Source organism: Salvelinus fontinalis, chromosome 27, assembly GCF_029448725.1.
Source record: "Salvelinus fontinalis isolate EN_2023a chromosome 27, ASM2944872v1, whole genome shotgun sequence".
Taxonomy (NCBI): Eukaryota; Metazoa; Chordata; class Actinopteri; order Salmoniformes; family Salmonidae; genus Salvelinus; species Salvelinus fontinalis.
Window position 1 is genome coordinate 23,711,124 of NC_074691.1, and position 70,566 is coordinate 23,781,689.

General features: G+C 44.0%; 4 protein-coding genes, 1 long non-coding RNA gene and 1 other non-coding gene across 9 annotated transcripts in view; 3 read left to right on the forward strand and 3 right to left on the reverse strand.

The window, feature by feature from the left end:
* The first annotated feature begins 384 nt into the window (after window positions 1–384).
* tcp1 (t-complex 1) lies at window positions 385–10,570 on the forward strand. Its single transcript, XM_055885332.1, has 12 exons — window positions 385–512; window positions 1,290–1,375; window positions 1,483–1,611; window positions 2,019–2,116; window positions 3,277–3,387; window positions 7,089–7,270; window positions 7,820–7,946; window positions 8,277–8,452; window positions 8,637–8,760; window positions 8,962–9,154; window positions 9,397–9,560; window positions 10,144–10,570. Exons 1-12 carry the CDS (start codon window positions 440–442, stop codon window positions 10,355–10,357), a joined length of 1,677 nt encoding a protein of 558 aa, XP_055741307.1. The 5' UTR covers window positions 385–439; the 3' UTR covers window positions 10,358–10,570.
* A 176-nt stretch (window positions 10,571–10,746) lies between these two features.
* acat2 (acetyl-CoA acetyltransferase 2) lies at window positions 10,747–16,738 on the reverse strand. Its single transcript, XM_055885333.1, has 9 exons — window positions 16,477–16,738; window positions 15,651–15,785; window positions 13,390–13,571; window positions 13,103–13,220; window positions 12,408–12,551; window positions 12,071–12,193; window positions 11,675–11,829; window positions 11,485–11,595; window positions 10,747–11,396 (listed from the first exon to the last, which is right to left on the reverse strand). The coding sequence occupies exons 1-9, from the start codon at window positions 16,523–16,525 to the stop codon at window positions 11,226–11,228; spliced, it is 1,188 nt and encodes a 395-aa protein (XP_055741308.1). The 5' UTR covers window positions 16,526–16,738; the 3' UTR covers window positions 10,747–11,225.
* A 954-nt stretch (window positions 16,739–17,692) lies between these two features.
* wtap (WT1 associated protein) lies at window positions 17,693–33,677 on the reverse strand. Of its 3 annotated transcripts, none has more exons than XM_055885334.1 (8): window positions 33,371–33,677; window positions 32,560–32,597; window positions 32,398–32,453; window positions 30,419–30,477; window positions 27,443–27,567; window positions 22,490–22,668; window positions 19,322–19,476; window positions 17,693–18,902 (listed from the first exon to the last, which is right to left on the reverse strand). In XM_055885334.1, the coding sequence occupies exons 2-8, from the start codon at window positions 32,587–32,589 to the stop codon at window positions 18,262–18,264; spliced, it is 1,245 nt and encodes a 414-aa protein (XP_055741309.1). In that variant the 5' UTR covers window positions 32,590–32,597; window positions 33,371–33,677; the 3' UTR covers window positions 17,693–18,261. The 3 variants fall into 3 exon arrangements, with proteins under 3 accessions (XP_055741309.1, XP_055741310.1, XP_055741311.1); XM_055885335.1 differs by having other exon boundaries at window positions 33,559–33,676; XM_055885336.1 differs by lacking the exon at window positions 33,371–33,677 and adding an exon at window positions 33,291–33,354.
* Window positions 19,097–19,231, reverse strand: LOC129825737 (small nucleolar RNA SNORA22). The gene has a single exon (XR_008754937.1). It is a non-coding gene; the product is annotated as a small nucleolar RNA SNORA22 (small nucleolar RNA).
* Window positions 33,678–35,028: 1,351 nt separating the features above from the next.
* Window positions 35,029–40,473, forward strand: sod2 (superoxide dismutase 2, mitochondrial). Its single transcript, XM_055885846.1, has 3 exons — window positions 35,029–35,115; window positions 36,518–36,623; window positions 40,078–40,473. Exons 1-3 carry the CDS (start codon window positions 35,029–35,031, stop codon window positions 40,221–40,223), a joined length of 339 nt encoding a protein of 112 aa, XP_055741821.1. The 3' UTR covers window positions 40,224–40,473.
* A 26,967-nt stretch (window positions 40,474–67,440) lies between these two features.
* The window catches only part of LOC129825329 (uncharacterized), a 43,076-nt gene continuing 39,950 nt past the window's right edge, over window positions 67,441–70,566 (forward strand). Inside the window, exon 1 of one of the 2 annotated variants that reach the window (XR_008754853.1) lies at window positions 67,441–68,052. This is a non-coding gene — a long non-coding RNA (uncharacterized LOC129825329). The remainder of the gene's footprint in view (window positions 68,053–70,566) is intronic. The other variant, XR_008754854.1, reaches the window with a different exon arrangement.

The window sequence follows — 70,566 nt, forward strand, 5'->3', positions numbered from 1 at the left end:
GGACAATTGAATAAGCTCTCCCTCAGTCTTTACAATAGGATTTGACAGTTCTCTGTTGTCCTACAAATTGATACCATTTGCGGCATCGGTGGTCCAAAGTGAGTGTCATATGCACAGCCAACCAGTAGAGAGAACCCGCCGACCATGAGCAAGACACCCACAAAAATAAATCTTTGAATGCTGGGAAATGTATTTCATCATATAGCAGTTGAATAAAAAGTGATAAATGTATATCGCTATATACAGTCTTACGCATACATTGGTTTCGTAATGATTTTTTTTTGTTGTCCGATGCCATTATTGTTTTAAAGTTTAATCTTCTGGAACATTCTCGTCTATTCTCGGTTCTTAATCTTTACCCAGAAGCCCAGGTTCCCCACCGGTTTACCCATAGTTCATTACTTCGTTTCCTTTCTTCTGTCTCTTTAGCTTGTCCAAGATGTCGTTAATGGATGGAGCGTTAAACGTGTTCGGCACGAGAACGACCGGCGAGTCCGTTCGTTCTCAAAATGGTGAGCTATTTTGTTATCTCTTGTGTCGCAGTTTATGTCATTTATGTTTTAATCGGTGTCTGCGGGAGAGTGGCAGACGGAGTTCAATGGTTAGCCAACTAGCACTCCGCAGCACGTGCGGAAAAAAATATGCGTCGTTTCGCCTCCCTTTTCCTAAACTTGCAAGATATAACGTGAATCAACTAGCTACCTAAGCATATTGCGTTGCCCACATTAGTATAAAAATCTGTATAATAAATCAATAATAGTTACATTATCTAACAGTATATTATAGCTAATTCGTCTTGGTAGGCTTGCTAAGTTGCTATATTAGCTAGCTAACGTTGGCTTGCTAATACGCATATGTCATTGGCGTTAGGGAGTCGCTAACGTTAGTTATTGACTTGTAAATGCAGTTAGCTAGGTAACGCTACCTATCCCTGTGCGCAACTTGATTCCCCCCCCCCACAAAAAAAAATTGTTCCGAGGCGTTTCCCATTTTTAGTACCGTTAATTCATCCATCCCAGAATGAACGGCTATGCTAATGGGGGAGAGAGAACACTGTCATTGTCTTGACGGAGCGGCTGGCTTCGTCCACCCCTCCTAATAGAACTCACAGAACAATTTCTATCAGTTTGAACAGTTTCGGAATTGTGCTATTGTTTCTAGATTAGTAAACTTAATTGTTGGTAGTTATTTGTAATAGTTAGCTAGCTAATACAAGAGCTAGTGCAGCGTTAGATACTTTTTGAGGCAAGGTAATCACCTTTGATTGTGTGCCCACGTCTCTTCTGCAGTCATGGCCGCATCATCCATTGCCAACATCGTCAAGAGTTCCCTTGGCCCGGTTGGGCTGGACAAGATGTTGGTGGATGACATCGGGGTAAATACTTATGGCCAATTACAGTCACCGCCATCAGTCTCATTGGATATGGCCTGTGTACCATTCAGATTGACGGAAGAAGTTCTTACAAATGCTCTAATGTTTAGGACGTGACTATCACCAACGATGGTGCTACCATCCTGAAGCTGCTGGAGGTGGAGCACCCAGCAGCCAAGGTGCTGTGTGAACTGGCTGAGCTGCAAGACAAGGAGGTTGGGGATGGGACAACTTCAGTGGTGAGTACTTCAACAGCTGCTCAGAACAGAGGGCAAGGGAAAGGAGCTGTGGCCACTGACCAGAATGTTGTCTGATATATTCCTACCTGAAAGACTTTTAAATGTTAGATTTCAATTTGATCAAGTAAACATAATTTGGTGGAGGTTGGCCTGAACCTGCCTATTCACACTAATGGTTTAAATGACCTGCTTCCTGTTTTTAGTACCGCCCATCTGCCTCCTTTACAGATGTTCGGCTATGCTAACGGGATAGAGAGACTGTCCGTCATTGTCTGAAGGGGTTGGACGGCCTCCATTCCGCCACCTCTATATGAAATAACGGCACATTTATATATATAAAAAAATCATCTTATTCATTAAATCATCTTCCCTGGCTTATTCATGTCGTTCTTTCCTTTGTTTTAAAGGTGATCATTGCAGCAGAGCTGCTGAAGAGCGCAGATGAACTGGTGAAGCAGAAGATCCATCCCACTTCAGTCATCAGTGGATACCGCCTGGCCTGCAAGTAAGAATCTTGCCACAGCCTATCCAATTTCCACACCATTGTTTTGAATATTATCTGCCTTTTGAGATCCTTTTCCCCTCCACTCCTGGTTCATTACGTTGTTTACAAGTACAGGGTTGTTTGCCTTTGTTGCCTGTTAACTGTCTCCAGAATGAATGTGTCAACCAAAGCATAAATTAACTCTAGTGGTTGTTTGGAAGGAGTCACCGCTGGCTTCTTTCAATAAGATCATCTTCAATAACACACAACTGTAGCTAGCAATTATAGCACTAATGTGTAAACAAATTGGGGGTTGACGAGAGGGGTGTTTCTGTGGATAGTGGAAGAGCATGTGTTGCTATTGACAGATCTGTTTGATTCTAATTTTCTGGAAGTTCTCCACTACGAGGCTGAACTGTGAAATTCCTGCTTCTGTAAACAGAGCTTTTAATTTAAGGATCGCCCTTAAAAAAAATGTTTTTGGGCAAAGATGACACTCAAATCTAACTGCCTGTAGCTCAGGACCTGAAGCAAAAATATGCATATTCTTGATAACATTTGAAAGGGAACACTTTGAAATTTGTGGAAATATGAAATGAATGTAGGAGAGTATAACACATCTGGTAAAAGATAATACAAAGAAAAAAAATTGTGATATCATATTTTTTTCTTCATCTTTGAAATGCAAGAGCAAGGCCATAATGGAGTCTAGGTGCGGTTTAGATTTTGGGCACTAGGTGGCAGCAGTTTGACTGATCCAATGAACCGTTGCATTACTTTTCAAAATGTCACAGCAGTTGTTCAAACTGTAGAACCCAGTTCCTACATTTGAATATAAAAATGAATTTTGTCAAACAAAACTATACTACATTTTATCTGTGGGACCCTCAGGATGACAATGTAAGTACAAGAGGTGAATGTATCAAACCAGGTGACGTGATAGTTTTTTGTTTTTGTGCACTCAAACAATAGCATGGTATTTTTTGACTGTAATAGCTACTGTTAATTTGACAGTGCTTTTAGATTAACAAGATTTTAAGCTTTCTGCCCTCATGAGACGTATGTCCTGGGAAATGTTCTTGTTACTTACAACGTCATGCTAATCACATTAGCGCATGTTAGCTAACTAGCACTACGGAAACACCGTTTCCGTAGAGGCTAACATCTTTCATTCCCACCAGGGAGGCAGTACGCTACATCAATGAGAACCTGACCATCGCAACAGATGACCTGGGAAGGGAGTGTCTGGTCAACGCAGCCAAGACCTCCATGTCCTCCAAGATCATCGGAGTGTATCCTTTCTTCCTGCTCACTGACTAACCTCCCCTTCCCATATACATATACCTATCAAAAGTTTGGACACCTACTCATTCAAAGGTTTTTCTTTATTTTTACTATTTTCTACATTGTAGAATAATATTGAAGACACCCGAACTATGAAATAACACATGTGGAATCATGTAGTAACCAAAAAAGTGTTAAACAAATCAAAATATATTTGATATTCTTCAAAGTAGCCACCCTTTGCCTTGACAGTTTTGCACACTCTTGGCATTCTCACTGTATATCTGTCATTTGCCATAAAGGATCACATAAGTAGGGCTGGGAATTGCTCACGATAAGTTGTTATCGCGATATTTGGATGCGGATATGATATGTATTGCAATTCTCACGCTTTATATTTTTATTCCAAACATATAGCTCAGTGTGTTGGCTGAAGAGACGGGAGCATAAAGTAAGTTTTGATCGATTATGAAAATAAGTGCAGGAAACATGTTGGTTTACTCTCATGATACCACAACTTTGACTTCAATACCAGGTTTAGTATCACTATTTGATCCCAAAACGATACCACCATTTATTTTTTGTATTAACCAGTCACAGAATGGCACTTGATCCAGACAGATCAACTCAGCTATTGCTCCGTTCAGTCATTGCATTTGGGAATTTTTTTTTTTTTCACTTTTTAGGCAGCCATGTATGCATTAATTGTAGTCATCTAACACCTAAAACAACGGTAATGTATTTGAATGGTTAATCTCTTGATAAACTGGGTAAATCAAGTCTATTCACAACAGGTGAATGCATATTATTCAATAGGGGTGTGTGCATGCATTGAGTAATTGAGCTTGTTTTCGTTTCACGGGGCTACAGATGATAAACAATCCCTTCCATTCACAACTTATTTTATTGGCAACTGCTAAGAACATTTTTTTTTTAACCTGTCTAGCCCCAGGGTGCCGCTAGCGGCACACCCCCCCCCCACCCCCACTGAAAAGGCAGAGCCGCGAAATTCAATTATTATTTTTTTTTTAATATTTAACTTTTACACATTAAAGTCCAATACAGCTAATGAAAGACACAGATCTTGTGAATCCAGCCAACATCTCCGATTTTTAAAATGTTTTACAGGGAAGACACAATATGTAAAGATGTTAATCTATTAGCTAAACACATTAGCATAATCCACCATCTTTTCTTTGTCCACCAACACCAGTAGCTATCACCAATTCGGCTAAACTAAGATATTGATAGCCACTAACCAAGAAAAAAGCTCATCTGATAACATATTTATGGTATAGGATAGGTTTTGTTAGAAAAATGTGCATATTTCAGGTAGATGTCATAGTTTACAATTGCACCCACCGTCACAAATGGACTAGAATAAATACAATGAGCAACGTGTTTACCTAACTACTAATCATCAAACATTTCGTAAAAATACACAGCATACACTAATCGAAAGACACATCCTGTGAATACAGACGATATTTCAGATTTTCTAGGTGTCTTACAGCGAAAACACAAATCGTTATATTAGCATAGCACATGTGCAAACATTACACCAGCATTGATTCTAGCCAAAGAGAGCGATAACGTAAACATCGCCAAAATATATTAATTTTTTCACTAACCTTTTCAGAATTCTTCAGATGACACTCCTGTAACATCACATTACAACATACATATACAGTTTGTTCGAAAATGTGCATATTTAGCCACCAAAATCATGGTTAGACAATGAGAAAAGTAGCCCAGCTGGTCAGAAAATGTCCTGCGCCACATTAGACAGTGATCTAGTCGTATACATAAATACTCATAAACGTGACTAAAAAATATAGGGTGGACAGCAATTGATAGACAATTTAATTCTTAATACAATCGCGGATTTACATTTTTTAAATTATCCTTACTTTTCAATACAGTTTGCGCCAAGCGAAGCTACGTCAAAAAAGATGGCGTCCTAAGCCATTAACATTTTTCAGCACACGATTTATCATAATAAATTGTTCCTACTTTGAGCTGTTCTTCCATCAGAATCTTGGTCAAAGAATCCTTTCTTGGGTCTAATCGTCTTTTGGTCGAAAGCTGTCCTCTTGCCATGTAGAAATGCACATTGCGTTCGGCATGAACTGGAACGGTGCCCAGAGATTCACAGTGTCTCAGAAATAAATGTCCCAAAATCGCACTAAACGGATATAAATTGCTATAAAACGCTTTAAATTAACTACCTTATGATGTTTTTAACTCCTATAACGAGTAGAAACATGACCGGAGAAATATAACTGGCTACACTAATGCTTGGAAAAACAGTAGGTCGGTGTCCTCCGCGCGCCTGACGCACCTAGAAAAGAGTTCCTACCTACACGTGTTTTTGTTTTATAGGGGCTGTGATTGGGCAATCGATACCATTCAAAGCGTCATCACGTAAAGGCATCCAGGGGAAGACGTAAGCAGTGTCCGTATACTCAGCAATAACAGTGGCCTTAAAACTGACTCCAGAACAGGGGCCAAAATGTGTGAAATCTGACTCCATGTCAGGGAAATTGCTGTAGAATGAGTTCTGTTCCACTCAGAGACAAAATTTCAACGGCTATAGAAACTATAGACTGTTTTCTATCCAATAATAATAATAATATGCATATTGTACGATCAAGAATTTTGTAGGAAGCCGTTTCAAAAATTACACGATTTCCATAAATAGTGACAACAGCACCCCCTAGCCTTAAGAGAAGCAATCTCTAATGAAAGTGTGTGCTGTCTCTAAGAAATGTGACTTCATTCATCACTAGTGGAAACCAGACAATGTGAATGGGTTCTGGTGGTGAGGGAGACTGAATTAGTAACATTTTTGGTGACAGTCTGCTTTGAAATCAGCATTTTTTGCGTTATAGTTAGCAAATCACAAACAGTACTAGGGTAGTGAATTGATGTTTGCTTCAGCTGTACGCTGGCAAGGAAATTTGGCTTACAATTAAAGCTGTAAGCTACCCTTATCAACTCTATTCACAATGTGTTTTGTCGTGTGTATGTTATCCCTAATTTCAGTTTCTGTGATGACAAGCAAGTGTAGAGAATAATTTGATCTAAACTGCTGTGAAATGTATTTTCTTAACCAAAAATATTGTTTGAAGTTGGTATGCAAAAACTAAACTTCAGAACGGGAAGCATAGAAATGGCCCACATGGAACAGATCTACTGCTTCTTAGACTTGCTTTCAATGAGTGACAGATTTATAACTCAAGTTTCTATGTGCATTTGGCCAGGTCGCCCAAAAAGTTACATATTGTAGTTTTAAAAAGATGGCGCAGGTACAGCCGACTAACGCTCTAGCAACAATTCTTTTTTACAAATTGATAGTTAAAGTCAAAGTATCGACTAATACAGTCCAAAATGATTATGCCACACGGAACTATTTTTAATTGGATTTCAAATAATGAAATGGTGTCTTGAGCTTCACGTCCTGGTAGCTTTGGTTGCGTTTCGGGCAGACTAGATGCCTAGGCATTGCATCAACCAATGGTTGCATGCCACGTCATCTACTGTGTAGTCATTGCTATATATGTGGTTAGCTGATATGTTAACCTCTCCAGGCTTTGTAGGATCTGGCATGCGTCTGCAATGTAGTCTGGCAGGAACTACCATTGAAAGCCGTGAAATCCTACTTCCATCCTATAGAAAAGCTTGAATCCTTGACCGGTGACCCCCTCAGTGATGCAGACTTCTTTGCCAACATGGTGGTGGACGCTACTCTAGCAGTGAAGTTTGTGGATCAGAAGGGTGTGGCGAGGTACCCCATCAACTCCGTTAACGTGCTCAAAGCCCACGGACGCAGCCAGAAGGAGAGCTATCTGGTCAATGGATACGCACTCAATTGCACTGTAGGGTCTCAAGGTACATGTGTAAAACATTGTTGATGGTGACTGCGCCAGTTCTTTAACGGTACAACCATGAAATAACCATCTGATGCAATTGAGACTCCCATTTAAATTTGCTGCTATGCTTGTTGTTGCGTACGCAGTGATACGCGTGGGAGACAGAAAGCTGGCTTTGAAAAGTAATGGTTGCGGTGCATCTTGTATGAACTGTGGCACTATTTTTCTGGCCACACATGCCACCATAACTAGATTTGCTTGTTAGGCAGATCTATATTATAAAGATCTCGTGTTAATTAATGTTTTTTTGTAGTAGGTTAATCCTGGCTTGACATGTTCAGTAGTAGGCTAATATTGCAGATAGAAATGTCATGAATAAAGCAGCTGACATGATTCCTCATTCTCTGTCAGAGGCAGGTTTGCTCTTTGTAAAATAGATTTCCATCTGTACATTTCACATACCCTGATCAGTAAGGGGAATCAGTAATTGCGTGGGGATAGGTTTATCTTGACCAGGGTTAAGATTCTGTGTTCAATGGTGTGATGACTGGGTCTGGTCCCCCTGTAGGCATGGTGAAGCGTTTGACCAACGCCAAGGTGGCGTGTCTGGACTTCAGCCTGCAGAAGACCAAGATGAAGATGGGAGTCCAGGTCCTCATCAATGACCCAGAGAAACTAGACCAGATCAGACAGAGGTGCGTTGGACATGCCAAACAGGCTATTTGTACGAGACCTACTGTTTTAAAATCAAGTCTTGCCACATGCATGACAATGTAAGACTATTCCCATTTAAATTTGCTGCTATACTTGTTCAGTGGTGTTAGCAGTGATACGCGTGGGAGAAATTATTCTGCCCCAGAGTTCAGGCTGCAGCTCTTACCTGAGCTGTAATATGACTACTTTGGGCTGGACAACAGTTATTTTCTAAAGACAGGGTGATTTGTTCATGTCATCATGGCTTGTTGAGACATACACAGGGTTTGTACAAGAGACACAATGTCTTCATGTTGATTTTGCTGTTCCAGGGAGTCTGACATCACCAAAGAGAGGATTCAGAAGATTCTGGCGTCTGGTGCTAACGTCATCCTGACAACTGGGGGCATCGATGACATGTGCCTCAAGTACTTTGTGGACGTGGGAGCCATGGCTATCAGGAGGGTCCTCAAGCGGGACCTCAAACGCATCGCCAAGGCAACGGGAGGTAAGCTACAGGTTTTGTTTACCTTCATATAAATGTCATAACCGTTCAGGTCAACACAAGTTCTGAAACTGTTTTCTCTTTTTCAGTGATTGAAACAATTTTCTTAAAGCAACCATGTTTGTTTCCAGTTAACTTGTTACCCAGAATTGAGTAGTTTTTTCTTTTTCTTCTGTTTGTCCCTCAGCCACCATCTGCCCATCCCTGTCTAACCTGGAGGGTGAGGAGACGTTTGAGACAACCATGTTGGGCCACTGTGAGGAGGTGGTGCAGGAGCGTGTGTGTGACGATGAGCTCATCCTGGTCAAAAAGTAAGAACACGAACTGAAGTCGACTTATTCTCATCTACAGTCATTTTGTGCTTGTGTACAACCTTCTTACATATCTTTACCAATGTTTTGCTTTAGCACATTTATTTGTAACATTCTGTTCTTTTTTCTCTCCTTATCCCTTGTTACTATTCACGTCTCCATCTTTTCCTTTTCCCCTCTCTCCCTCCGTTCTTCTCTTAGTACCAAGGCCCGTACCTGCGCCTCCATCATCCTGCGTGGGGCCAATGACTTCATGTGTGATGAGATGGAGCGGTCCCTGCATGATGCTCTGTGTGTGGTTAAGAGGGTGCTGGAGTCCAAGTCTGTTGTACCAGGAGGTGGTGCTGTGGAGGCAGCCTTGTCCATCTACCTCGAGAACTATGCCACTAGTATGGTAAGGAAATAAACCTGGGAATCACTGCTTCCTTATCTCTGTCTTGATTGTCTAGATAGGATCAGAGGTATTGTTGCTTTTGAAACCCATCAAGTTTCATGTCTTGTTTCCATCTGGGAAAACCCCTTTTTTTCTTATATAAAAAAATAAAAAATAAAATACGATGTGAAGTGTCCTAAATGATGGGGGGGGGGGGGTCTATATTGTTTTGTGTGATCTGTGAATGTCTTGTCCATTCCCAGGGTTCTCGTGAGCAGCTGGCCATAGCAGAGTTTGCCCGCTCCCTCCTGGTCATTCCCAAGACCCTGGCTGTGAACGCTGCTCAGGACTCCACTGACCTGGTCGCCAAGCTCCGAGCCTTCCACAACGAGGCCCAGGTCAACCCCGAACGCAAAAACCTCAAATGGTCGGTGTGCTACATCACTAGATATGAATTTCAACATGCGTGTTTGTGTTGATGCCATTAAGTGAATGTTTTTTTTTTTTTTTATGCCATTGAGCTTGAGACCCGTTTGATCAAGTTTTACTACACGGATGCATAACATTCCCATTTTAAATTTGCTGCTATATCTGATCAGTGGTGTATGTAGTGATACGCGTGGGAGAAAGCATGCTGGCCCAGAGTGGAGACTGCAGTTTTTCCTTGAGCTGTAATGCCACTACTCTGGCCTGGACATTTTGAATGTCCCAATGGTTTGCGTATTCTGCGTTGGTATCAGTTCAACATGTTGTGAACCCAATGAGCTTAAGTTGTAGAAGTGCCAGCAGTTCAGCAGTTTAATGCAGTAGCTCTGCTTCTCAGCTTTCAAACTTTTGTTCAAACCCCAGTTGGAACTAACCTGATTCAGATTATCAACCAGCTCATTATTAGTCTGGTGCACTAGATTAGGGTTGGTAGCTCTCCAGGAACGGGGTTGGAGAGCCCAGTTCTACATTGGTGTGGCTGTGATGTATGTGTTTCTCATCTGAAGTTATCTTCTCCATTAAAGGATTGGTCTGGACCTGGTGAATGGTAAACCCAGGGACAACAAGCAGGCTGGTGTGTACGAGCCCACCATGGTGAAGACCAAGAGCCTCAAGTTTGCCACAGAGGCCGCCATCACTATCCTCCGTATCGATGACCTCATCAAGTTGTTCCCAGACCAGAAGGAGGGTGGGCCTTCGTACCAGGACGCCGTTGCATCAGGACAGATGGACGGGTAGATATTCCTGTAACTGGTTCTGGAATCTGCCCTGGGTTTCTTAGATCCCAAATGTGGTTCTGGTCCGCTTGGCTTTGTCTCTGTATTTATACATACAAGCTCTTGGCTGTTTCGTCATAGGTTGTGCACTTTGCTTGTTCCCATGTGGTAACCTGTTAATCTGGGAACTGTAATTGATTCTGTTGGACACTCAAATAAACCCTGATGGTCTGTATCATTCTGGTCTGTATTATTATAAAACAAACTTGTGGTTGTCATAGCAAATCAAACAATTTTGAAAAAGCACAAATTCAGTATTGGAAAGTGGACAGGTAATACAGTACATTATACCTACAACAGGATACACTAAGGTACCGCAAGCTTACGCCGTCTTTAAGGAAGGCTGCTGTCTTAAACCACACGTTTATAGTATTAAGGTACATTGCTGTCATTCCATGAGAGAAAGAACAGGACAAACTGGAATGTTGGAAGGCTGAATTCTCATTAGGTTGGGTGTGAACAAGTCCAGTCGTGTAAACCTTTGTTTAGCAGTTGATAGTTATTTGCTGATGGGAAAAAGACTAGCATATGTTGCCTATTGACTAGGTTCACACAGGCAGAAAGACTTGCTTCAAAACCTTATACGTTCCAATACATATGCTATGGAAAATGAAGGAGCAGTATTGGATGGTGCACAAGAGACCTTTGCTGCTTTCTTCACCTAATTACATTAATCATTTTCAGTGACGTGAAGGAGAAATTAATTACCAATCTAATATAACCACCATTCACACCACTGCTGAAACAAGTTGTGTAATAAAGCATTCCAAACATTCCCTTTAGGACCAATAAGGTGATCCTGACTGCAGCATCGGTGTACTTGTATTCAGTCACACCCTTTCTACACACATGGCGATGCCCATCCCTCCCCCAATGCAGAGAGAAGCCACACCCCTCTGACCCCCAGTCCTCTGGAGCGTGTGCAGTAGGGTCACCAGAATCCGGCAGCCAGACATGCCTATGGGGTGTCCCAGGGAGATGGCACCCCCAGTCACATTCACCTGCATAGGGGAGATAGACCAAAGATGTGGTGTTGCAACAATAGTGAACGCTGCTCAATAGTGTTGAAATAATGGTTCATCAAGTTACCTTATCTGGGTTGAGTCCAAGCTCTTTCACTACAGCGATGGACTGGGCAGCGAAAGCTTCATTTATCTCAAACAGGTCCACTTGATCCAGCTGCCAACCGGCCTTTGCAACCTGGTAAAGAATCAGTGAAAAATCTTTCAAATGAAAAGGGTTATTATACACATCGGAACATTTGCTGATTGGTTCTCACCGCTTTCCTGATGGCTGGGATAGGCCCAGTTCCCATGATTGCCGGGTCAAGGCCAGCTTGAGCCCAGGAGGTGATTCTGGCCATTGGCTTGAGGCCTCGCTTTTGAGCTTCTGATTGGCTCATTAGAACAGTTGCTGCAGCTCCATCATTTATACCTGAGGGAATACATGGCAATTAATATAACACAAAAAAAATTGTTTGACGGTATGCAACTTGTGTATCCCACCTGAAACATTTCAAGGTCATGACCATGTAGAATCTAGACCACTATGCTAGGAGAAACAGCAGCCATAATAATGTAATTGGAATGGTCAACTGGTAACCTTCCAAAGGATAATTGAGTTGAGAGAGATCAGTGACATCACCGTGCGTCAAGGATGAGTGCCCCCTGTGTACCTGACGCGTTGCCGGGGGTGACGGTGCCGCTGCCGTCCTTTAGGAAGCAGGGCCTGAGTTTAGTCATGGCTTCCATGTTGCTGCCATGGCGAGGAAACTCATCTGCTTTCACCTCCACTGGGCCTGAGGAGAGCGGAACATTACAATATAGTTCATGAAACATCTACATTCGTAATAATAATTTTATAAAGCAGAGATAGGTGTTGGTCATCTAATTCACTTCTAAGGAATGGTGGTTAGCAATATAAGAACCATTGGGTCATACACCCAGCAGTAAGTGATTTGAACACATTTGAGGTCTCAGGGGGTTCATAAACCAGCACAACAGATTCCTTGCCTTTTCTGGACGGCACCATGACCGGAACAATCTCCTGATCGAAATGTCCTGCTTTCTGGGCAGCCTCGGTCCTGTTCTGGGATTGGGCGGCAAACTGGTCCTGAGCCTCGCGACTCACACCCCACTGCTTAGCCACATTCTCAGCTACACCCAGAAAACGAAGACAACATTCCCTACTAGATTAAGACACCCCAATGTTTCTCCTTATCGAACTGAAAAATATCAGTTACATTGTGTAATGGGAATATTTAAGATGAATAAAGTTCATAATCAGTTAAGAGCCATTAACATAATGTTTAGCATATTTTCCTTTCTGTAATACACCTGATTTCCAGTGTTCTGTTTGTAACACAGGTTGATGGTCACTAGACCATGAATTAAACTCATATCTGTTGATAGTGATTGACGCCAGACGGGAGGTACAAGGACCCGAGGACACCGATTCTGTAGCAGCTGACAACATCAATGTGTTTTGACTTCCTACAAGCCTCACGGGCTGGTGTTTAGGTAACACTTGGTGCTGTCTGATTAGAATATAAAGGGCCTGTCTCCAAAAAGCCAGCTAGACATTTTCTCTGCTTTGGTGCAACCGGATTGATATGTGATTGATATTATCAGCGACTGCTCTCCTTTTGTTTCACCTGGAAACTCCCATTACACATTGATATCAATAACTCTGACTCTGGTCCCCTGACCTGTGATGCCCATGTGGTAGCAGTGGAAAGCATCAGTCAGTCCATCAGCGATGATAGAATCCTGCATGGTGGTGTCGCCCATCTTTACTCCAGCCCGCATCTGCACTGTGTGGGGAGCCTGGGGGTCAAAGGGGAAAGAGTAATTGCAGATTAATGGGGACATTTGGTAGAATGGTATTGATTTCACCCCATCTTTCTCTCACTTACACACCCCTCCCTCTCTCGCTCACTCTCCATCATCTCTCATATCCCTCCTTCTCCCCCCATGCCTGCTCCCTCCATCTTACACGGCTCATGCTCTCCATGCCTCCAGCCACCACCACGGTTGACTCTCCAGTCTGGATGGACTGAACGCCCAGACACACTGCCTTCAGTCCAGATCCACACACCATCTGGCAGCTCCAGGCAGGCACTGGGTAGGGGATGCCTGCCGCAACGCTGGCCTGACGGGCTGGGTTCTGCCCATGACCTGGGGAGGGGAGGAGAGGAGAGTAGAGGAAAAGTTTGGGAGCGTGAGAAGTGAATGATTGCAAGAGATATCAGAGGCTTACAATGGCTAGTACACTAGTTCAGTGGTTCCCAACCAGGGGTACGAAACTCAGCAAAAAAATAAATGTCATCTCACTGTCAACTGCGTTTATTTTCAGCAAACTTAACATTTAAATATTTGTATGAACATTACAAGATTCAACAACTGAGACATAAACTGAACAAGTTCCACAGATAGACTAACAGAAATTGAATAATGTGTCCCTGAACAAAGGGTGGGTCAAAATCAAAAGTAACAGTCAGAATCTGGTGTGACCACCAGCTGCATTAAGTACTGCAGTGCATCTCCTCATCGACTGCACCAGATTTGCCAGTTCTTGCTGTGAGATGTTACCCCACTCTTCCACCAAGGCACCTGCAAGTTCCCGGACATTTCTGGGGGGAATGGCCCTAGCCCTCACCCTCCGATCCAACAGGTCCCAGACGTGCTCAATGGGATTGAGATCCGGGCTCGTTGCTGGCCATGGCAGAACACTGACATTCCTGTCTTGCAGGAAATCACGCACAGAATGAGCAGTATGGCTGGTCATGTCAGGATGACTCAGGATGACATCCTGAGTCAGGATGTCAGGATGAGCCTGCAGGAAGGGTACCACATTAGGGAGGAGGATGTCTTCCCTGTACCGCACAGCGTTGAGATTGCCTGTAATGACAACAAGCTCAGTCCGATGATGCTGTGACACACAGCCCCAGACCATGACGGACCCTCCACATCGATCCCGCTCCAGAGTACAGGCCTCGGTGTGACACTCATTGCTTCAACGATAAAAGCGAATCCAACCATCACCCCTGGTCAGATAAAACCGCGACTCGTCAGTGAAGAGCACTTTTTGCCAGTCCTGTCTGGTCCAGCAACAGTGGGTTTGTGCACATAGGCGACGTTGTTGCCGGTAATGTCTGGTGAGGACCTGCCTTACAACAGGCCTACAAGCCCTCTGTCCAGCCTCTCTCAGCCTATTGCGGACAGTCTGAGCACTGATGGAGCGATTGTGCGTTCCTGGTGTAACTCGGGCATTTGTTGTTGCCATCCTGTACCTGTCCCGCAGGTGTGATGTTCGGATGTACCGATCCTGTGCAGTTGTTGTTACACGTGGTCTGCCACTGCGAGGACGATCAGCTGTCCGTCCTGTCTCCCTGTAGCGCTGTCTTAGGCGTCTCACAGTACGGACATTGCAATTTATTGCCCTGACCACATCTGCAGTCCTCATGCCTCCTTGCAGCATGCCTAAAGCACGTTCACGCAGATGAGCAGGGACCCTGGGAATCTTTCTTTTGATGTTTTTCAGTGTTAGTAGAAAGGCCTCTTTTTGTCCTACGTTTTCATAACTGTGACCTTAATTGCCTACCGTCTGGAAGCAGTTAGTGTCTTAACGACCGTTCCACAGGTGCATGTTCCTTAATTGTTTATGGTTCATTGAACAAGCATGGGAAACAGTGTTTAAACCCTTTACAATGAAGATCTGTGAAGTTATTTGGATTTTTACAAATTATCTTTGAAAGACAGGGTCCTGAAAAAGGGACGTTTCTTTTTTTGCTGAGTTTAGAACCCCTGGGGGTACTCGACCCATCCACAGGGTGTGATTGAGAAGACTCATGAGACCATAGGCTTACTGGGAAGATGCACATGGGGGGGTACTTTAGGGGAACTCCGGGCAGTGCAAAATTCCGTTGGTGGTACAGTAACCGAAAAAGGTTGGGAACCACTGCACTAGTTCACATGACACAGCACTGTTATGAATATTACTTAATCTGACCATTCACACAAATATATTTGTTTAAATGTGTCTAATCCAGAGCAATTTACAGTAGTGAGAGCATACATTTTTGTACTTTATCATACTGGTCCCGTCCCTGTGGCAATCGAACCCACAACCCTGGCGTTGCAAGCCCCATGCTCTACCAACTGAGCCACATGGGACTATTAACTGATTAGCTAGCAGGTCAGCGCTGATAAGCAGCTATAATAAACGGACTGGGTTTCGTTCCAGGTGATCTTTACCTGCTGTCAGAACGTGCCCCATGATGACCTCAGACACCGCCTCAGGCTTCAGGTTGGCTCTCTTCAGTACATCCTTGATCACCACAGAGCACAAATCTTGGAGGGGCACAGTTGACAGAGAACCATTGAAAGACCCTGTGAAACAGGAGAATAAAGTTAAGAAATAACGTTATATTCACTATCCACAAAAAGAGCAGGGCATTGATTGCTTTATAACTGGTAGCTGGGTTTTGAGAAATGCACTTGGCCATTGGTACTGATTCCATGGTGTGACAGCACTCTCCCACTGCATTACATCAGACAACAAGATAACAGACATTATCATCAACAAATGTATTGATTGATTCAAGGTTGCAAAGACACCGTCCAACTAAAATACGCCCAACCCCATTCATGGTTTGATCTCCAGCCTATCGCCAATACTGTAGCTGCAGGTCCATGGTACTATGACCAACAGCCAATCGCTGTTTCGAGAATCTGGGCAGAGGGTGAGGCAACCAATCAAGGTTCAGCATAAGCGAATCCATTGAAAATCCTGGTCAGGAGGTAGCTCGCGACAATGAACGACAGTAATGGTCTGTTCAATTCATAGGTTCAAAAACATTAAAACATGTTGTTGAACAAATAAGAACATTGTCAAAACCAGGACTGGAAAAATGTGAACGATCGTTCAAGGAACGTCAGCATCGCTACAAAACCAATCTCGTGTGATAAGTAAATGCAACAAATAAATATACATACAGGCAATTCTTATTGATACAGGTAGCCAGCTATGTTGAAAAATATTGCCTTAGTGTGGAATCAGACAGATTCAGTACTTATTTACCAATCGGGGTCCTTGCAGCAGAAACGATGACAACAGACTCAGTGTTCATATTGACAGCTAGCTGGTATTCCTTCAGATTTCACTGTGTGCTGCTCGGTCTCTTGTGTCTTCCGTGTTAGAGTGGCCTGGTTGCTATCTGTCTGAAACACTGAACTTGTAAATGGACTCAAGTATGTTGATTCATTTGAATGACAAACGAGATCCTCCTTTGGCAACCAGCACGAAGATCCCTGGCAGTAGCAGGGACAGATATTTGACGAAAGCACCACCCAATGGCTAGGAGGACTTCAGACATGATTTTGGCAGCCACACAGGCTGTGAGGCAGTCTGTCTGTAGCTCAGTCTGTACACCATGCTGGCATCAATGGCGTACCACACACCCCCTGATGCCAGCATGGTGTACAGACAGACATTGCTTTCCCCAGATAGCATATGCTCACGTCATAAACCATGGCAAAACAAATTAGAATTACAGGAAATTCTGTAAAACTGAAACATTTTCTTTTTGCATCATGGCAAAATGTGTAGAATAGCAGGAAGTGTGTTTTAAAAATGCAAAAAACCCAGCCACACAGCACATTTTTTAGAATAGCTATAAAACTGCACATTTTTCTCTTTGCGCCATGACAAAATGTGTAGAATTGTAGAAAGTTAGCTGTAGCTTCTCTGCTTCCCTACAATACAGGAAATAGTGTACAAAACATTATGAACACCTACTCTTTCCATGACAGACTGACCAGGTGAAAGCTATGACCCCTTATTGATGTCATTTGTTAAATCCACTTCAATCAGTGTAGATGAAGGGGAGGAGACAGGTTAAAGGAGGATTTTTAAGCCTCGAGACAATTAAGACATGGATTGTGTATGTGTGCCATTCAGAGGGTGAATGAGCAAGAAAAATATTTAAGAGCCTTTGAACGGGATATGGTAGTAGGTGCCATGTGCACCAGTGTGTCAAGAACTGAAACTGCTGGGTTTTTCAAGCACAACAGTTTCCCGTGTGTATCAAGAATGGTCCACCACCCAAAGGACACCCAGCCAACTTGACAGCTGTGGGAAGCAATGGAGTCAACATAGGCCAGCATCCCTGTGGAATGCTTTCGACACCTGCAACTCAATATTAGGAAGGTGTTCTTAAATGTTTTGTACACTTTCAATTAAATTGAGAAATGCTTAACAGTACCTACGTTGCAAAACAAGAGAAATCCAATCATGGTCAAATTTAAGTCTTTATTGATATTGGTCAGTACATGAAAAGGATGGAAGTCAGAATAATGAATTCAACAAGGTACAGTGTGTAGAAACTACACAAGTCAAACTGAAACATTATTTTGCCAAGGATGGACTCTTACAAACTGAATAAAAAATTAAAAAAAACAGGTCAACAACTAAAAGATGAAATCCTTGAACGCTGCAAAGCTCCTTAAGTGAACTGGTTTGACTTTTATTGAACATGAATACACCACCAGATGTGACAATTTGAGTTTGTCTGGAGTTCAAACAAGAATGTTATGGGTTCAAATAAACAAGAGATGGAAGATATTATTTTATCTTGAATCATACAAAAAACTAAATTCAAAACCACATATATTTCACGTAATGTTCCGGTTTAGCAATGCAATTATTTTCTTTAAGTTGTGGCCGAGGTATCACGATAGGCAAAGGAAAGAGGGGGGGGAAATACACAAATTTTGGACAACAGTACTGTTACCGACTATGTGTTCATTGTTTTTGTTTGGGTCTCATATAAAAAGAAAAAAGACATACGTGTTATTATAAAGTACATTACAAAACTGCGCCCCCGTTTGAGTCCAGGCCGTTCTGAGCGTGCCGCAACCCTGCAGTCCTGTTGCCCTTGACGACTGGAACAGCCTTTTCCTCATGCGGGTCGGGGTTGGAGTCTGTGTCATTCGAGTGCTGCGTCAGGGACGTCTCGCTGCCAGTAGGGGAGTCCACACTCTCGTAACCTGCGCTCAGCTGGCTCCCGAAACCCCCTGCACCGTCACTAGTCAGGCCCCCTGCCGCCTCTGAGTGGTTGGAGAGTTTAGTCTCGCCCTCGCCGGGGCTGGAGACCATGGGAGACAGAGGAAAGTCTTCCTCTGTGCTGCTGACCTCACGGTACAGGCTGGGGGTGGCCGTTGCGCCCCTCTGGGAGGACGAGCTACGGTTGCTAGGTCCGTTGGAGACCCTCTCGCAGTCTTTCCCTGGCTGGACGGAGGGGGTGAAGGTCTGCTCGGCCTGGCTGGGGGGCTCGGCAGAGGAGCAGGAGGGTGAAGTCCTGCTGGGCCCTGCCCCAACAGAGGCAGCCTGAGCTGGGTTCTGGGAGAGCTGCAGACGGGTCTCCCTGAGCTGCTGCTGGAGGACCAGGATGGTGCTCTGCATGCCCTCCACCTCCTCATCCAACTGGATGATGAAATCGTTCAACTCTGGGAGGGACAGAAACAGACAACAGACGAAGCCACTGGTCAGAAAACACGGAGATGGAACACAGTCAGGATCAAGACAGTACCAGTTAAATGTTGACAAACAGTTCTATTTTTTTGCCAGGAGGAAAATACATTTGGTTTAATTGAATATTAGAAACATGTCTAAGAAACGCTGTAACAAAGTTCCTGCATCTGAATGTACTGGTCTGCTGAATACATGTGGAAGAGAATACAGCTTCTCCAATGCAGAGGTTACAGACCACACTTTAATGTAGCACAGTTTAATAACCAGGGGAGCTACAAAGCACACATGGGTCTTCGCTGTGCTGAAATGTTACATTTCAAGCTGAACCTTTTTGGCAAAATATAAATGCAGATGCTATTTGACGGTAGATGGAGGTGGGCTATTGTGTTCTCACCATCCTGGCTGCTCTTCAGCTCCTCACTGTACTTCTTCTGCAGGGCCAGCTCTGCCTCCAGCTGGGCGATACGTCCTTGGGACAGCTGCCTCCCCAGCTCCTGGTTCTCCTGGATCAGCATCCGGCACTTGGCCATGAGCTTCTTCCCCGTCTGGCTGCAAGGTAGACAGGCCTCAAATCACAAGATGAACCAGGGCCCAGCCAAACACTGCCCACAGGCAAGGACAGGGGCAGCCCAATCAGTCCAGTGACCCAACCAGGTGTTGTTCCAGGTTGTCATTTTTGCAGTCATGAGCCACAGATGATCAAATTAGAGAGTTAAGCATTACAGGAACCACATTTAGATCAGATGTACACCTGCACGACTGCAAATAAGACCTGGAACACCACCCATCCCATCCACTATAAATTTGGTCCATCCATACAGCAAGTTTCCATTTCCAAAAAGAGTACAGTTGAAGATACCGGAGACAGTTTTGGGCTCAGCAAAGGATACCAGCAAAGTCCCCATAGATGATAAAACAGCAACATTCTTATAAAGTAGCATACAGTACCTTTACCTTTTGAGTACCCCTATGCACATTCTACTCCTAGAAGCAGGCCTACACTGCCCAGCAGGATGACGACCCACCGAGTTAAAGTACCCGATTTCAGCAACCATACTTTTGGTTTCTACACGCCTAATTGTACTTTCAACAGCAAACGACACCATCAAAAATCCCAGTCTGTCATAACCAACCAATGAGTTAGTCAGCACTGTGGTCAAGGTCACCGGAGATATAAATGTAGTTACGACAAAACATTTGATTTTTTTCTATAGTACTTAGGGCTCAGACACACAAATAGCGTTTGCTGGCTGAGAATACTTAGCACCTCAACGCAATTTGTGAACCGAGTACACACCGATTTTACATGTAGAATCAGGTGGAAAATGTTTGTCAGTCAGACATCTACAGCGGGCTGAACGATCAGCAGATGAACGCTATATCCACATTTGGTGCGAGCCTTTAGCAGAAACTGAAGGAGCAGCCAATTGAGGATTATAAAAACACACAATCTTGTTACTTTGGTTGCTACCTGAATAGTTCAAGGGCGATCAACTATTTTTGCTTGCCATTAGCAAATGTAATGTTACTTCCACTGAATCATACCTCATTGCTTCTTCAGCAACCACACCTCAGATCCTTGCAATTTTACCAGTTTTTCCCACCCAACCTCAATCTTTACTTTTGAACTTTATCCAATACAAGGCATTATACATTACCGGAACAATAATTCAAAGCACATCAATGGATATTGCAAAGAAAACTGAGGACAAAAGCTTATAACTCATGTGCATTATTTTCTTTTGGGGTTCTTTTCAATTTGTAAGTCGCTCTGGAGCGTCTGCTAAATGACTTAAATGTAAAAATGTAAATGTGAGTGGGGGGGGGGGGCACATGTAATTTTAACTGTACGAGTGTTGTAACTAGCCTATATTGATGGCCAGATATCCAAGGCTGGATATAGGCTGTTTACCTAGTTGTGCTGTTTAAAATTGAAAATCAATCAATTGCAGACTGCCCATAGATTACTATGACAAACAATTCATATCATCCCTAGAATGTTAACTGGAATTGAACCCCCCCACCCCAAACATAAAAAAGTTCAAAAAGGTCATTGGCTAGCGGGGGAAAAGTGAGGTGAACAACAAACTACACAAATAACAATATATTGCACTGAATAAATACAGTACCAGTCAAAAGTTGACACACCTACTCATTCAAAGGGTTTTATTTTTTACATTGTACATCAAAACACATATGGAATCATGTAGTAACCAAAAAAGTGTTTAACAAAACAAAATATATTTTAGATTCTTCAAAGTAGCCAAAGTAGTGTGCAAAGCTGTCATCAAGGCAAAGGGTGGCTACTTTGAAGAATCTCAAAATATAACATACATTCTGATTTGTTTAACACTTTTTTGGTTACTACATGATTCCATATGTGTTATTTCATAGTTTTGATGTCTTCACTATTATTCTACAATGTAGAAAATAGTAAAAATAAAGAAAAACCCTGGAATGAGTAGGTGTCCAAACTTTTGACTGGTCCTGTACATTCTCATGAAGTTGTAACATTACTTGTTTCACACATTTGTAATCACTATGAGAAAATAACACTCAAGCACAAACTGCAGTGTGTATAGGTTTTAGAAAAAACAATTTTGAATCATCGTAGCCTACCAGTTATTTTTTTCATGGGTACCAAATCTGACAGAGCAAATGGCTCTGTTGACACTGCAGCGAGCACAAGAGCACATCAGAGAACCAAAAGAGGAAAGTAAATGAAACCGCAGCATATGAAACTCACAAAATAAAACATGTAAATACACTCTACCAGTATGCAGGCCCATGATCAGACACAGACGATCGGACCCTCGCTCGCCCACGCCTCAACCATAGTCACTTCTGGACTAGGGGTCTGGCTCCTTCCCCAGATTCTTAAACATTCTACTGGTCCCTCCTTCCAAAGTCTTACAGCTTATTCTAGAACTTTCCCCACAGTATTTTCATTGTATTCTACAATCTGTCCAAGAGTCTTAGAGTCTCAGGAGCACTAGCGGGTACGAGTGAGCTGTTTTCCACTGTTAAAATGTCTTTAGCTAGCGGGGCATTGTCTTTCAAATGTTCAATTGGTGATTTAGGCTAGGGGTGCTCTCCCTGCTCCGGCAGATTGCTCAAGACTGCCTCATTCTCCACCATAACCCCACATTTAATAAGGCAACTGTCTGGCTTCGGCTGAGGGGGGGCAGGGCATATCCGTCTCGGACGTGACCACCTCTTCAGGAACAGTTCCGACTCCTTCAGGGCCCCTGGACGGTGAGGGGGGAGATAGAGCTGAAACAAGTGTCACCTGACCATACTGTCTTTTTCATTCAGTTTAGATTATGTGATATGTAGCTGGGGGAACAGTACAAGAGTACACAAAACATGGATGGCAGTTTTTTTTGTGTGTTTGGGTTTGAGTTTTTGGTAAAGTTTGAGTCTTGTGGCGAGTACAGCATTTCTCAGCCTTGCCCCCCCCCCACCATGATTCCTGCATGCCTGCAGTGGGGGTGGGGGGTGTGAGGAGGTCTTGGCTTTTTTTTTGGGGGGGGGGGGGAAGAGTTATTTTGATCGTCTTTACCTATCTGGTGTAAATTTCCAGGCACTCAGTTCATTTTGGGCCTGCTCCAGTTTGTCTTTAGTCAGTTCCAGTTCGCCCTTCATTTTGAGGAAAAATAAGTTTATGGCTGGGTCTACCATGGAAGACCGCAGTTGGGCTGCACTGGGCTGCTGGACTTGCTTGAGGTACTGGATCTGGGTCTGCAGGTTGAAAAAGAGAGAGGTGTCAATAAAAGGCACAAGCACAAACTCCATTTAGAAAATCCATCCTTGGGTTTGTACAAGTTCCCAATAAATTAACATTGACTGAATTTACAAAAGAGCAGGGGTGAAAGTAGATGTCATTTCTTATCGGTACGGGACACCCAAGTGCGCGCACACATTTGTTTAAATAACAAAAAAACAAGTGGCACTGACCCATTGATAAAGACAGTGAACTGCACACTCACCGGGGATATGACCGATGTTCTCCGCTGGTACCAATAAGATAGCTTAATTGAGCAAACAGTAGCCTAAGAATTTTGATATCTAAAAAAACAGATTGGAGTCTTTTCATTGTCATCTCTTTACAGCAACAGCCATTTGCTTTCCAAACAGTTTATCCACTATTGTATTTTTAAATATTGTGATGCTTGACTGGTTCTTTCTGCTTTTCACTCAAATCTATTTGGTATTTGCAGCACACGCTGCCAAAACTGCGGACCCTTCCAACCTAATGATCCTCTGTGGCGAAATCATGCTTTCTGATGTAGTAGCCTATTTTGAATGATTTTATGTATTTCTGTATAGAAAGGAGTAAGCTTTTAGGATATATAATTTTGGCAATTTCATTCAATTTACTTTAGGGGAAGCTTCCCCTAACCTTATGGACATGCCGCCTATGTCTTTTAATGTGGCATAAAACAACAAGTCATTATGTTTTCACCCGATTGTCAAACAATCACTTAACAAAGGCGCTCCTGTAGGTCACCCACGTACATCCCTTTCTTACATACTGATTTTAGCATCCAAACCCCAGCAGTGCATCTGCCATTTGACAAATGGAAAGAGACTTCAGTCACAAAACACCAGTAGTAAAAATACTTAAGTACTAAAGCCGTTTTTTGGCGTATCTGTACTTTACTACTTATAATTTTGTCAACTTTACATTTATAATCAAAATAAGGTACTTTTTACTCCTTATATTTCCCCTGACTCCCAACAGTACTCATTACATTTTGAATGCTTAGCAGAACAGGAAAATTGTCTAATTTACACACTTATCAAGAGAACATCCCTGGTCATCCCTACTGCCTCTGACTTGGCAGACTCACTAAACACAAATGCTTAGTTTGTAAATTATGTCTGAGTGTTGAAGTGTGCCCCTGGCTATCCGTAAATTTAAAAAAGAAAATCGTGCCGTCTGGTTTGCTTAATATAAGGAATTTAAAATTATTTATACCTGTACTTTTAGTACTTAAGTATATTTTGGCGATTATTTTGATACTTATGTACATTTTAAATCAAATACTTTTAGACTTTTACCCAAGTAGTATTTTACTGGGTGACTTTCACTTGAGTCATGACAATTGGGTACTTTTTCCACCACTGCAAAACAGAATGTAATGACATTCGGCAATTGTCATTACGCCTACACTTGTAGCCTGAATTGATGCATCCACTGTTGTCCGCTTGCCTTGGTCTCGGCTACTGATCAGCCCGCACTGTCCACAAGCGCCTCAGCCACTCATCTCCGCCGTGGCAAAATGTAAGCATTCTACTCAAACCGCAACACAATTTGGAGCGTATACCACCCGGTTTCCAGTCAATTCACTGTTTCATGTGGCGGACATGCAGTAGTGTCAAATAATGGTGTAGTAGCCTATAATTTTTTTGGGCATGTTGTATTAATTGTGATAAGCTCACGTTTTACCGGTACGGCATAACCCCACTATTTATTTTGCCAGAATGCAGTACCGGACCACCTTACTTTCACCCCTGCATAAGAGGCAATGAATGTGGCTCCTAACAGAGCTATAACATCACAGTGGCCATTACCGTAGCTGAAAACAATACCATGCTTACACAATACTCATATACCTTTGTAAATCATTACTGAAAAATGCTTGATTTCAAGACACCTTGTTAGACTAGTTTAAAAGACAGCTTTGGATTGATTACTGGACTCATCTTGTGCACCATAACTCTTAGATGTGTGCATTGTTAGATATTACTGCACTGTTGGAGCTAGGAACACAAGCATTTCACTACACCAGCAATAACACCTGCTAAATATGTGTATGTGACCAATAAAACTTGATTTGATCAACTTAACATTTTATGTACCCAACTGGTCGAGTCAGTTTGATTGACCTCAGTTGATGGACAAAATGGACGGCATATGCTGCTGTAAAGCTGTTGGGTGAGCCACTGTTCTGTCAGTCAGAGAGAGAGAGCTCTGCCAAGGCGTCACATTGTCCATATACCTTTCAATATTTAAAGCTTAAACTAGCAGTGAATCAATTTGACTGGAGCGCAGAGCGAGTTTTCCAAAGGCCCTCTAGCCCGCTTAAATGCCGCTCTCTTCACAAGCTCAAGGCATGCCCGTCCCAACATGCATTTGTAGGCCACTTGTGTGCTGCTATAGCCCCTTGCTTAAGCTACTGTCATGGAATTAGCAAAATATTTTCATAAAGAAACTGATCATAAAGAAACTGATGAAACACACCAGTGCAAAATTAAGGTGAATTACAAGGATGGAGGACCAAGTAGGCGATGCAGTGTGGAATCTGAAAAGTCGCGTATGCTGAAAGCATGGTGTACTACGTTCACGTGATAAGAGAAAGGAACAAGGTGGGTAGCTAGCTGTGTCATTGTAGCAACAGCAAACAAAAAAAAATCTGTTCATTTTTGTTCTATTATCTATACAATAAGCCATCATTGATTTTGGCCCAATAGACCTGGCATATTACCTCTTTCAAGGAGCTTTCCATTTTGATAGGGTTATTTTAGCTAAAAACCTTTAGGCCTATCTATATATAAAAAAATAAACATCTGCATCCCTGCCCAGCCTGGCAAGAGTGGCCCGAAGGGTGTTTGCATCTCCAGTGGCTCTGCAAGCGCAGAGAGGATACTCCCCTGCTGGCCTGCTCTTCTTTGCAAGCTATAACCTTGATATAACAGGCTAATAATCTAGCCTAAATAATACATTTTCGTTCCTTCGCTCCTGACCTATTTAGTGTTTATATGCTGTTTATTATAACATATAGCCTATTTGAAATGTTGAGCGCTTCTTACAGTCACCTTTTCATGTTAATTAAAATACTTGTCATTCAAATCATATGGTTTGGTTTTAATCCTTCAAAACCAGATGGTTGGTCTAGGTAGTCACAAAAATAGATGGGTGTTAGTTAAATGGTCATTTGAATGAATGGAGCAAATTTGGAGCCGTAGTTTTTTCCCCTGTAAGCGAGGAGTGGTTTTTATCAGTACTCCATTATGCCAAAGAAACAGGTTATAAATGTTTGCATATTTATAAAACTGAAATGTCACATTTACATAAGTATTCAGACCCTTTATTCAGTACTTTGTTGAAGCACCTTTAGCAACGATTACAACCTCAAGTCTTCTTGGGAATGACACTACAAGCTTAGCACACCTGTATTTGGGGAGTTTCTTCCATTCTACTCTGCAGATCCTCTCAAGTTCTGTCAGGTTGGATGGGGGGCGTTGAGCACAGCTATTTTCAGGTCTCTCCAGATATGTTCAAATCAGGTTCAGGTCCGGGCTCTGGCTGGGCCACTCAAGGACATTCAGAGACTTGTCCCGAAGCCACTCCTGTGTTGTCCTCTTGGAAGGTGAACCTTCGCCCCAGTCCGAGGTCCTGAGCGCTCTGGAGCAGGTTTTCATCAAGGGTCTCTGTACTTTTCTCTGTTCATCTTTCCCTCGATCCTGACTAGTCTCCCAGTCCCGGCCGCTAAAAAACAGCCATACAGCATGATTCTGCCACCACCATGCATCACCGTAGGGATGGTGACAGGTTTCCTCCAGACGTGACACTTGGCATTCAGGCCAAAGAATTAAACCAGACCAGAGAATCTTGTTTCTCATGGTCTGAGTCCTTTAGTTGCCTTTTGGTAAAATCCAAGCGGGCCGTCATGTGCCTTTACTGAGGAGTGGCTTCCGTCTTGCCACTACCATAAAGGCCTAATTGGTGGAGTGCTGCAGAGATGGTTGTCCTTCTGGAAGGTTCTCCCATCTCCACAGAGAAACTCTGTCAGTGACCATCGGGTTCTTGGTTACCTCCCTGACCAAGGCCCTTCTCCACAGATTGCTCAGTTTGGCTGGGCGGCCAGCTCTAGGAAGAGTCTGGGAGGTTCCAAACTTATTCCATTTAAGAATGATGGAGGCCACTGTGTTCTTGGGGACCTTCAATGCTGCAGACATTTTTTGGTACCCTTCCCCAGATCAGTACCTCGACACAATCCTGTCTTGGAGCTCTATGGACAATTCCTTCGACCTCATGGCTTGGTTTTTGCTCTGACATGCACTTATATAGACAGGCGTGTGCCTTTAAAATCATGTCCAATCAATTGAATTTACCACAGGTGGACTCCAATCAAGTAGTAGAAACATCTCAAGGATGATCAATGGAAACAGGATGCACATGAGCTCAATTTCAAGTCTCATATCAAGGCATTTCTGTCTATTTTTAAATACATTTACGAAAATGTCTAAAAACCTGTTTCACTTTGTCATTATGGGATATTGTGTGCAGATCGATGATGATTTTTTTTTTAAATACATTTTTGAATAAGGCTTTAACGTATTAAACTGTGGAAAAAGTAAAGGGATCAGATTACTTTGAGAATGCAATGTATGGTGAAGGCATGCATGAACGTGTAAATGGAGGGCCAAGTGGAAGGACTACATCCTACATATCCTGCAGTCTGCTCATTTGGGAAAACAGCAGGACGTATTGCAGTGGGATACGTACTGTACACTCCTGCATTTCCTGCTCCTTAGTGGCGAGCCGCATGACCAGGATGTTCTCCCTGCGTGACGCCTCCTGCTGCTGCTTCAGCTTCTCCTCAGACTCCTTCAGCCCCGTCACATCATTCGCTGAGACAGTGAAAGGACAGAAATAACAGTTAACCTCACCATCATGTGTCAACTGAAACGGAGTCAAGTTTTTTATTTAACCAGGTAAGCTAGTTGAGAACAAGTTCACATTTACTGAGACCTGGCCAAGATAAAGCAAAGCAGTGCGACAGAAACGACAACACAGAGTTACATGGAATAAACAAGCGTACAGTCAATAACACAATAGAAAAGAAAGTCTATATACAGTGTGTGCAAATGGCATGAGGTATGGCAATAAATAGGACATAGTAGCAAAGTAATTACAATTTAGCAGATTAACACTGGAGTGATAGATGAGCAGATGGTGTGTAAGTAGTGATATTGGTGTGCAAAAGAGCAGCAAAGTAAATAAAAACAATATGGGGATGAGGTAGGTAGATTGGGTGGGCTATTTACAGATGGACAATGTACAGCTTCAGCGATCAGTTAGCTGCTCAGATAGCTGATGTTTAGAGTTAGTGAGGGAAATGTAAGTCTCCAGCTTCAGCGATTTTTGCAATTCGTTCCAGTCACTGGCAGCAGAGAACTGGAAGGAAAGGCGGCCAAAGTAGGTGTTGGCTTTGGGGATGACCAGTGAGATATACCTGCTGGAGCACGTGCCATGGGTGGGTGTTGTTATCGTGACCAGTGAGCTGAGATAAGGCGGAGCTTTACCTAGCATAGACTTGTAGATGACCTGGAGCCAGTGGGTCTGGCGACGAATATGTAGCAAGGGCCAGCCGACTAGAGCATACAGGTCGCAGTGGTGGGTGGTATAAGGCGCTTTGGTAACAAAGCGGATGGCACTGTGATAGACTGCATCCAATTTGCTGAGTAGAGTATTGGAAGCTATTTTGTAGATGACATCGCCGAAGTCGAGGATCGGTAGGATAGTCAGTTTAACTAAGGTAAGTTTGGCGGGGAGTGAAGGAGACTTCGTTGCAAAATATAAAGCCGATTCTAGATTTGATTTTGGATTGGAGATGTTTGATATGAGTCTGGAAGGAGAGTTCACAGTCTAGCCAGACACCTAGGTATTTGTAGTTGTCCACGTATTCTAGGTCAGAACCGTCCAGAGTAGTGATGCTAGTCGGGCGGGCAGCGAACGGTTGAAAAGCATGCATTTGGTTTTGCTAGCATTTAAGAGCAGTTGGAGGCCATGGAAGGAGTGTTGTATGGCATTGAAGCTCGTCTGGAGGTTTGTTAACACAGTGTCCAAAGAAGGGCCAGATGTATACAGAATGGTGTCGTCTGCTTAGAGGTGGATCAGGGAATCACCCGCAGCAAGAACGACATCGTTGATATATACAGAGAAAAGAGTCGGCCCGAGAATTGAACCCTGTCGTACCCCCATAGAGACTGCCAGAGGTCTGGACAACAGGCCCTCCGATTTTACACACTGAACTCTATCTGCGAGGTAGTTGGTGAACCAGACGAGGCAGTCATTTGAGAAACCAAGGCTATTGAGTCTGCCAATAAGAATACGGTGATTGACAGAGTCGAAAGCCTTGGCCAGGTCGATGAAGATGGCTGCGCAGTACTGTCTTATCGATGGCGGTTATGATATCGTTTAGTACCTTGAGCGTGGCTGAGGTACACACGTGACCAGCTCGGAAACCGGATTGCACAGCGGAGAAGGTACGGTGGGATTCGAAATGGTCAGTGATCTGTTTATTAACTTGGCTTTCAAAGACTTTAGAAAGGCAGGGCAGGATGGATATAGATCTGTAACAGTTTGGGTCTAGAGTGTCACCCCTTTTGAAGAGGGTTATGACCGCGGCAGCTTTCCAATCTTTAGGGATCTCGGACGAAATGAAAGAGGTTGAACAGACTGGTAATAGGGGTTGCAACAATGGCGGCAGATAATTTTAGAAAGAGAGGGTCCAGATTGTCTAGCCCAGCTGATTTGTACAGGTCCAGGTTTTGCAGCTCTTTCAGAACATCTGCAATCTGGATTTGGGTGAAGGAGAAGCTGGGGAGGCTCGGGCAAGTAGCTGCGAGGGTTGCGGAGCTGTTGGCCGGGGTTGGGGTAGCCAGGAGGAAAGCATGGCCAGCCGTAGAGAAATGCTTATTGAAATTTTCGATTATCATGGATTTATCGGTGGTGACCGTGTCGCCTAGCCTCAGTGCAGTGGGCAGCTGGGAGGAGGTGCTCTTGTTCTCCATGGACTTTACAGTGTCCCAAAACTTTTTGGAGTTAGAGCTACAGGATGCAAATTTCTGTTTGAAAAAGCTAGCCTTTGCTTTCCTGACTGACTGTGTGTATTGCTTCCTGACTTCCCTGAACAGTTACATATCGTGGGGACTATTCGATGCTATTGCAGTCCGCCACAGGATGTTTTTGTGCTGGTCAAGAGCAGTCAGGTCTGGAGTGAACCAAGGGCTATATCTGTTCTTAGTTCTACATTTTTTGAAAGGGGCATGCTTATTTAAGATGGTGAGGAAATGACTTTTAAAGAACAACCAGGCATCATCTACTGACGGGTGAGGTCAATATCCTTCCAGGATACCTGGGCCAGGTTGATTAGAAAGGCCTGCTTGCAGAAGTGTTTTAGGGAGCGTTTGACAGTGATGAAAGGTGGTCGTTTGACCGCGGACCCATAGCGGATGCAGGCAATGAGGCAGTGATCGCTGAGATCCTGATTGAAAACAGCAGAGGTGTATTTGGAGGGCAAGTTGGTCAGGATAATATCTATGAGGGTGCCCATGTTTACGGATTTAGGGTTGTACTTGGTGGTTTCCTCGATACCATAACAAAAATAAATAGTGTGGATCTGTACCCCCCAAAGTTTGGTATCGAATGATGACTTTATGAAATGTTGGAGTAGGCCTACATTTGTGGACCGCTTACAATTCAGATCAGCATATTTCACCTCCAGGACCTGGACATAGGCTTCATGTTGTTTCCACCTAAAGAACAAATAACATGAACACATTTTTAGGCCGGACACATGACATTTTTAACAATGCTTTTATCGGACAAAAACCAGTTCATTGCATCTGCTGTGGAGCCCAGTTTCATAAAATTACCATATGCCCCAGCTGCCTGCCGTAGTTTTGAAGTAGTCACAAAAAAAACATGCCTTATTTTAGGACATTTTTCACCCTGCCAGCTCCTATTAGTTCTATTGAGTACCGTTGCACTAACTCCCCTTCCGAACGTTCTATTCCCAGCTTATTTTTTATTAACATTTTTTATTTAACCAGGTAGGCTAGTTGAGAACAAATTCTCATTTGCAACTGCGACCTGGCCAAGATAAAACAAGGCAGTTCGACACAGACAACAACAGAGTTACACGTGGAATAAACAAACATAGTCAATAATACTGTAGAAAAAGTCTATATACAGTATGTGCAAATGAGGTAGGATGAGGGAGGTAAGGCAATAAATAGGCCATGGTGGCGAAGTAATTACAATATAGCAATTAAACACTGGAATGGTAGATGTGCAGAAGATGAATGTGCAAGTACAGATACTGGGGTGCAAAAGAGCAAAATAAATAAATACAGTATGGGGATGAGGTAGTTGGATGGGCTATTTACAGATGGGCTATGTACAGGTGCAGTGATCTGTGAGCTGCTCTGACAGCTGATGCTTAAACCTTGTGAGGGAGATGAGTCTCCAGCTTCAGTGATTTTTGCAGTTCGTTCCAGTCATTGGCAGCAGAGAACTGGAAGGAAAGGCGGCCAAAGGAATAATTGTTCTACGTCACAATGCCTGCTTTGCTATTGTTGGCAATGGAGAGCTGCCCACAATGTTTGTAGTTAAAAGGTAAGCAACAAAAAAAATTACTCATGGAACTGAGGTTGTCCCATTTTTTCGTAGAGGGAAATATAGGTATGTCTGTCTTTTTCGCCAAATATCTCACAATGTGTATATTTACATTTTTTATAATTGGATATTATTTTAATCATGAGAATCTCCTCTTTCTAATGATGTAAGGCTGGGCAGTGTATTCCATTGTTAAACGCTAGACCCAAAATACCTTTTGCCCTTGGAACGCTGAGCTCCCCCAATGTTTTCCTATGGAGAGGCATGCTGGTGTATTTTGCCTAATATCTGTAGCCTCCCGGGTGGCGCAGTGGTCTAGGGCACTGCATCGCAGTGCTAGCTGCGCCACCAGAGTCTCTGGGTTCGCGCCCAGGCTCTGTCGCAGCCGGCCGCAACCGGGAGGTCCGCTATGCCAATTGACGCTATGCCACAATTGGCATAGCGTCGTCCGGGTTAGGGAGGGTTTGGCCGGTAGGGATATCCTTGTCTCAGTATGTAAAATGTATGCACTCTACTGTAAGTCGCTCTGGATAAGAGCGTCTGCTAAATGACTAAAATGTAAATGTATCTCGCAATGTGTATATTTAGATTTTTTCAAGTCGGACACTATTTTAATAATGATAATCTCCTCTTTCTAATTATGTAAGGCTGGGCAGTGTATTCCATTGTCATCAAACACTAGACCAGAAATAGTCAGAAGTTGCCATTTCCCCCCTACTTACTCGCTATGCAGACATAAGCACACTTGGCACCAGAGGTGCAGATGTTACTTTCTAGTTGTTATCAGTTTCGTTCAGAGAACAGATTGTAGTTGTGCCACTTAGGGAAAAGTGAATTCTATGCGTCACTCCAGCCAAAACAGGCTCTGCGAACGTTTGATTCCATTCATTTGCTATGGGCTCACGCTAGTGTTCCAGTTTAGCCAACGTTCTTTAGCAATTTTCAGCCTTGGGTGAATTTTGACTTGTTCTATTGTCCTGCCTGACACTGAACACACTTGTCCTCACATCCAAACAGAATTGTCCCATCCTCCATCTACTGTAGTGTTATCCATTTACCTCACACACAGTTCCTCTCGGGTCAGGGTCTTCATGTCAGATTCACTGAGGCGAACCTGAATGAGGAAGATGGGAATACTCTAGTCAGCAAGTAGAAGTCTTTAGCTGCATAACATGATCAATACTGAGACACTTGGTTTCCTAATAGAGTCTCTCTCACACCTTCTTTGGAAGGGGTTCCTCATTCGTCATTCTGAACTCTGAAAGGAAAGTGAAAGCAGTAGCAATTAATTCAGTGTAAGCTTCAAAAGCAAGACGTTCGGTTCAATAATGACACTTGAGGTCGAATGAACTGCTAGCTACAGCAGATCTTACAAATATTCGGACAACTTTCTTTTCGCAGTTCCTTTGAGGCGCACACCGCTACGGCACCGTGGTTTGGCAGTTTCACTTTCAGTGTGAACATGATTAGCTAGTTAGTTAAGTTAGTTGGTGTATTATATGGTAACAGTAGCGAACTAGGTACAGTTGTTAGCAAGTTGAAATAATAAAAATATCTGAATTTGCATATGCCTGTCTGATGCATTATTTGCGAGCTTTAGCTCTAACGTTAGCCGTCATGCATCCATGTTACATTTTGTGGATTTGCACTACTGTTAACGTTAGCTGGCTGATCTCTTAATGTGTTACCGTTAGTTAGCTACTTCAAGGTTAGCTAACTAAAACCACAATTCTATTAAAACTGTTAATATGTAGTTATGCGTCATTTTAAAGTATCGAGTTAGCAGGATAAATATGCAATGGTTTTCCAACTGTTAGCTAAAAGTAGCTAGCTAGCTTAACGGAATAGCGAGCATGTTAAACAAAATAAAATATACAATTAACACCTCGCATTGATCAGCGTCACGTTACAAGCCACTTTTGAATTCAGTCTATAAGGAAGTGTTGCCTACTTTGAATTAGGACCTCAAATAAATGTCAATATGCATCGGCTTAAAATGTTTTCTCCCCCAATGTTCAGCTAGCTAATTACCTGTGGTCGGTTCTTTGCTAGCTATGTTTTCCGTTTCTTGTTGTCACAAAATGGCGGAGAAAGACGACTCCTATCCCCGTCCACAAATTAACATTCCTTTTTCCTTTCGCGCAAAACCCTGCTGCGAATGAACACTTACGCGTTTGCTTTAATATTCTAACCCCTAAATGTATTGAACGCCCACCTACCTATATGCAATTTACAATCCGAATTTGCTAATTTCTTAGTTAAGGGCTGCCAATTTTTGAAAATGGAGTAGCTTGGAGTGTGATTTCATATCGTCAATGGCTCCACCCTTAGCCAGGCCCCCCCAAACAATCTGTTTTAAAGCAAATTTCCTGCAATTCTACATATTTTCACATGGTTTAGGCCCATGACCAGGGTTGAATAAACATGTTAAAACATCACAGGCCAAATGTTTTCAGGATTCTTTTAAAGTTGAATACATACTCAAAATTCGACGACTTGGTTTAAAGTTAATTTTAGAATATTTGGGCATGACATTTAGTTTTTGCTAACTGGGGGACATTGAATTACATTGTTTTTTTAATTGCTGGTAATTGCTGGTGGCAGTGGTTAACCATAGAATGGATTGCAGTCTTTCCTTGTCCATAAGAAACCAACATGTAAATATGTCATTCATTTGGGTAAGCTCTCCCTTTAAAATATGACCATAGAAAATCCTGCCTCGAGGTACAGTAGTTCTCCAAGAGGGTTGGGTTGGCCTCCCATGCGCCCACCCCTGAACTGTTTCCCAAATACTGTGGGTTTGAATATGTTCATGTGACAAATTACCCCACATTCAAGAAAAATCGAATGAATACCATGCCATCATCTTACTCTATAGGCAAGATATTTTGCATTTATGCCTATCGTTTCTGCTTAGCAGCTTGTGCACAGTACTGAAACGACAAAACAGGATATTTGAGGCAAGGGGCACGTCAATATAGCCTAATCTCATTTTATGACGTAGCATATATTCAACACTGTCCATACATTTTTTGAAAAAATGCATAGCCTTCATTGAACTTTTTACGTGTATTTTTTAAATGTATTTTCAAAGACACAAGTAGGCATATCAGATTTCAAAATACCTAATTACACCAGCAAAATTAGTAAGAAGGGAAATAATAGAGACGGAGGTGTGGGTCATGAAAGAAGATGGTGGACAAGGAAAAAAGGAAGAAAAGGTACATATTATGAATAAAAATGGAATGGCGGATTGCAGAAGCCTTCTGGAAGCTCTGGTGAAGGAGAAAGGAGGAGAAAAGTTGAATATGTTTTGATGGAATATTTTATTTATTTAACTAGGCAAGTCAGTTAAGAACAAATACTTATTTACAATGACGGCCTAGGAACAGTGGGTTAACTGCCTTGTTCAGGGGCAGAACAACAGATTTTTACCTTGTCAGCTCAGGGATTCAATCTAGCAACCTTTCAGTTACTGGCCAAACGCTCTAACCACTAGGCTACCTGCCGCCCCAGGTGGAAGTCAGTTAAGAATAAATTCTTATTTACAATGACGGCCTACCGGGGAACAGTGCATTGTTCAGGGGCAGAACGACAGCTTGGGGATTCAATCCAGCAACCTTTCGGTTACTGGCCCAACGCTCTAACCACTAGGCTACCTGCCACCCCAAATTACCCCAAACGAGAGTATGGATGTATTGCCTGCGGTGAGGACAGCCAAGTTTCGGCCTCGTCCCGAGGATGAAAAGGATGATTCTGATTCTGACCCAGTGAGAGTGAGGTTTATGGAGTTAATGGATCCTTGCATTTTGTATATGTGGTGTCAGGTTGGGTGGAGAAGAGGTTGGGGAATGTTGAGTTGGTGAGAGTAACTCTGAGGGGATTGGTGATGATTTATTGTGATTCTTCAGTCCAGAGGGAGTGGGCGCTCAGGATCACGCGATTAGGGACAAGAAATGTGGCATGGTTTGCTCCCCGGAGCAAGGTGCTGTGGAAAGGAGTGATCACGGGGTGGCATTAAGTGTTGAGGAGGATCAGTTGAAATTGAAGATTCCCGGTGTCTGTGATGTCAACCATTTGGTGTGATGGAGATCCGGTGGAGAGCGTGGGGAAACAGAGAAGGTATTGTCCGTCCTGCTGAATTTTGATGTAGAATCTTTGCCTGACAAGGTCAAGTTAGGAAATGTAAGTTATCCCATGAGAGCTTTTGTTACGAAAATACTATGATATTTTAGGTGTCAAGTTTATGGACATGTTGTAGCACTGTGTAGGAGGGAGATTCCTGGATGTGAGAAGTGTGCAGAAGGGCATGAGACGAATTAATATGTAGTATTGGTGGAGAAAGTTGTGTGTGTTTAGTTGTGGGGGGCCCATAGGGCTGGAGATCGGAGGTGAGAGAAAGGCAAGTTGAGGTTGCCAGGGTTAGAGTAGTACAAAAAGGGTTGTATGCTGAAGAAGTGAAGAGAGGGGTAGAGGATGATGGTTATAGGGTGAGGAATATTGAGCGGATTCCTGAGTAGACAGAGACCAAGAGAGAGTGATGGGAAGAATATGTGTTTAGAGAGAGGGCTAATTGTTGGCAGGGCAATTTTCTATTTTTCCCAATTTTGTATTACCATATCATGAATTTAATGCAGGTAGGCCGTGAATGGCCTCACACACCAGTACAGTAGGTGGCGGTGTATGCACTTAAGTTGGATGCGATCTGCCTTCCAAATCCTAAAGAAGAAGAATCTGCCCAGTTTAAGGTGGGGTGGCAGAAAATGATGGATCTCCCTTGTGAAGCTGCCTTGGCAATTCTTGCGATGTAGAATTGTTGGCGCATTAAAGTTCTTGCTATTCGAAGTCGCCACAGAACAATGAGACAGATATTTCACCCAATATGGTAGTGAGAGGAAGCCCACTGGCCGACAGTGGGAGAAGATGGGACGAGATTGATTTTTGGCCGATATTCTTCACATTTTCTAATCGATAAAACATTTGATCTCAGTAGCAAGAACAATATGTTATGAACAGAGTGGACTAAGCTTTGTAGATTTTACCCTTTGCAAAAAATTCGCGTTCTTTAGAAGAAGTGCAAAGGCGAATTGAGTTATTGCACACGCTCTCTTCACATAGGTGGGGTTCACTATGTTTGTTCCCATTGGAAACGACAGGCTGTGGTCTATCTTGGTTTAGTTCTACAAATCTTTGGTATGGATATGGCGTCGCAGCAGCGCATCAAAGCTCTCTGCTCACAACCCTACAGTGCTGAAGAAGGGGCGGGACGAGTTCACATCAAAGAGTATGTTAACATACTAGCAGAGATGCTAGGCTACCTCACTTTGTCACCTCAGAATCCCATCCATTTCAATTACTATCCATGCAAACCATTTTGAGCAACCATGTTTCATGTTTTGAACTAACCAGATAGCGTTTCAACATCTTCAGAACTAACCAGATAGCGTTTCAACATCTTCAGAAAACGGGGGAACTTCGCATGAATCACTACTTTATGCTTTATGTGCCTATGCCATCAGCCAGGTAGCTGGAATGTTAGATGTGTTGAAGTCATTTGAAAGCTAGAATAAAAGTAGCATTACACAGTATTTAAAATAAAAAAAGTGTCAACCAGTTATTGCCACGAGTTCACCTGTAAAGTTCTATTATGGACTAGTTTGGTAAGTAAACGTGGAAAATGCAACTTGGGTAAAGAAAAAAAAGCAAAGCTAAACAAAAACTGCTTGCTTGGTGGGCAAACAATGAAAGAACGCCACCTGCTGGAGGGAGACAGATTTCCCCGAATTGGGCCTCTTTGGTCAAACTCATTCCACAAAGGGCTGAGTGTCTGCTGGTTTTAATTGAAAGCGAAAACTAGTAGACACTAGGCCCTCCATGGAATGAGTTTGTACCCCTGCTGTTCTCCTATAGAGCTCCATTTTTATGGAATGGTCTGCCTACCCATGTGAGAGACGCAGACTCGGTCTCAACTTTTAAGTCTTTACTGAAGACTCATCTCTTCAGTGGGTCATATGATTGAGTGTAGTCTGGCCCAGGAGTGTGAAGGTGAACGGAAAGGCTCTGGAGCAACGAACCGCCCTTGCTGTCTCTGCCTGGCCGGTTCCCCTCTCTCCACTGGGATTCTCTGCCTCTAACCCTATTACAGGGGCGGAGTCACTGGCTTACTGGTGCTCTTTCATGCCGTCCCTAGGAGGGGTGCATTACTTGAGTGGGTTCAGTCACTGACATGATCTTCCTGTCTGGGTCCCCCCCCCTTGGGTTTTGCCGTGGCGGAGATCTTTGTGGGCTATACTCGGCCTTGTCTCAGGATGGTAAGTTGGTGGTTGAAGATATCCCTCTAGTGGTGTGGGGGCTGTACTTTGGCAAAGTGGGTGGGGTTATACCCTTCCTGTTTTGCCCTGTCCGGGGGTATCATCGGATGGGGCCACAGTGTTTCCTGACCCCTCCTATCTCAGCCTCCAGTATTTATGCTGCAGTAGTTTATGTGTCGGGGGGCTAGGGTCAGTTTGTTATATCTGGGGTACTTCTCCTGTCTTATCCGGTGTCCTGTGTGAATTTAAGTATGCTCTCTCTAATTCTCTCTTTCTCTCTCGGAGGACCTGAGCCCTAGGACCATGCCTCAGGACTACCTGGCATTATGACTCCTTGCTGTTCCCAGTCCACCTGGCTGTGCTGCTGCTCCAGTTTCAACTGTTCTGCCTGCGGCTATGGAACCCTGACCTGTTCACCGGACGTGCTACCTGTCCCAGACCTGCTGTTTTCAACTCTCTAGAGACAGCAGGAACGGTAGAGATACTCTTAATGATTGGCTATGAAAAGCCAACTGACATTTACTCCTGAAGTGCTGACTTGCTGCACCCTCGACAACTACTGTGATTATTGTTATTTGACCATGCTGGTCATTTATGAACATTTGAACATCTTGGCCATGTTCTGTTATAATTTCCACCCGGCACAGCCAGAAGAGGACTGGCCACCCCTCATAGCCTGGTTCCTCTCTAGGTTTCTTCCTAGGTTTTGGCCTTTCTAGGGAGTTTTTCCTAGCCACCGTGCTTCTACACCTGCATTGCTTGCTGTTTGGGGTTTTAGGCTGGGTTTCTGTACAGCACTTTGAGATATCAGCTGATGTAAGAAGGGCTATATAAATACATTTGATTTGATTTGATATACCATCTAGTCCTCACCCATCTGGAAAGGAAATGGGTGGAACTATAATCTTTGGGGGGCGGCAGGTAGCCTAGTGGTTAGAGCGTTGATCCAGTAACCAAAAGGTTGCTGGATCAAATCTGAGCTCACAAGGTAAAAATCTTTTCTGCCCCTGAACAAGGATGTTAACCCACTGTTCCCTGGTAGGCTGTCATTGCAAATAAGAATTTGTTCTTGCCTAGTTAAATAAAGGTTTAGAAAAAACAATGATATATTTAAACGATCAGGCCCGAGGGGGTGTTAAACCACGGCTAAGGGCTGTTCTTGCGCGCAACGCAGATGCCTGGACACAGCCCTTAGCTGTGGTATATTGGCCATTTATCACAAACCCCCGAGATGCCTTATTGCTATTATAAACTGTTTACCAACGTAATTAGAGCAGGAAAAATAAATGTTTTGTCATACTCGTGGTATACGGTCTGATATACCACGGCTGCCAGCCAATCAGCATTCAGAGATTGAACCACCCAGTTTCTAATTGTATTTTGTATTTCAAACGTTGTGTAAATTCCCGGTTTCAACTGTACCAGGCAGATGGCAGGCAGCGTGTGTGGGTGAGCGGTTTGCTGACATCGATGTTGTGAACAGAGTCCCCCATGGTGGCGGTGGGGTTATGGTATGGGCAGGCATAAGCTACGGAATGCACAGAGATACCGCGACGAGATCCCGAGGCCCATTGTCGTGCCATACATCTGCCGCCATCACCTTACGTTTCAGCATGATAATCAAGGCCCCATGTTGCAAGGATCTGTACACAATTCTTGGAAGCTGAAAATGTCCCAGTTCTTTCATGGCTTGCATTCTCACCAGAAATGTCACAAATTTAGCATGTTTGGGATGCTCTGGATCGATGTGTACGACAGCGTGTTCCAGATCCCGTCCATATCCAGCAACTTTGCACAGCCATTGAAGAGGAGTGGGACAACATTCTTCAGAAAAGTTGTGGTCATAAGCACATCCTTAAAAACATAGATGCTGGGCTAATAAGAATACTAGTGTAGAACAAGAAGGCCTGCACACTGTTAAGGCTCCCAATTCACCACTTTATTGACAACGTTTCCATCTGAAACGGATCTTTGTCAGGTCAAACACTGAGTGTTCACATCCCAAAATATACACATTTCACCTAACATGACCATTGCGGACATGATGTATGGTGGGTGCAACATTCTACAGGCCACAATCAACAGCCTGATCAACTATGTGAAGTAGATGTGTCACGCTGCATGAGGCAAATTGTGGTCACACCAAATACTGACTGGTTTTCTGATCCACGCCCCTACTTTTTTTATCCCCCTTGGTCACAGATACTTTATCTGTATTCCCATTCATGTGTTATCCATAGATTAGGGCCTAATGAATTTATTTCAATTGACTGATTTCCTTATATGAATTGTAACTCAGTAAAATCGTATAAATTGTTCCGTACATTTTGTTTTTGTTCAGTGTAATAACCATATGGATATGTGGCCTGTTCAAATACTTTGAAGCTGCATCATTATTTTACTTAAAGTAATTTTTTTTATCCTCAGGTTTGATCCCTCTGCTGGGTATTGATGTATGGGAACATGTCTACTATCGCCAGTACAAGAACGTCCGACCCGACTACGTCAAAGCCATCTGGAACGTCATTAACTTGGAGAACGTGAGCGAGCGCGTCCAGTCTGCCAAAAAGTAGACTATTCCCCCTCAGAACACACACACTAGCACTTCCTCTCTGCCCCAAACCTTATCCCCTCAGACCTTAACTCCCTTAATGGCTTCAAAAATATATTCATAACCCAAATGAAGATGGCTGTCACATACTGTACCATGTAGGTGTCAGATGTCCAGAGAACATTTTAAGTCTGCAAAGCTTTTTGTCTGACTGTGCTGCACCAATATTAGGCAAATGTGTTTGATGTAACATGATAAAATATTTCATTTGAGTTGTATCTGTTTGTTGTTTTTGTTTAAAGGTCAGTGTAACTCACTTACATGTAGTGTCTAGGTTGCAGGTAGCCTAGCAGTTAGTGTTGGGCCAGTAACCAAAATGTTGTTCGAATCCACGAGCCGACAATGTGAAAAATCTGTCGATCTGTTCTTGAGCAAGGCACTTAACCCTAATTGCTCCAGGGTCGCCGTCAATGGTTGATCCCTGGAAGTGACCCCACTCTCCAAGGCTGTCTCAGGGACAGTTAGGGTATGCTAAAAATACATTCCATTACCCACTAATACGTGCAGTGAAACAAGACACATTCAAGCACCCCCTATTTGACCTTTAATACCAACATAATTAATCAGCGTACACAATGTCACACTACCAAGCTGTTTGTATGTCTGTGTACAAATATTCCGCAAGATTGATAGCCACTGTCCTGATGTTGAAAGGTGTGACAAAAAGCCACAAATGAAAACAATTGATCAAAGAATATTAAGAGCTATAGAGTATAACTGATGGTCAGTGAAGTAGAGCTGCTTATTGTTGTAATTTAAACTGAGACATCCAGACACACCAGTTCTGGGGAAACGCCTCTTGGCTTTTGAAAAGTCCATAATGATTGATATTAACTGGCAAGAAAGCTCGTTCGGAAACCATTTTCATATTCTACTGAAGGAAATCCTATCCAAGCCATATGGATACAATGAACTTTTTATTAATCATAAAATATAGAATCCATAATTTCATCCTATTTGATGTCTGGTCTCAATTACCATAACAGCAGTCAGCTAAGTACACACGTAAAATGCTATACTTTCAACAGGTAACCCAAAATACACCAAAGGGCCAAAGTATGTGGACACCCCTTCAAATGAATAGATTTGACTATTTTAGCCATACCTGTTGCTGACAGGTTTCTAAAATCGAGCACACAACCATGCAATCTCCATAGACAAACATTGGCAGTAGAATGGCCCGTACTGAAGATCTCAGTGACTTTCAACGTGGCACCGTCATAGGGTGTCACCCAGGGCTGTTCCCGAGAATTGTCCTGTTCTTTCGACCAATCGATTGGTCGAAATGTTTAAACTTATTTTTCCATATATAGACAGACACACCCTATGTGTTTGAATAAATCAACTACAAATGCACTGAGCTTGACTGATGCTTTAAGCACACTGTTTGATTAAATAATTAAGACACACTGTGTGACTGGCCCATGTTGTCTTGCTCTCCTCCCTACTGCAGCGAAAAGGCACCACAGCACAGTAAGTGTTTATTGCTCTGTCTGTGCTGAAGCTGCAACATCATGTCAGCCATTTAGTTTCTGACTGGAAAGTTCTGTAACCGAACTCCCTAATTTGTTTAGGAAAAACATTCCCTATTCTCTCAACCCTTGCTCTCTTGACATGAAACATGTAACCATCGCATGCATATGACCAATTTGGCCTGATTTATAGCCCATCATAATCACATCAATACATTGGTTATATCAAACTCCCAACACAGTAACAGGTGACTACAAAATGGATGCAGAGGACGTGAAAAAGAAACTTGGAACGAGCAAATGTTTACTGGTATGTATAAAGCCTTTATATAAGATATATAAAGCCTCTATTACAGCAGACTAAAGACAGTTGCATGTATTCATGAATTGCGGTCTAGTTATTGTTTAGGCTAATTATTCAAAGCTTCCTTTGTTATTTAATTTTAAAACAAGAATGCTTGATAGCATTTCAAAGTATGAATGTCTCATGCCTTCATGTGATGTCATGAAGGCATGAGTGAGTGATTGATTGCTACAGTAGCCAATATATTGAAATATAGGCCTAAGTAAGTTACGGTATTAAGACTAAACAGGACGCACTCTTAGGCCTACAGCTCAGTGGTGGTTATACAAACCTACTATACAAAGTCTACTAATGATAACGACACTACTTAATATTATAATGATGATCATAATAATAATTGGAATAATAACAATAAGAAGGAAACCAAGAAAAAAAAGGTAAGGAGTAAGAGTTGCGTGCATATTGTGTGACAAACAGGTGCTGTTAGATTACAATATCATTTTTCAGCCTGTTTGGAACAGTGTAAACAACACTAAATAAATTATAAATAATACCAGATTTAAAAAAAAAATTGCTTTTATTACAGCAGAGCAAAGATTAAAAACAGCCGAAGCTGTGAAATTACTTAATCTGACATTTTGCCATTGCATGAGGCTTGGTGCTCAGGGAATCAGTAGGCTATTAAACAAACACTCAAACAGGCAACAGAAGCAAGATTTGTCTAATTTATGCAGATATATATGGATGATTTATAAAGACAGGCACATTTAACAGTTAGGCTATTGATTATAGATCTAATTAAGTTGGGGTTTCCTCTCCTCAATTTTCTTAGACAATTAGGTTCAAGGCAAGGGTTGTTTCCTCATCTCTGCTGCTGCTGCATTGTTCTCAATCCCAATATGCTGGTTAACTTTGCTATTATGCACATGGCAACATAGGGAAAGGCGCCAATTCTACGGCACACTGAAGATTGTTTCAGAACCGCGGACAGCGACCGTATCCAACGTGGGAGAAGCACATTTGTTATAAAATAATGTTAGATTTATTAGTGTTGCACCATCATTTTTACATAATATAACCATATACAATTTCAGTATCACGTCTCAGAGTGATGGACTGTGCCATCACTATGGCCTCCACAATGGATTAGTCCACTGAGACAGGCGTGAATCAGACAGGTGTCTTGTGCACCATGAAAAAGAAAAACATGTGTGACTACTCGATTTAACAAATCTCGGTCGACCAGCAGCCTGTCGACCAAACAATGGACCAATCAACTAAACAATCGAGCAGTCGACTAAATGGGGTCATCCCTTTCCAACAAGTCAGTTCGTCAAATTTCTGCCATGCTAGGACTTCCCCGGTCAACTGTAAGTGCTTTATTGTGAAGTGGAAACGTCCAGGAGCAACAACGGCTCAGCCGCAAAGTGGTAGGCCACACAAGCTCACAGAACGTGACCACCGAGCTAAGCTCATAGAGTGTAGAAATCATCTGTCTTCAGTTGCAACACTCACTACCGAGTTCCAAACTGCCTCTGGAAGCAATGTCAGCACAAGAAATGTTTGTAAAGCTCGCCGCCACTGGAAACACGTTCTCTGGAGTGATGAATCACGCTTCACCATCTGGCAATCTGACGGACGAATCTGGGTTTGGCAGATGCCAGGAAAACGCTACCTGCCCGAATGCTTAGTGCCAATTGTAAAGTTTGGTGGAGGAGGAATAATGGTCTGGGGCTGTTTTTCATGGTTCGGGCTAGGCCCCTTAGTTCCAGTGAAGGGAAATCTTAAACGCTACAGTATACAATGACATTATAGACAATTCTGTGCTTCCAACTTTGTGGCAACAGTTTGGGGAAGGCCCTTTCCTGTTTCAGCATGACAATGCCCCCGTGCACAAAGCGAAGTCCATACATAAATTATTTGTTTAGATTGGTGTGGAAGAACTGCACTGCCCTGCACAGAGCCCTGACCTCAACCCCATTGAACACCTTTGGGATGAATTGGAATGCAAGCCAGGCCTCATCGCCCAACATCAGTACCCGACCTCACTAATGCTCTTTTGGCTGAATGGTGGCAAGTTCCCGCAGCAATTTTCCAACATCTAGTGGAAAGCCTTCCCAGAAAAGTTGAGACTGTTATAGCAGTAAAAGGGGGACCAATTCCATATTAATGCCCATGGTTTTGGAAAGAGATGTTCGACGAGCAGGTGTCCACATACTTTTCGCCATGTATTGTGTTTCACATAGGGCCGGCTTGTTTTGAAAGGACAGTTTGTCTGACCTTGTCATTCTTGACTAACTAACTGTGAAAGATGCCTCTTCTCCTCTGAGAATCATGACTTCTGTCATCTCCATTCACCAACAGGTGGCACTATTTGTCAATGCTTTCTGACAGTGGCACCTTACTCCAACAAACTGGATTACTCCGTTTCCTTATATTGTCTTTCTTTCTTAGAAAACATTTCTAAATACTTAGAGTAAAGATACAGGAGAGTAACTTCATTAACAAATATATACATTGTACTCCCCCATGTGTGTCATGCTACGAGAGGGTTGTCTCTATATCGGACATGCAGGCACACATACACATGTACACACACACATGTACACTCACACACACATTTTACACATTTTACAAATGATAATTCTCTTTCTATGTGTGTACAGGTACCCTAGTGGTTAGAGCGTTGGGCCAGTAACCGAAAGGTTGCTAGATCGAATGCCCGAGCTGGCAAGGTAAAAAATCTGTTGTTCTACCCCTGAATAAGGCAGTTAACCCACTGTTCCTAGGCCGTCATTGTAAATAAGAATTTGTTCTTTACTGACTTGCCTAGTTAAATAAAGGTTAAATAAAATAAAAAATACAGACTGTGGTATGACTAAGTGAAAGAGCAATTGTTCATGCTAATGCTCCATCTCATGTAGTATTTACACTGAACAAAGATATATACGCAAAATGCAACAATTTCAAAGATTTTACTGAATTACAGTTCATATACGGAAATCAGTCAATTGAAATAAATGCATTAGGCCCTAATCTATGGATTTAACATGACTGGGAATACAGATATGCATCTGTTGGTCACAGATACCGGATCAGAAAATCAGTCAGTGTCTGGTGTGACCACCATTTACCTCCTGCAGCACGAGTTGATCAGGCTGCTGATTGTGGCCTGTGGAATGTTGTCCTACTCCTCTTCGGCTGTGCGAAGTTGCTGGATATTGGCAGGAACTGGAATACGCTGTCGTGCATGTCGATCCAGAGCACCCCAGACATGTCTGCTGAGTATGCAGGCCATGGAAGAACTGGGAAATGTTCAGCTTCCAAGAATTGTGTATAGATCCTTGCGACATGGGGCTGTGTATAATCATGCTGAAAAATGAGGTAATGGCGGCAGATGAATAGCACGACAATGGGCCTCAGGATCTCGTCACGTTATCTCTGTGCATTCAAATTGCCATCGATAAAATGCAATTGTGTTCGTTGTCTGTAGCTTATACCTGCCCATACCATAACCCCACCGCTACCATGGAACACTCTGTTCACAACGTTGACATCAGCAAACTGCTCACCATACACGCTGTCTGCCATCTGCCCAGTACAGTTGAAACTGGGATTCATCCGTGACCAGCACACTTCTCCAGCGTGCCAGTGGCAATCAAAGGTCAGCATTCGTCCACTAGTCGGTTACGATGCCAAACTGCAGTCAGGTCAAGACCCTGGTGAGGATGACGAGCACGCAGATGAGCTTCCCTGAGACGGTTTCTGACAGTTTGTGCAGATGTGCAAACCCACAGTTTCATCAGCTGTCCGGGTGGCTGGTCTAAGACGATCCAGCAGGTGAAGAAGCCGGATGTGGAGGTCCTGAGCTGGCGTGTTTACACTTGGTCTGAGGTTGTGAGGCCGATTGGACGTACTGCCAAATTCTCTAAAACAATGTTGGAGCCAGCTTATTGTAGAGAAATTAACATTCAATTCTCTGGCAACAGCTCTGGTGGACATTCCTGGAGTCAGCATGCCAATTGTACACTCCCTCAAAACTTGAGACATCTGTGTGACAAAACTGCACATTTTAGAGTGGCCTTTTATTGTCTCCAGCACAAGGTGCACCTGTGTAATGATCATGCTGTTCAATCAGCTTCTTGATATGCCACACCTGTCATGTGGATGGATTATCTTGGCAAAGGAGAAATTCTCACTAACAGGGATGTAAACAAAGTTGTGCACAAAATTTGAGAGAAATTAGCTTTTTTGTGCATATGGAACATTTCTGGCATCTTTTATTTTAGTTTATGAAACATGGGACCAACACTTTACGTGATGCATTTATATTTTTATTCAGTGTAGTTTACCAGGGAATTACAGAAACGCCTCAATAATTTCCATGACCTTGTGTCTTTGTCAGCACATTACTGAGATGAGCTAAGCTAAAGGGACACAAAGCTGCCCTTACTTGTCCCAAAGATGGAGTACCATTCACTATGTCCTCTACAAGCTGCCATCAGCTCTGTTTGAGTGAAAAACTGTTTAAACTGGAGCATCAACAAGAGGAGGGTAAGACTTTCCAGCTCCGTTGCTCCACTGTTCCTGGCATGAAAGAGGGGCGCTGGTCATTTGGAGCTGAAGACAGGGCACCCATTTGGGCCTCGTGCATGGTTCTGAGTGCCCAGAGATGGAGCTCCCTGTTTGTGTATGGGGAGCCAAGGACCTGGGAGAACGGAGGTTATTGTATGGAGGAGGTTGTTGGGCTCTTGCTTGATTGCTGGTGGGCTTAGGTGACTGGCTACCTGCCTCTTCTTGCTGCTTAGCCAAAGAGGGTTGCTTTATTTATCATGGCCTTCGAGAACTCTAAGCACAGGAGAAGAACCTTGGAGGGATGGGTGGACTTCATCGACTTTAGTTGTCTGTTATTGGTTTGATTCCCCATGGACAAAATTCATACCTGGAAAACTAGCTTCAGTTAGCGTGTGCGATAGAGTGAGAAGGAGAGAGAGAGCCTGTAAACCATTTATTCTCAGTTATGTAACAGGCAGTTACAAATACTCCATTGAAATAAAATCGGGGCGATGGTGAACATCACTTCAGCAGTGAATATGATGAATTGCTACAGCCCAGAGGTTGTTTGGGTTTACATGGGTTCTGTCCAAGCTTGACAAATCCACACTGAAATCAATGACTCCATTGAAATATTCTGAAGGATGTGTCCAAATGGCTCCTCTCTCCCTTGTCAGCCCTAAAAAAGAAAGGAAGAAATATGAAATACAAATCGTGGCGGATAGCCGTAAGCATCTGCCTTCCCCGTAAGCATCTGCCTCTGATTCCAAGTTCAAATCCACCAATAGAAAGTTGTTGGAGATTTTTGTTTTAAAACTATCCCAAACCTTAACCGTTACCTTAACCATTCAGAGTTAATGCCTAAACTTAACCCTAACAATTCTATGTCAATGACTGAATTGAACCTTAACTTTGAATTTTGATGTTTGCAACAACTTCGAAATTTGACTTTGAGTAACATGGATGAACGTTTGATTCTGACATCAGACTGTGAGAGCTAGTTGCCCTAAACACTCAAGGTGGAGAAGAAATCTGTTGCAAGGAAGGGGAGAGAGAAAAAGAGTTCTCTCCTGCGCTCCTCTCTTTCCTCTCTGGGGCACCCCCCCCCCCTCTCTCTCTGTATTATTCATTTTGGCAATCAAGCCTGTTGGATTTTAAGAAATAATTCCCTTGGATTTAATCAAGAGGATGAAAGAAGTTTTTCAGGCAGGATTTGGCTGCCTTTTTGGGTCCTTTGGTAAGAGTCAGCAGATCCTCCCTGGCATGGACTTCAGGATGTAGGGGAAGAAAACAGTTTGGCGAGGAAAACACGGGGAGAATTTGGAAGACGCCTGGAGACAGGATATTATAAATGTTCCCAAGATGCCATATTATACTGGCATGTGTAGAAGACTGTATTTCCTGTAAGAGTATGAGCATTTCTCTGTGGTAGGAGGATCCATTCATGCAGCACCTATAGTCTGGGCACGATAGTATGGCACAGAATATAATTGAAAATGGACTATTGACGATACCCTCCCAAAAGTAAGATTCTATTCAGAGCTAGTCAAGTAATCTCTTCTCATATGTAGATAAAAAAATAGAAACTGTCTGCAAGTGAACCATCCCTGCCTCTCACGACATGAAACATCAATAAATGTTATTGTTTTCCCTTTCCTCTGCCCAATAATTGTCCACTGAGGTGCCGGTTTGACAGCCATAAAATAAACATATGGTTTTACTGAACTCAGTGAAAACAAATGATTGTGGACTGAGGGGATTGGGAAGACGGGTGGAACATAAGTTTTCAAACCACCTGCTCCAAGGATCAAAGAAAGAGTTGCATTTCCTGGCATGCAGGTCATTCTGAAAGAGAGCCAGTGTGTTAGGTATGCAAACTCAAATATAACTGTCAAATCTGGCTTCAATCCATGCCAGAAGGTCTGGTGGTTGGCTATATAGTGTACTATACATTTACATTCAATGTCATTAGAGTCTTCATGTACTATAGCAGTGGGCTGTGTGAGCGCCCACGTCTGTTTCTGACACAATAAGAATTTGCAAATGTGGGAAGATCTCAGAGCAGGGGTCAAGAGGGGAAGCATTCTCTCGGAAACAGTCAAACACTCCAGGAAATTGACCGCCGCTTATCTGATCAATAGCAGGCATTGTGCATCATATAACTCCTCACTCGACTTTATCCTCCAGCCCCTGCAAGCATGGCTCAGTTGTGGCACCCAGGTGTGGCAGAAGTCACGGCGGGAGCTCCTTTTATATGGTGCACAGGCTCGTTTAGCTCATCAGGCTCAGGTATGGCAGCTCCTAGGTGTGCTGGTTGCCATGGTGACCAACAAGGGGGAGGGAACTACAATGAAACAATTAAGGAGTCAGAAAAGAGACAGCAAACCAAAAGAACTGCAAATGCCAATAATAACATATAGGCTACGGGAACATAAGCAGTGACACTTGTGTTACCTGTTTGTGCCCTCAATTGTTGACACCAACTACTGCATAATGTCCACACAGAAGGGACAGGAGATTGGGTGGCACATTGGTACTTCCAATTGTTCTAGGGCTGCCCAGCCCTCGATTATTTGAACTCTGCATGTATTTTGACTTTTTACACGATAATTCCTTGAGCTCCTTAGACAGATTCATCTGCATGTAATATCTCACACACTGTCTGAACCAGAACGGACTAGTGGTCCAGGACCAGGCCACGGATGGATGGAAAACTGAGGGAGAAAGAGAGAAGGATGAGGTCAACACTCTGTATGCCCAGACTGTAACTTTTTTACCTCCTGTCTGTAGAAAAAGCAGGATCAGTTTTCTAACAGAAGCCTCGGTGGGAGTCTTTGAGAGGACCCTGGGGAAGGCTTTGGGAGTTGGAAGACCCTTGGCTAGTCTCCCCTCTCCTCACTCACCTGTGGTCTGGCCCTCAGGGGTCCCATTAGAGATGAGGACCAGATCGCATAGAATAAAAGGGGGGGGGAGGAAATCCCGTCGCAAAGGAGAAATGCTAGAGAGGAGTTGAGCCTGGACTGTAGCTTTGTAATTGGAACCAGCTTTTGATAGGTGCAATGGTAGAAAATACAGAATATTGTATTGTATGTACTGTTGGGCGTTGCTGTGGTGTAGAGGAGACAGGGATGTTAGGTGAGGAAGAATGGAGAGGTGGGTGAGGCCAGGACAGTGTCGGCTGGGGTCATAGATCAAAGGTTGAAGGTCAGTTTTTTTTTTAAAGAATAAGATTGTAATAAAGTGAAAGGGGGGAAATTGTAGACAAGGATGGGACATGGTGTGGGGGTTGGAGGTCAGAGAGAAAGAGCGAGAGGGAAAGAGAGGAAAAGAGGGAGAGAAGACTCTCAGCCATTGGGATTTTCCATGGCCGTTGCCCTATCGTATACAGATCCAGATGCTTTAGTTGTACTGCAGCCAGGAAACTGTGGTGAAGAACCTTAAAAATAACCCCTCCAAGCATGTTTGCCTCTCGCTGTCCCCCCTCTGCCACTCTCTCTGTCCCCCCTCTGCCACTCTCTCTGTCCCCCCTCTGCCACTCTCTCTGTCCCCCTCTGCCACTCTCTCTGTCCCCCCTCTGCCACTCTCTCTGTCCCCCCTCTGCCACTCTTTCTGTCCCCCCTCTGCCACTCTCTCTGTCCCCCCTTTGTCACTCTCTCTGTCCCCCCTTTGTCACTCTCTCTGTCCCCCCTCTGCCACTCTCTCTGTCCCCCCTCTGCCACTCTCTCTGTCCCCCCTCTGTCACTCTCTCTGTCCCCCCTCTGCCACTCTCTCTGTCCCCCCTCTGCCACTCTCTCTGTCCCCCCTCTGCCATTCTCTCTGTCCCCCCTTTGCCACTCTCTCTGTCCCCCCTCTGTCACTCTCTCTGTCCCCCCTCTGCCACTCTCTCTGTCCCCCCTCTGCTACTCTCTCTGTCTTTTACCCTCACCCACTTTCTTTCTCTCCTTTTTATTTCTCTCCTTTTTTTAACGTAACTTAACCTCACCTACTTTATCCCTCACTATGATGTGGATTATTGGGGTTCTCTCAGTATTGTATCGCTATGAAAAGGTGCAGATCCAAATGAAATTGGACTTGTCAAATGTGCCGAATACAACGGGTGTAGACTTTACCATGAAATGCTTGCTTATGAGCTCTTCCCAACAGTGCAGAGTTAAAACAATTGGTGTAAGGCACACAACCTTACACCTTCAGGTCATTGCAGCACTTGTGATTGGGTTACAGAGACTGCAGGAAGTTAGTAGGTCATCTAACATTTCAACACGCTGTCTTAAATCTGTGTGTTTAATAAAGATCATTGTTTAATATATCTGTGAGTTTGGTGTGTCCTATCCTCTGACACCGGACCATACCGGTCAAAGGTAGTGGCAGCCTCACGCTACTCTGCTCTATCCAGTACTTGCCCCACCTCTCGGGTGGTCTATCGAGCTTGATTGCATTATTGTGGAAATCCTATCTCCCTACAATTTGCGCTGCACCCGATCCAATAGCTGTACAGCAAATCCGCAGTCTGTTTTCTAGCTCTTGTGTTTATTGACAGTTTGCTGGTCCAATCAGAGGGTCGAGTGTGCATTTCACCAGCCAATCTGTTGTTACACGTTTGTTTTGCAGGGGTGATGCTGCTGTTCATTCATCTTGAATGAATGAACCTACTGTCTCTGGCTGCGTGTAGAGTAATCCTCAGAGTTTCTGTGACACAAAGTGTTACAAAACCTGGCCAAATAATTTCAAGTCATCAGTCTCAAGTCAAAGTCGAATCCCAAGTCTTAAACCTCCAAGTCAAGTCTTAAGTTATTACATTTTTTATCAATCCGAGTGTAACGATCTTCTTTGGGAGAAAGAGAGGAGGACCAATGCGCAGCGTGGTAAGGGTTCATGATGAATATTTAATGGATCAAACTGAACACTGAAATACAAAACAATAAAGTGAATGAACGAAAATCAAAACAGTTCCGTGTGGAACACACAGACACAGAAAACAACCACCCACAAAACACAATAGAAAACAGGCTCCCTAAATATGGATCCCAATCAGAGGCGGGTGTTAGTCGTTGTATCAGCCATATCAGGCCAAACGAAAAACCCAACATAGAAGAACAAACATAGATAACCCACCCAACTCACGCCCTGACCGTACTAAAACAAAGAAATAACAAAAGAACTAAGGTCAGAATGTGACACCGAGTCTCATATTATCAAATTTGTGCTGGGAACATGTTGGTATTACAGACTGGGAGAAGGAGAGATTGAAAGTGTTGGTGAAGACTCTTGCCAACAGGTCAGAGCACGCTTTGAGAATGCGCCCTCGTATACCGTCTGGCCCGGCGGCCTTGCGAGAGTTAACCTGTTTCTAAGTTTTACTCACATTGGCCACAGAGAGCCAGATCAGCTGGGTTTCCCTTTGTAATCCGTTATCATCTCCAAGCCCTGCCACATACGACGAGCGTCGGAGCCGCTGTATTTTACCTTCCTCCTATATTGTCCTTTTGCATGTTTGATTCATTCACCTAGAGTAGGACCTGTTCTTTCACAATATGTTTTGGTCCTGACATGTAGGATGTTTTTTAGTGCTCCGTTATTAATAAGACATTAGGTAATATATTGCTTTGGAATCAACTCTTGGAGAAGTGAACTTGATTTTTTTCCATGTTTGGCTTCCCTGGTTTTGTTAAATGGCTTTTCAAGATGTGGTGTTTTTTGTCTAGATTTAGTATTGTGATGCAATTGCCAAGAGGAGGACAGAAATACATATTTTCAATCCCTCAGATCCCACAGTCATACTACTAGACAGGCTTAATGTTTCCTGAATCTAAGCATTAGTGTTCACTCATTGAATAAATACATTTATTTGTGCATGTGAGTGTGCCTCTATGCATGTATGTGTAAAACGGTGTGTGACCATGTGTCTGTGTGTGTGTGTTTGGAATGGATGATGCTCCTGTGGCACCAAGTCACCTACACTTAAGTGCCAAATATCAGCAGGAGAGCAAACCGATCGTGGGAAAGACTAGGAGGGGTCTTACTGTATCTAGCTATCTGTCTCTCTGTGAGTCTGACACCTTGTGTGTGTGTGTGTGTGAGAGTATGCGTGTGTGTGTGTGCGCCTGTGTCTGTGTGTGTGTGTGTGTGTCTGTGTGTGTGTGTGTGTGTTTCCCTCGGTGCAATCTCATCGTCTAAAGATATCGTCATACTGTTAGTGTGTCCCAGTGGAAGGCATAAATAACAACTAATGGTGTCTGTTCATGGTGTAACCACAAGACTGATGTCTTTGCAACCCAGCCACCCATCACTCCAGATGTTTTCTTTGCTTTTGCAATTTTCTCTGTCTGTGTGTCTGATTTTCCCAAACAATACTGCTTCACCAGCAACATGCACAATCTTAGACTTGGGATGGTAATAACATTAGATGATGCAAGATGAAGATGGAGAGAGGGAGAGACAGACATTAAGGGAGTAGGAGGCAGAGGCAGAGTAAGAGAGGGATGGAGGAGAGATAATCCTGTAACCTTGCCAATACTGCTGTTCATATCAGGTTTCAGGTAAGACCCAAGTGCAAACTGTGTTGAAGTAACAATGTTTATTGCAACAGGGGCAGGCAAACGGCATGTCAAGGCAGGCAGGGGTCGATAATCCAGAGCAGTGGGGTCAAGGTACAGGACGGCAGGCAGGCTCAGGACAGGCAAGGGTCAAAACCAGGAGGATGAGGAAAAAGAGAGACTGAGGAAAATCAGGAGCTGAGACAAAACGCTGGTTGACTTGAACAAACAAGACAAACTGTCACAGACAGACAGAAAACATAGATATAAATACCCAGGGGATAAGTGGGGAAGATGGGCGACACCTGGAAGGGGTGGAGACAAGCACAAGGACAGGTGAAACAGATCAGGGCGTGACAGTTCAAGCATTTATACACTGTGTGAAGGAAGTAAATAGTAGCCAAGGTCAAATTCCTGCAAGTCTTACCTGGACATGATGTCACTTGTTCCATTACGTGTTTGAATGATCAGAATCAGGGTGGTTTGTTGGAGACCTGACCTCTCTGGAGATGTTCATATTGAGATAATCCTGTATTGTATTCCTGAAAGAGAGACCACGAGTTGATCCTGTTTCAATCACACTCTGTAAATATCTAGCTCTTCAGTCACTGGCCTCTGGACTGCAGTTCATGGGACTGCGGTGGAACACCATCTGTGAAATGACTTTAGACCGAGGGAGATCTGGAAAACCAGTGGAATGAATTCACTCTCTGATTAATGATACTGTAGTATGGTATCAATCAATTATAATCGGATCAATTGCCAGAGGGAAGGCAGAGGCTCTTGAATTTGACTTCTTTCTTTTTTCCCAAACCAAGCCCTCATCAACACTCCCTACCAACACTTCTGGCTGATAGTTTGAGACCGTAGCAGTGAAACAGTCACTTGCCCAGGGGCATCCATGAATTCCTATAGAATAACGCACATATTCCACCTGTAACACATTTAACCCACGTTTATATCCATCTCCCGTGCACTCTTTCACCGATGAAGTGGGGAAAGAGAGAGGAATAGAGAGAGAATACTGAACCCTCTTCCATCTCATGGTCCCATACTGAGAATGAAATGGGTGTCTGTGTTTTGTTTTGCAACTGCTTGTCACCTATTTCTGTAGGGGAAGTTTTTCCCACTTCAGGACTGAGGGAAATGAGTAACTCCTTGCTCTTGGAAAACTGCCTTTATGTTTTCAAGTGACTTTTCATATTTTTAGCTATAACTGGCACAGTTATAGCACACTGTGCAAATCATTTGGCTGTGTTCACTTTAATTCTGCCATCCTTCGGTGTGACATTGGATATGGAGCCACATTGCCAAACATTATAAACCATTGGACAGATCAGTGGTGAGTTAGATAAGATCACGTTTGACAGTAACAATGTTGAAAAAGCTTAAAGTGAATAACTGCTGCTCTGGCTTCACTTACTTTAAAGAAGTTGGTCCATTTAATGAAATAACTGTCATCTAACTCACCTAAGGTGTCAGCCCCCTGAAGCAGAATAATGGTTGTTTTTAGAGTCCAGATAAAGAAAGGAGGAATTAGCTGAAGAGAGGTGATGAGGCAGAGAACGGAAAGAGAAGCCCCCAGTGAGCACGTCTCCTCTCATTCATCTAAGAGAAAAAGGAAAGAAACAGAAGAAGACATTTATTTTACAGCTGCTGGATAATAAGAAGAACAGAGGCAGTAGAGTCAGAGTGATCCTCAACAGGTGAACATTATGCTCTGTTCAAAGAAAGTTTAGGGTTTGATTCCCAGGTCCTCTTAGGCCCTCATTGTTCCTCTCTGCATGTTACCTTTGTGGTTGCCATGGAAACCCTAAAGGAACAAATTAAGAGACATCGTTCTGAACTCTGACTGTCAAGGCAGTGTAAATATTGAATAACTTTAACGATTTCCTCGCTGAAACATCGTCGAACATCATGATTGTGATCGCCAATGTTTAGAGGACTAAGATGTGTAACAATTGCTTCCAAAAACAATAAACTTGTCAAAGAAAGAGGCTGCTGCCAAACCTGTGGTTTGACTATATCAAGAAAACAGTTTGTAACCCTACTTTAGGGCTTCTCCTGGCATGGACCAATCCAATGACGTACCAGAGTATTTATCTCAGAAGCTCATGATAATAACAATGAAGTAATAGAAAAACTGAGTAATTTGGCCCAAGACGAGTGCAGTGGAGGTCTTTCGCTGAACAATGTTTGAATGGCGAGAAACCTGACCTTGCCTGAGACTTAAAGATATACTGTATATGTGTCAAGATCACTTCATATATGTCTTTTAGATGTAAAATACAGATTCTGCTAAAACAAGATCACAGTGAGGTTTAATGTAGCACCTGGGAGAGGGTATAAGGACACTGCTGACCTGCAAAACAACTAACCAAAATATACATCTAATCCTAACCTTAACCTTAATCTAATTTTAACAATTTCTGAAATTAAATGTTGGTTTGCAGGTCAGGAGTGTCTTTCCGTATAGCCTTTTCCGTAGCACCCAGATTAAACCATGGTATCCATTACCCATAATCCTCATGTAGTTTATGGGCCAATAAAGATTGTATTACCAAAAAAAACCTGGGTAATGTGATGGCTTGGAAAGGTTTCCTCCAGTGACCTAAGAATTATTATTACATATACATGTCAAAAGAAACCATGGCTGAGGTGTGTGTGTGTGTGTGTGTGTGTGTGTGTGTGTGTGTGTGTGTGTGTGTGTGTGTGTGTGTGTGTGTGTGTGTGTGTGTGTGTGTGTGTGTGTGTGTGTGTGTGTGTGTGTGTGTGTGTGTGTGTGTGTGTGTAAATGATCAATGTGAGTTTGATTGGCTTCAGACCCCACATATAGTCACAGAGGAAAGTCATTAACAATCCATCAATCCCAGTATTTATACAGTTAAGTGACTCCTCCCCTCTCGTCTCCGTTAAAACACTAAGTTAAGTGACTCCTCCCCTCTCTTCTCCGTTAAAACACTAAGTTAAGTGACTCCTCCCCTCTCTTCTCCGTTAAAACAATAAGTTAAGTGACTCCTCCCCTCTCTTCCCCATTAAAACACAAAGTTAAGTGACTCCCCCCTCTCTTCTCCGTTAAAACACTAAGTTAAGTGACTCCTCCCCTCTCTTCTCTGTTAAAACACTAAGTTAAGTGACTCCTCCCCTCTCTTCTCCATTAAAACACTAAGTTAAGTGACTCCTCCCCTCTCTTCTCCGTTAAAACAATAAGTTAAGTGACTCCTCCCCTCTCTTCCCCATTAAAACACAAAGTTAAGTGACTCCCCCCTCTCTTCTCCGTTAAAACACTAAGTTAAGTGACTCCTCCCCTCTCTTCTCCGTTAAAACACTAAGTTAAGTGACTCCTCTCCTCTCTTCTCCATTAAAACACTAAGTTAAGTGACTCCTCCCCTCTCTTCTCCGTTAAAACACTAAGTTAAGTGACTCCTCCCCTCTCTTCTCCGTTAAAACACTAAGTGACTCCTCCCCTCTCTTCTCTGTTAAAACACTAAGTTAAGTGACTCCTCCCCTCTCTTCTCCGTTAAAACACTAAGTTAAGTGACTCCTCCCCTCTCTTCTCCGTTAAAACAATAAGTTAAGTGACTCCTCCCCTTTCTTCTCCATTAAAACACTAAGTTAAGTGACTCCCCCCTCTCTTCTCCGTTAAAACACTAAGTTAAATGACTCCTCCCCTCTCTTCTCCGTTAAAACACTAAGTTAAGTGACTCCTCCCCTCTCTTCTCCATTAAAACACTAAGTTAAGTGACTCCTCCCCTCTCTTCTCTGTTAAAACACTAAGTTAAGTGACTCCTCCCCTCTCTTCTCCGTTAAAACACTAAGTGACTCCTCCCCTCTCTTCTCTGTTAAAACACTAAGTTAAGTGACTCCTCCCCTCTCTTCTCCGTTAAAACACTAAGTTAAGTGACTCCTCCCCTCTCTTCTCCGTTAAAACAATAAGTTAAGTGACTCCTCCCCTTTCTTCTCCATTAAAACACTAAGTTAAGTGACTCCTCCCCTCTCTTCTCCGTTAAAACAATAAGTTAAGTGACTCCTCCCCTTTCTTCTCCATTAAAACACTAACTCTCCTCTACTTTTCTATTTTCTTTTCTTTTTCTTTCTTTCTATTATTATTATTATTTTTATTTAAAAAATGTATCCCTTTTTCTCCCCAATTTCGATCTTGACTCATTGCTGCAACTCCCCAATGGGCTCGGGAGGCAAAGGTCGCGTCCTCCAAAACATAACCCACCAAACCGCGCTTCTTAACACCCACCTGCTTAACCCGGAAACTAGCCACACAAATGTGTCAGAGGAAACACGTTCAACTGACGACCAAGGTCAGCCTGCATGGCGCCCAGCCCGCTACAACTAGTCGCTAGAGCGCGATGAACCAAGTAAAGCCCCCCCCGACAAAAACGCTTCACTAACACGGACGATGCTGGGCCAATTGTGCGCCGTCCTATGGGACTCCCGATCACGGCCGGTTGTGATACAGCCCAGGATCGAACCCAGGTCTGTAATGATGCCTCTAGCACTGCGATGCAGACTTTTTAATGGTAAGATGGAATGGAAATAGCATTTCCACGGAAACCTAAGCTGAGTCTGAAGACTTCTCCAAAACCGCATGACATGAATAAATCTGTCAGGAAAAACATCTCCCTAGTCTCCCATCTTCCCTTACTCTGTCTGTCTGCTCCCCGCCTCTATCCCTCTATCTCTTCCTCCTCTGCACTTTCTTTGTCCCACCCCCTTCCTTATTCACCCCCCCTCCCTGCCTCCACTCTCCCTCTTTTTCTCACACCCTTTTCTCTCTCTCCCCTTCTCTCCCTTTTTCTCTCCCCTCACTTTCTTATTCTTGTATCCCCTATCCCTCATCACCTCAGTACTGTAACTAATGTGACTATATCTCAGGGGTGTTCAGGCCTCCAATCGGTCCAAGTCCAGCTGTCTTCTTCCCTTTCTGATTTAGCACTATGTCACTCTCTGTCTCTCTCTCCCTCTCCCCCAGTCTCTCCTGTCTCCTCAACACTGTACACAAACATGATCATGTGTCAGTGCACTGAGCGTGTCATTGAGCCATCACCCGCACCTCTTCACCTTCCTTACCCTCTAAAGAATTTTAAATGAATCTGTCAGGGCGAGCCTCTTCGAGCCTCAGCGGCCCCTATGGTGTTAATAGCCAGTTACCCCCACGGCTCCAGCTGTACTAGCGTGATGGGTTGATACGTGAGCCACGCCTGTGCCAAGGAGCTGATATAATCCTTACACTCTTAGAAAATAGGGTTCGAAAAGGGTTTGTCCCCATAGGAGAACCCTTTTTGGTTCCGGTAGAACCCTTTTTGGTTCCAGGTAGAACTATTTTGGGTTCCATGTAGAATCCTCTGTGGAAAGGGTTCTACTTGGAACCAAAAGGGTTCTACCTGGAACTGAAAGGGTTCTACATGAAAACAAAAAGGGTTCTTCAAAGGGTTCTCCCATGGAGACAGCCGAAGAACCCTTTTAGGTTCTAGATGGCACCTGGGGTCTGTACTTCATAATTACACAGGACTGAATGAGCTAAGAGCAACAGCAACAGTGAGGCGCTCAGTACCTCATCCAACCTTCCATAAAACAACAGACCTGAATTGAGTCTATAATGATGGCTATTATGTCATCTATGGAACTCAGTAAATATTATGCCTCCAGTAGACAATCCCCAGGTCTTACATTTCCTGTCATGAAATGTAGCCCTACGTTTGGAAAGTGAAGTGTTTTCCTCAGCCTGTTGTTTTTGGCTCCTGTTCGGTCGTGTGCTGCCTTGCGGCTTGGTCGGTCCCTCCATTCCAGAGCCTTTCGCCAAGGATACAAGACTAACCTTCAATGGCTAACTCCAGTCAGGGTTCTGATAAAGTATTGCAACAGAAATGTTGTTCCATAACACAACATGGGGCTAACAGTTAGTGTAGGCTTTGTATAGACATTTGGTCCCACTTTAATTGGATAGTGCCATACAGATGGGTTATAGAAGCTTAAACTATCAACAAACTATTATCAACTGCAGCTGTTTTGACATGCAATAGCTTGTGTAGAGCCAACCCTAACCCTAGCTTCATGTCCACATCCCAGTTCAAACCCAACTCTAACCCTAACCCTAGCTTCATGTCCACATCCCAGTTCAAACCCAACTCTAACCCTAACCCTAGCTTCATGTCCTCATCCCAGTTCAAACCCAACTCTAACCCTAACCCTAGCTTCATGTCCACATCCCAGTTCAATCTTAACCTTAGCCTCAACTCTCTCTCTCTCTCTCTCTCTCTCTCTCTCTCTCTCTCGCTCTCTCGCTCTCTCGCTCTCTCGCTCTCTCGCTCTCTCTCTCTCGCTCTCATTTCAATTTAAGAGCTTTATTGGCATGGGAAACATGTTTACATTGCCAAAGCATGTGAAATAGATAACAAACAACTGTAAACATTACACTTCCAAAAGTTCCAGAATAGTATAGACATTTCAAATGTCATGTTATGTATATATACAGTGTTGTAATAATGTGTAAATAGTTAAAGTACAAAAGGGAAAATAAATAGCCATAAATACAGGTTGTATTTACAGTGGTGTTTGTTCTTCACTGGTTGCCCTTTTCTTGTGGCAACAGGTCACAAATCTTGCTGCTGTGACTGCACACTGTGGTATTTCACTCTCTCTCTCACTGTCTCTCTCTCAAACTTTCTACCGATTCCCATAGCGATGATTTAATCTCTGCAGAATGAGGGCTAACATTTTCCAGCCCAAACAGAGCATGACCTACTTATTCAAAACGACATACACACAAAAGCAGCAGCAGCGTGTAGAAAACAGTTAATGGACCTGCGTGTTTTTAGCGGCCGCAAATTGTTGTAATTTACATTTTAATAACCTTATAATTTAGCCTTGTTGTTTCCGTTATCCAAATATATGGAAATTGGGTCACTCTTGATGAATATTGTGAAGCCAATATCATTGTTTTTGGTTTTTTAAATCTCATGGTATTTGGGAGCTGGACTGAAAAAGATGGCTCAGTTTTATAATGTGAGATCCACGTGTGGAAAATGATTTAGGCCTGGACTCAATCAAGCCACCATGGCCTTTTGGCCCTCTTTTAATAAAGGATCTGCAGTGCTTGCACAGCATCCAGACCTTGACTTTCACTTAAATGCATGAAACATATTATAGAGGATATGACACAGACAGAATAATCTCTCACATGTGCAGTTTCTGGTACCGCTGCATGGAACAATTGCATGGGCTATAATACATGGATATGAATGTGAGTCAATGAAGAAGAGAGGATAATGCAGATGAATGTTAAGAAGATAGAAAGTATTGAATCTCCTATCCCGTCTTTGGAGTGTACCAACCTGCTGATTTCAGGGGTGTTACCTGAAATGGCACCCTAATCCCTATACAATGCACTACTTTTATATCATATAGGGCAGAAAAGAGTGCCATTTAGGGCACATCCTCTCTCTTTCAAAGGAATACAATCAGCTATGTTGTGCCTGTGGATCATATCATACATCTATTAAGTTACTTTGGCCTGTTGCATCAGTTACTTTGGTGTTGTTGTCTTTATGACCAGCTGCTGTTTTTTTCAGGTTTACTCCCGTGTACACCTGAGTTACGGCTGGGGTCTGCCCTATATATAGGCCTATAGGTTCTCTGCTAATTCCCCTACACAGGTTCTCTGCTAATTCCCCTGCAGGGTTTTCTTGTTCTTTCTCCTGCAGAATGTAAGAGTATGGTGGTGGGCTGCCACGATGTTGAAACACTAACTTTGGAGTTCCTTAGCAGAGTTACTCCATCATATGGTGCTGTTTTTTTGTTTTCTGCTTGGATATTAAACCTGCTAGGTAAAATCGCACTTGGCGTAAAACAAAAAACACATAAATCAAATCCATTACATGGTTGCTGTTTTTTTTTTTGTCTGCCTGTTTTTCCCACAGGAGTCTTCCCCTGTGTTTGCAGAGATACTGGGTAATATATCCCTCACCGGGTTCCTGTTCCTCCAAGCGGGTCACGACATCAGCTCTCCCAGGGCGTCGGACCTCTACTCCGTGGCCTTGGTGGCTTGGCTGAGCTTATGGCTTCCCTTTGTGACAGGTGTGATGGTGACATCCCCTTGGGGATCTGCATACCTCGTGTATGCACTGCCTGGGTTTGAGCCATACTGGATGCCTGTTTTGTGTGGTGTTCTTAGAACGCCTGCACCTGGCGCGATTGGAGGCCATACGCAAGTGGGTCGACCAGGCTGGGGCTCAGGCTGGGGACGAGCTCCCTCCTTCATGAGTGGTGGGGCAGCGAGCGGTTAGTCCCTCTACTGGGCTCAGTACCCCTCCAAGGAAGCGTGGCCAGAGCCATCACAGGCAGAACCCATCTGCTGCCAGTCTTGGACGGGGGCATGAGTCGGACCTCTGGGACCACCTTGAACGGAGGGCGCATGCCCTGCGTCAGGAGGTTGATAGCTTCGATGGCAATGACAGCTGTTCCCTGTTGGCCAGTGATAGGCTGTTCCTGGGGGACGATGCTGGCACTGAGCGGGGCTACCAGGCTGACAGGCTATCAGAAGCCGCCAGCGGGGCTTCATCGCCGCCAGTGACTCGAGAGGCTATGAGAGGCCTACTCACTTGGGTAGCCACTGCACTGGACATCAACTGGTGGACAACAAGTGAGGACTCTCCATCTGTCCCCATCTCTGCTGAGTTCCGCGAGGCCTTGCGGGAGAGCTTGGCCCCTGCCAGGGCGGAACCCGCGACTGAAGGCTGGACCCCCTCCAGAGTCTTTGATTCTGACTTGAGAGCCACATATGGGTCCCTCTGCTCTCTTGGCCGTCTTACCAACACGGCCATGCTGCTGCAGGCCTACCTGCAGACTCTGTTTTCCTGGCTGCAGGAGGGCACGTAGGAGCTCCTCTGGGCCATGGTGCAGGTGGTTACCTCCTGGCGCCATGTCTGGCTGGCCCAATCACGTCTGCCAGCTGCTCTCCAGAGCATATTTGCCCATCACCCCATCACCCCAGGGCTGACGTTGGCCCAGGGGTGGATGACATTCTAGAGCAGACCGATAATGTTCGTGGGGACCAGGAGACCCTGAGATGGTTCATGCCACCTCCTCAGGCCCTGGGTCCAAGGCAGACGGACCGTCGCCATCCATTTGCACCTGAACGACAGTGGGGTCCCTCTAGTTCCCTTTGTGACAGGTGTGTTGGTGTCAACCGTCACCGCCATAGGGACGTGCCTGGGGGACCCATGCGCTCGGGACGCCAGAGGAGAGGCGGGCCCCGGCAGGTCGCCTGACACACCCTTACCCGGCCTCGGCCGCTTCTCCCGGTCTCAAAGGGCAAAGTGGGAGGAGTGTGTGGAGTCCCCATGGGTGTTGTCCTCAATGCTCGTGGGGTACTCACTCCAATTCTGGTGCCGGCCTCTGTTCTTCAGGGGCCTTCGTGTCACCATGGTGGTTGGTCGACCCTGAAGAAAACCCTGCGGCTGGAGATCTCCTCACTCCTGGACAAGGGTGTCTTCCGCTGGAAGAATGCTTAGGTGGGTTCTACTCCACTTATTTTGTTCTCCCAAAAAGAGACGGAGGGTTCTGACCGATTCTGGACCTCCGGAACCTCCGGAACCTCAATGGGTACTTGAAGGTACTGAGGTTCCACATGCTGTCCCCTGCCCACGTGTTGCAGGCCGTGTCCAGGGACCAGGGGTTTGTGACACTGGACCTGATGGATGCGTACTTCCATGTTCCTGTTCACTCCAGCTCATTGGTAGCACCTCCGATTCGCTTTCGAAGGGAGGGCTTACGAATTCATGGTTCTTCACTTTGGCTTCTCCTTGGCACCCCGCACTTTCACAAAGTGCATGGATGCAGTCCTGGCACTTCTCACATCTGGAGGATTGTTGATCCTCAATTACCTGGACGATTGGCTGATTGTGCCCCAACCAGGACCCAGGTCCTATCAGACAGAGACGTGCTCCTGACCCATATCACTGGGCTGGGCATTACTGTAAATGACATGAGTCGTCTGACGCCCACCCAGAGGGCATGGAACTGGACTCAGTCCTCATGAGAGCAAGTCTGCCCACCAGAAGGGTTCAGGCGATCTTATCTTGCCTCGACTACTTTCGGCAGGGGCCGGTGGTATCCGCCTTAACCTGCCAACGCCTGTTGGGCTTGCTGACGGCGGCCTCGTTGTTGATTCCCTTGGGTCTGCTCTATCTCTGGCCTCTTCAACGATGGTTAAACTCCCATCAGCTGCACCTTAAGCCCCACCATCACCGCCAGCTGCGGGTCACCACACAGTGCCTCAGGGCATTGTTGAGGTGGCGCTGTCACTCATTTCTCTCAGATGGGGTGGAGATGCTGAGGATGTTCCAGCGGGAGCTGGTCAGCACAGATGCCTCCCAGATCAGATGGGGGGGTGTGACCAAGGGAAGGTCAGCCAGCGGCTGTTGGCTACCCCCTTAGAGTGGCAGGCACATCAATACACTACAGCTCCGAGCTGTACTGCTGGCCCTGCAGTTTTTCCTTCCACATCTGAAGGAAGACATGTCCTGGTGAGAACGGACAACACCACAGTGGTGGCTTACATCAACCATCAGGGTGGACTGACGTCCCACCGCCTCCATATTATGGCATGGGAACCCCTTCTCTGGGCTGAGGGATGTCCTAGCGTCTCTACACGCAGCGCACATACCTGGCATCCTTAATGTGGCAGCGGATATGCTCTCGATGGAGGGCCCGCCACCTTGGGACTGGAGCCTACATCCCCAGGTGGTGCAGCACCTGTGGGACAAGTTCGGGAGGGTGCAGGTGGACCTGTTTGCCTCCTTGGACAATGCACACTGCCACCTGTGGTACTCCATGTCGGAGAAACCAGGGCCTCTGGGCTTGGTTGCTCTGGCTCACATTTGGCCAGGGCTGGAGCTTACGCATTCCCCCCTTTTCCCCTGATCCAGGCTGCGCTGGACAGGACCAGGATGGCAGCCCCATACTGGCCCCGACAACCCTGGTTCAGCCTTCTCCTGTCCCTGTTGCCTGGGACACCTTGGCAACTTCCCCTGAGACCGGACTTGCTGTCTCAGGTCGGGGGAACTCTGTGGCATCCAAGTCTGCATCCACCTCAGTCTGTGGGCTGGCTTGGCCACTGAACAGCACCAATGGTCCATGTTAGGACTACAGGAGGTTGTAATGAACACCATGCAGAGTGCAAGGAAGCTGGTTACAACCGCGGCATACCAGTTGTTCTGCTCTTGGTGCACTGGTATTGAGGTTGTGCCTGAGTCATGCAGGGTGCAGTATGTCCTCCAATACCTGCAGCCTCGCTTGGAAGAGGGCTTGGCAGCTTCTACACTGAGAGGGTATTTGGCCGCTATATCTGCCTGCCATGCCGGTTGGATGGACAGCCCAGTGGGACGCCATCCCATGGTCTCCAGGTTTATGAAGGGGGTTCGTCGCTTGTGTCCAGCTAGGACCCGCTCAGTGGCGAGCTGGGATCTGGATATGGGCTTGGCAGCTTTGGCAAAGCCTCCTTTTGAACAGTTGGAGTCTGCCTCCCTGAAACACCTCTCTATGAAGGTGGTTTTCTTGGTAGCGATTTCTTCCATGAAGAGGGTGGGTGAGCTCCATGCTTTTTCGGTAAGTTCTGAGTGCTACCGGATGGACCCTGGGGGGAGGAGTATATCTCTCCGCCCCAACCCTTCATTCCTCCTGAAGGTTCTGTCCGACAGGCATGTGAACATCCGTTTTATTATGTCCCCCCCCCGGCAGTGGCAGGGGAGTCTGGGCCTCCCTCCGGCATGCTGTGCCCTGTGAGGGCACTGGCTGCCTATGTGGAGCAGACACGGTCAGTGAGAACAACAGACCAGCTCTTTGTTTCACTGGATCGTGGACACGATTATGACAGCATACCGCCTGGCTGGCAGGCCAGTGCTGGGATCTGTTGTGGCACATTCAACACAGGGTGTGGCAACATCCTGGGCTCTACTGAGAGGAGTGCCCCTCGCTGATAGCTGCAGCCAGCTGGGCTTCCTCTTGCACCTTTGCTAGGTGCTATCGGGTAAATGTGGCACCTCCCTCTGCGGTTGGTTCAGCGTTCCTGGGCGTTGCCTCCCCTTCCGGGGACTGTGCCGGGACCCCCCTTCCACATTGACGGCCCCTGCGTCTCGGTCCCGCGCTGGGACTTTGCCGCTGGCTGGCCAGGTCCCTCTAGCACCGACTAATCTGGTACCGGTATACCAATATATTGGAGTGATCCAATATAGCGAAACATAACAAAGGTTACGTATGTAACCACGGTTATGTGAGCTATATGGGGTCTATGGGATCTATATAGAGGGGTGGACCCCAGCCGTGACACAGGAGTAAATCTGTAAATCCTCTCCTCGGATGTATCCCTCCGCCGCGTAGTGATACCAATATATTGGAGTGATCCATATAGCTCACATAACCGTGATTACATACGTAACCTTCGTTGCGTCAGTTTCTTTGGTGTTGTTGGCTTTATAACCAGCTGCTGTTCTAAACAGAGGCCTATTGCATCAGTTACTTTGGTATTGTTGTCTTTATAACCAGCTGCTGTTCTAAACAGAGGCCTGTTGCATCAGTTACTTTGGTGTTGTTGTCTTTATAACCAGCTGCTGTTCTAAACAGAGACCTGTTGCATCAGTTTCTTTGGTGTTGTTGTCTTTATAACCAGCTGCTGTTCTAAACAGAGGCCTGTTGCATCAGTTACTTTGGTATTGTTGTCTTTATAACCAGCTGCTGTTCCAAACAGAGGCCTGTTGCATCAGTTACTTTGGTGTTGTTGTCTTTATAACCTGCTGCTGTTCTAAACAGAGGCCTGTTGCATCAGTTTCTTTGGTGTTGTCTTTATAACCAGCTGCTGTTCTAAACAGAGGCCTGTTGCATCAGTTACTTTGGTGTTGTTGTCTTTATAACCAGCTGCTGTTCTAAACAGAGACCTGTTGCATCAGTTTCTTGGGTGTTGTTGTCTTTATAACCAGCTGCTGTTCTAAACAGAGGCCTGTTGCATCAGTTACTTTGGTGTTGTTGTCTTTATAACAAGCTGCTGTTCTAAACAGAGACCTGTTGCATCAGTTACTTTGGTATTGTTGTCTTTATAACAAGCTGCTGTTCTAAACAGAGGTCTGTTGCATCAGTTACTTTGGTGTTGTTGTCTTTATAACCAGCTGCTGTTCTAAACAGAGGCCTGTTGCATCAGTTTCTTTGGTGTTGTCTTTATAACCAGCTGCTGTTCCAAACAGAGGCCTGTTGCATCAGTTTCTTTGGTGTTGTTTTCTTTACAACCAGCTGCTGTTCCTAACAGAGACCTGTTGCATCAGTTTCTTTGGTGTTGTTGTCTCTATAACCAGCTGCTGTTCTAAACAGAGGCCTGTTGCATCAGTTTCTTTGGTGTTGTCTTTATAACCAGCTGCTGTTCTAAACAGAGGCCTGTTGCATCAGTTTCTTTGGTGTTGTCTTTATAACCAGCTGCTGTTCTAAACAGAGGCCTGTTGCATCAGTTACTTTGATGTTGTCTTTATAACCAGCTGCTGTTCTAAACAGAGGCCTGTTGCATCAGTTACTTTGGTGTTGTTGTCTTTATAACCAGCTGCTGTTCTAAACAGAGGCCTGTTGCATCAGTTACTTTGGTGTTGTTGTCTTTATAACCAGCTGCTGTTCTAAACAGAGGCCTGTTGCATCAGTTACTTTGGTGTTGTTGTCTTTATAACCAGTAGCTGTTCTAAACAGAGGCCTGTTGCATCAGTTACTTTGGTGTTGTTGTCTTTATAACCAGCTGCTGTTCTAAACAGAGGGCTGGTGCATCAGTGATCTGCCCATTATTATTATTTTATTTTCCATTTTCTCATTATTCCTGACCTTTTCATATTTTCTGTTGATGCTCTCTTTCTCTTTTTCCCCCTCTCTCTCACGCCTGCATAAACACACACACACACACACACACACACACACACACACACACACACACACACACACACACACACACACACACACACACACACACACACACACACACACACACACACACACACACACACACACACACACACACACACACACATTGATATATATATATATATATATATATATATATATATATATATATATATATATATATATATATATATATATATCAAAGTCCAGGAGTCTGTACAAAGTGATTTTATCCCTTTTCTCCGTTCTCTAACATCTGTAGCAGATGTGGTTGTCCCATTGCATGTGCTATTGCAGTGTGTTTCTCCTCCTCCTGTCTGCTTCCCTCACATTCTCTCTCCTCTTCTCTTCCCCAAAAGAAAGACACTTACTCAGGCTTATAGTATATAGTCTTTGAATGTGTATCAACTGTGGGGTCATCCCATGCTGTTACGAACATAATGAGAATGGACCAAAACACCACTGTTCCATCTTCAGCTCAGAATTACTGCACTGTAAGACAGTGAGGAGCCAAAAAAAATATTTTTGTGTAGAGTCAAACCCAGAAGGGAAGCAGAAGTAACCTTCACCTGCAACTCTATCTGGAAAAACATGACAAAATGGTTGCACTATCAACCCAAAAACGACAATTTCCCACTGTGAAAACCATTACTTGCCCTATTAGGGGTGTCACCCAGTTCACCCAGCTGCGATGCCTTTTAAATGGGACTGACTGCCACAACACGTCTGACTGTCATCAGCCAACCCAAACAAAACTTTGTTTAAACGCAGCAGATAAGGAATGGCTGGGTTCACTGATAACACTGCAGTATTCTTCTATGGTTGAGTTCTTACTGGCTGTGATGACAACATGGTGAGAGAATGGGCCACTTTCCTAATGGTGAAGCCAACATGGTGATGGAGACTAACTCTCTCAGTGATGGACGCCATAATGGAAAATAAAAACTCTCTTATGTTATGGGTCATGGAGGACATACTTCACCTTAGGTAAGATATTTAATTAATTATAGTGATGATAAATGTATCTTTGGGTTTAGCCTTGTGGGTATACCCTGTTACTTTCTCTGATTTCGCTTGCTGTGGGGACCTGTTGAGGGCACAGAAAACAGATAAATGCGCACTTTGAAAACACTGGTAAATTAAAACATTACTCATATATTGGAAAACTCAGACGTGCCAGATGAACTTAGCAGAGGGCAGACTAGACTGCTGGTCCTGTTGTTGTGAGTTATTGAAGACATCAGTCAGAAAGACATATACTACTGAATAAATGGATGAATTTAGCTTCAGGGTAAGAGGGTGTGTCATGTTTATGTAGCAAACGAAAGCAAGGCAAACCTCACCACTATTTAACTCTCCTGTCTTCAGTGCCTCTGGGATTCCTATAAATACATTTTTGGGGGGGAATTTAAATATCAATCTCATTGAGTTAGAAGGACAAAATTAGTACTGATGTAGCATCTTCATTTGACCTATATTGTCACAGAAAAATAATCCTGCAGCAATAGGATTTGAATGTTTAGTCCATAATGTTGCTTGATCGGTGGTTAGGTTATTAGCAGGCCAAAAGTGGGCTGCATGAAAAGTGTATTGGTATGGGTTTTTTCAGCAACAAAAGAGTGATCAAATTAAGATCCTACATCTGTATACATACAAGAGGGCTACAACCAGAGACTAACAATGATAATGAATCCCCCTGATAAATAAGTCATTACATTTTAACAGGAATATATTTTCACTTTTAGGGAGGTAATGTGGAAACTAAATAGTGTAGATACTTCCCGAGAATGAGTTTCCAGATGAACTACATATTGCATTGACTGAGTTTGTTCAAGAGGGCAAAACAATACAGAAAATGAAACCAGTCAACCATATAGATATCAAAACCTTTTTCCAGAAAGTTCCTCTGTTCCTTCCAAAGAACATTTCCTCTCCTCCAGCGAACTCCTCGATTCATGAATATTACACATCATCACTCTGCTGTTATCACATGCGACATTGTACAAGTGACATTGTACAAGTAGCTCAGTATTCCTTCATACATGGAAACCTGTTGTCCACTGAAAGCTCTTGGGCCCCGTGACTCCAGCTCAGATGTCTAACTAACAGATGCCATCTCTCTCTCTCTCTCTCTCTCTCTCTCTCTCTCTCTCTCTCTCTCTCTCTCTCTCTCTCTCTCTCTCTCTCTCTCTCTCTCTCTCTCTCTCTCTCTCTCTCTCTCTCTCTCTCTCTCTCTCTCTCTCTCTCTCTCTCTCTCTCTCTCTCTCTCTCTCTCTCACCCCCTTAAAAAATTGTATTCTTGACCTTTGCCTGCAATTTTAAACGTTTCCAACTGATTTTGTCGACATTGTAGAATAATAGTGAAGACATCAAAACTATAAAAAAAACACATATGGAATCATGTAGTAACCAAAAAGGTGTAAAACAAATAGATTTTAGATTTTAGATTCTTCAAAGTAGCCACCCTTTGCCTTGATGACAGCTTTGCACACTCATTGCATTCTCTCAACCAGCTTCACCTGGAATGCTTTTCCAACAGTCTTGAAGGAGTTCCCACATATGCTGAGCACTTGTTGGCTGCTTTTCCTTCACTCTGCAGTCCAACTCATCCCAAACCATCTCAATTGGGTTGAGGTTGGGTGATTGTGGACGTCAGGTCATCTGATGCAGAACTCCATTTTTCATTTTTTATTTTTTTATTTCACCTTTATTTAACCAGGTAGGCTAGTTGAGAACAAGTTCTCAATTACAACTGCGACCTGGCCAAGAAAAAAGCAAAGCAGTTCGACACATACAACAACACAGAGTTACACATGGAATAAACAAACATACAGTCAATAATACTGTAGAAAAAGTATATATACAGTGTGTGCAAATGAGGTAAGATAAGGGAGGTAAGGCAATAAATAAATAGGCCATGGTGGTGAAGTAATTACAATATACCAATTAAACACTGGAGTGATTGATGTGCAGAAGATGCATGTGCAAGTAGAGATACTGGGGTGCAAAGGAGCAAGATAAATAAATAAACAAATACAGTATGGGGATGAGGTAATTGGATGGGCTATTTACAGATGGACTATGTACAGGTGATCTGTGAGCTGTGAGCTGCTCTGACAGCGGGTGCTTAAAGTTAGTGAAGGAGATATGAGTCTCCAGCTTCAGTGATTTTTGCAGTTCGTTCCAGTCATTGGCAGCAGAGGAACCAGGCGAGGCAGTCATTGTAGAAACCAAGGCTGTTAGGTCTGCCGATAGGAATGCGGTGATTGACAGAGACGAAAGCCTTGGCCAGGTCGATGAATACGGCTGCACAGTAATGTCTCTTATCGATGGCGATTATGATATTGTTTAGGACCTTGAGCGTGGCTGAGGTGCACCCATGACCAGCTCGGAAACTAGATTGCATAGCGGAGAAGGTACGATTCGAAATGGTCGGTAATCTGTTTGTTAACTTGGCTTTCGAAGAACTTAGAAAGGCAGGCTAGGATAGATATAGGTCTG

Excerpts from the sequence above, each read along its gene's own strand:
- tcp1 (XM_055885332.1), top strand. The coding sequence starts at position 440 with ATGTCGTTAATGGATGGAGCGTTAAACGTGTTCGGCACGAGAACGACC. Across the intron at positions 7,271-7,819 it reads TTGCACTGTAGGGTCTCAAG|GCATGGTGAAGCGTTTGACC; the intron begins GTACATGTGTAA and ends GTCCCCCTGTAG. Across the intron at positions 9,561-10,143 it reads GAACGCAAAAACCTCAAATG|GATTGGTCTGGACCTGGTGA; the intron begins GTCGGTGTGCTA and ends TCTCCATTAAAG.
- acat2 (XM_055885333.1), bottom strand. The coding sequence starts at position 16,525 with ATGAACACTGAGTCTGTTGTCATCGTTTCTGCTGCAAGGACCCCGATT. Across the intron at positions 13,221-13,389 it reads GCATGGAGAGCATGAGCCGT|GCTCCCCACACAGTGCAGAT; the intron begins GTAAGATGGAGG and ends TTTGACCCCCAG. Across the intron at positions 11,830-12,070 it reads CACCCCCGGCAACGCGTCAG|GTATAAATGATGGAGCTGCA; the intron begins GTACACAGGGGG and ends GTATTCCCTCAG.
- wtap (XM_055885334.1), bottom strand. The coding sequence starts at position 32,589 with ATGACGAATGAGGAACCCCTTCCAAAGAAG. Across the intron at positions 32,454-32,559 it reads AGGAACCCCTTCCAAAGAAG|GTTCGCCTCAGTGAATCTGA; the intron begins GTGTGAGAGAGA and ends TTCCTCATTCAG. Across the intron at positions 19,477-22,489 it reads TGGAAATTTACACCAGATAG|CCAGACGGGGAAGAAGCTCA; the intron begins GTAAAGACGATC and ends TCTACCTTGCAG.
- sod2 (XM_055885846.1), top strand. The coding sequence starts at position 35,029 with ATGGATGTATTGCCTGCGGTGAGGACAGCCAAGTTTCGGCCTCGTCCC. Across the intron at positions 35,116-36,517 it reads CTGATTCTGACCCAGTGAGA|TTCTACAAATCTTTGGTATG; the intron begins GTGAGGTTTATG and ends ATCTTGGTTTAG. Across the intron at positions 36,624-40,077 it reads GGACGAGTTCACATCAAAGA|GTTTGATCCCTCTGCTGGGT; the intron begins GTATGTTAACAT and ends TTTTATCCTCAG.